Genomic DNA, 60,106 nt, shown 5'->3' with positions numbered 1-60,106 from the left:
AGACTGACACATTATCATATGTGATCAACACGAGAATGGAATATTACAAGGGGGAGAAACTGCTATGGCCACCTGCACACTAGCTTAGGTGACTCAGAACATGCGCTGGCTCAGTAATCTTCCTCGAGGTATCAAGTGCTTCATTGATTGTGATGACAATGAGTCCTTGTCTTGCTCTCTACCAGAAGAGGTGGAAGGAAAGAGCATCAAGTCCTCTGAAGGATCACACGGAGTATTTCACGTGGGGCCCTGTGAATATCCAAGGCTATCATTTTACCCGTATGAATGCTCAAACTCAGCTCAGGGATCTTGGCCCTGGAATAGGAAGACTGGATTCCGTGCACTTTGCAGGAAAATCACCTCCATTCACCTTGCTTCTCTGGGCACCCATTTCCATGATGTCTGCTCTCCAGCATTTGCCTTGTTGGTCATAAGGGCCTGCGTGCTCACAGACCTGGTGGTCTTGCAAGTACTCAAGCCTCTCCTGCTATGGAGGACATAGATAGAAGGATCTGGAAAGGCCCTTAGAAATCTAAGACTCTCAGTGTGTCCCAAACTGGGACTCAGAAAATACTGTGAGCTGTGCAGAGATATTATATGAAAAAAGTATTCTTCAAGTAAATTTGGGGCTGATGGGTTAGAATAAAGTGAATGTTTTGGGGCACCTGGGTGGCTCAGTCGGTTAAGCGTCTGCCTTCGGCTCAGGTCATGATCCCAGGGTCCTGGGATCGAGCCCCACATCGGGCTCCCCGCTCAGCGGGAAGCCTGCGTCTCCCTCTCCCATTACCCTTGCTAGTGTTCCCTCTCTATCTCTCTCTATCTGACAAATAAACAAAAATCTTAAAAAAAAAAAAAGAATAAAGTGAATGTTTTGTTAGAAGATTTCTGAGAGCATTTATGCTTAAATGTGTACGTGAAACTCAGGGCCAGGGGTAGTCAAAGTGGAAGAGGGTAAGCAGGCAGAAAACCGGCCCTGTTTGACTATGAAGGCCCTAGTGGTGGGCACTTTGTGGGCAACACTCTCACCAAACAACTCAAGATTGTTTTCGGAACATCAGTGTGGGGAACATGGATGTAGTTAATCCTTTCACCACTGTTGAAACCTGGGAGAATAACTGATTCCATAGGACAAAACTAGTTCCCATGACACGCGACTCACAATTTACTATCCTTTCCCCCCACACCACACAGCTTCTCGGTGAGTGGGACAGGCATCATTATGACATAGCTTTGGAAGCTGATGCTTCAGAGCCCATGACTACCTATTGCAGACAGTGACTAGACCTGTCCATCCTCCTCCTAGGAGATGACTTGGAGAATTCTCCTTTGCAAGGCCCAGCAGAAGAATTCACTTCTCCAAGGTCAGTGTCAGCAATTGTGTTTGGCATCTTCGGTAGCTGTTAGAGGAGATCCAAATGTTTTAGTGAGAACAATCTCAATAAGCTTCCAGCATCTGCATGGCGGAGTACTTTGCAAATGGGATTGGATCGTGGCGCTTCAGTTTTACAGAGGGCACTGGTACCAGGCTATGGGGAAGGATCAACCCCGTATAACATCTTTCTTCTTCGAAGTGTATTTTACAGGATCTCATCTATGCTACTTTCCAGGATGGTGAGGAACAGTGACCATCGGTCCCATTTGAGAGAGCAGGTATTAATGCAAATGTCAGGAAATGATTGTCTTAAGTTGTGTTGGAGAAGATGCAGGGAGGAAATTGAGGATTTATGGTTCCTACGTCAGATACAGCAATGCCCTTTGATTATGAGAGCTCCAGGAAGGAATCAAATTCTTGTCCGTGCAGTCGGGGAATAGGATTTGAGAATCAGGGCTCCCGGCTGACGGCTCATTATGCATTCTCCCTCTTGAGCTCTCTGAAACAGACTGCTGGGTCTCCATTCTGCCCCCGTCCTCACCACTCATAGCCCTCACCATTTCAGAAGAAAGGGAAGGAGTTAATGGGGCAGTGGCACCCAAGGAAGCGCTCTCTTGATTCAATGTTGATCTCTTACCTGTCATCCAAGGGTAAAAAGCCCTTCTGAGGGATGGTATCTTGTTCTCAGAACCCTATTTTTTTTTCCTGATACCCCTGTAGAGTTAAGCAGAATACTGTGTCCTCCAAAATCATTTCTTGTTCCTGTACACAGGCTGAGGCCTGGAAACAACCCCTCTTCTAACCGCTGTCGAGCTCAAAGGGTCTGAGACTTGCAGGAGAGTAACAGAACAGCTGTACCATTTTCCATTCCCATCAGCAATGAGTGAAAGTTCCTGTTCCTCTACATCTTCGCTAGCAATTGTTTTCAGCAGTTTTGGATTTTCACCATTCTGATAGTTGTAGAGTGTTAAATCGTTTTAATTTGCAATTCCCTAATGACGTATGATATGGAGCATCTTTTCATCTGTGAACAACGTTGTTTGATGAGGTGCCCATTGAGATCTTTGCCCATTTTTATTGGGTTGTTCATTTTCTCATTTTTGCGTTTTAAGAATTCTTTACATAATTTGTAGAACAGACCTTTATCAGATGTGTCTTTTTTTTTTTTTTTTTTTTCCAAGGAAGCTCTACACCCAGCATGGGGCTTGAACTCACTACTGGAATATCAAGAGTGACCCCTGGGTGGCTTAGTCAGGTAAGCATTCCACTCTTGATTTCAGCCCAGGTCATGATCTCAGTATTGTGAGTCAGGCTTGGGGATGAGCATGGAGCCTACTTAGGATTCCCTCTGTCCCTCTTCCTCTGCCCCTCCTGTCCTTATCTTAAAAAAAAAAAAAAAAAAAAAAAAAAAAATGTCTCATGTTCTCACTGAGCCAACCAGGCTCAGTGAGATATATCCTATCAGATATACCTTTTGCAATTTTTTTCTCCTAGTCTGTCTTGTCTTCTAATTGTTTGACAGCGTCTTTTGCAGTGTAGAAAATTTTAATCTTTTTAGAAGAGATTTTATTTATTTATTTGACCGAGCGCAAGCAGAGGGAGCGGCAGGGAGAAAGAGAAGCAGGCTCCCTGCTGGGCAGGGCACTGGAGGTGGGGCTTGATCCCAGGACCTGGTATCATGACCTGCAGTGAAAGCAGATGCTTAGCTGACAGGCACCCCTAGAAGTTTTTAATCTTATGAAGTGTAGTTTATCACTTAGTTCCTTCATGGATTGTGTATTTAGTTTTGTTATCTAAAAAGTCATCACCAAACCTAAGGTCATCTGGGTTTACCCTTCTATTATTTTCCACGAGTTTTACTGTTTTATATTTTACATTCAGGTTTAGAATCCATTTTTTAGGCGATTTTATTTTTTTGTCAGAGGGAGAGCACGAGCAGGGAGAGCATCAGGCAGAGGGAGAAGCAGGCTCTCCGCTGAGCAAGGAGCCCCATGTGGGACTCGATCCCTGGGATCATGACCTGAGCGGAAGGCAGGTGCTCAACTGCTTGAGCCACCAGGTATCCCGGGTTTAGAATCCATTTGAGTTAATTTTCTGAAGGGTATAAAATCTGCATCCAGATTTCATTTTTCTTTTCCTTCCTTCCTTCTTTTTTTTTTTTTTTTTGCATGTAGATGCCCCTTTTAGCGCCATTTGTTGAAAAGACAGTCTTTTCTCCATTTTATTGTCTTCACTCCTTTGTGAATGATCAGTTGACCATGTTTATATAGTTTTATTTCTGGGCTCTCTGTTTTGTTCCACTGATCTATTTGTTTATTTTTTCACCAATATCACATTGTCTTGTAGGTTGAGAGTAATTCAGTTTTGGGTAATGATAGTCCTCCAACTTTGTTCTTTCCACATTTTGTTGGTTATTCTGGGTCTTTTTGCCATATACATTTTAAAATCATTTTGTCAACACCCACAAAATAACTTCCTGGGATTTTTTATTGGGATTCCATTGAATCTACAGATGAAGTTCTGAAGAAATGCCATTGAACAGGGGCACCTGGGTGGCTCAGTCATTAAGCTTCTGCCTTTGGCTCAGGTCATGATCCCGGCATCCTGGGAACAATCCCCACATCAGGCTCCCTGCTCAATGGGAAGCCTGCTTCTCCCTTTCCTGCTTCCCCTGCTTGTATTCCCTCCCTCACTGTCTCTCTCTCTCTCTCACTCTTGGTCAAATAAAGAAATAAAATCTAAAAAAAATGCCATTGAACAATACTGAGTCTTCCTCTCAATGAACATAGAATATTTCTCCATTTATTATTTTTATAATCTCTTTCATCTTATAGTTTTCTCCATATATCTTATACATGTTTTTGTTATTTATAAGATGTACAAACCATCTTATTATTTTACTAATGTAAATGGGATTTTTTAAAATTTCAAATTACAATTGTTTATTGTTAGTTTATAGGGAAGTGATTGACTTTCATATAGTAACCTTTTAACCTGAAACTTTGCTACAAATGCTTTATAGTTCCAGGAGTTTTATGTTGTTTGTTTGTTTGTTTAAGATTTTATTTATTCATTTGACAGAGAGAGATCACAAGCAGGCAGAGAGGCAGGCAGAGAGAGAGGGGGAAGCAGGCTCCCCACTGAGTAGAGAGCCCAATGTGGGGACTCAATCCCAGGACCCTGAGATCATGACATGAGCCGAAGGCAGAGGCTTAACCCTCTGAGCCACCCAGGCATCCCATGTTGTTTGTTTTTTAGGGTTTTACACATACATGGTTATGTCATCTGTAAACAAAGACTTTTATTTCTTCTTTCCCAATCTGTATACCTTTTATTTCCTTTCTTGTCTTATTGAATTACATAGGGCTTCCAGTATGATGTTGGAAAGGAGTGGTGAGAGGGGACATTTTTACTGTGTTCCTGATCTTAATGGGAGAGCTTCTAGTTTCTCACAAGTAAGTACAATATTGGCTGTAGGGTATTTTGGCACGTTCTTTTTTATCAGGTTGGGAAATTCCCCTGTGTTCCTAGTTTGTTGAATTTTTTTTTTATCATATATCATGTTCGGTTTTGTTAAATACTTTTCTGTATCTATTGATATGATCATATGATTTTTATTCTTTAGCCTGTCGATGTGATGAATGACATTTTAGTATATTTTTTAATATTGAACCAGCCTTGCATACCTGGAATAAGTCCCACTATATAATTTTTTTAAAGATTTATTTAAAAAAATTTTTTTTAAGATTTTATTTATTTGACAAAGAGAGACAGCTGGAGAAGGAACACAAACAGGGGAAGTGGGAGAGGGAGAAGCAGGCCTCCTGCAGTGCGGGGAGCCTGACATGGTGATCCCAGGACCCTGGGATCATGACCTGAGCCGAAAGCAGACACTTAACGATTGAGCCACCCAGGTGCCCCAGATATATTTCTTTTGGAGAGAGAGACAGACCACAGTGGGAAGAGGCAGAGAGAGAGTGAGAGAGAGAATCCAAGCAGACTCCATGCTGAGCACAGATCCTGAAGCCAGCTTTATCTCATGAGCCTGAGATGATGACCTGAGCCAAAACCAAGAGTCAGACACTCAAGTAACTGCATGTGTAGGCCCCTCCACTATAATTCTTTTTATACATTATTGGATTTGATTTCGTAGTATTTTATTGAGGATTTTTAAATTGATATTCTTGAGAGATACTGATTTGTAGATGTCTTTTCTAGTACTTTTTCCCTGGTTTTTGATATTATGGCAGCGCTTGCCTCGTAGAATTCCTCACTGCTATTCCCATCCACTCCAGACACTGCCTGTCCTTTTCTTAAGGTCATCTTTCACTTCTACAGACTCTCCAGGTCCCTGTTCCCTGACCATAGCTTTACATCTGTTTTTCAGTTTTAGAAGATGTCTTTCAATGCCCTCTATTCTATTGTACTGGAAGCCTTATATGTGGAGAGTTTAGCAGATATTTGATGACTGCCTCTTATCATCCCTGTTCCCTTTCCTCTTTCCCAACAACACTGATTCCATTTGGGGATCTGTGAATTTCCTGACTGTGATTTCTAGGAGTAAAGAATGTGACCTAACTTACGTTAATAAAAGCGGATTCTACCTCCATGGTTGGAAGATGGTTCAGTTTTAGGCATATGACCTTAAGCTCGTCCCATCAGGACTTTTGTTGGAAATGCTGGGACAAATCCAGCTCTGGCTGGGATGAGTCATGTAACCCAGGGGTTGTTAGAAGTCTTCCTAAAACTAGGAGAAATGTGAGCCTTAGATTGAGACCAATCACCATAGAAGGCAGAGCAGAGTGGTATATTTCAGTCCTGGTGACACCATTGAGCTGTAGGATCAAGCATCACCTGATACCTTGAGCTGCCCTTGACTTTTTAGCTACACGAATCTGTTCAGTTCCTTTTATGTTTAAGCCAGTGTAGGTTGGAGTTCCTGTTATTTATAACGGAAAGAATCAATACATAGAGAAATTACTGATATATAGACGTAGGAGATGAGGAATCCTTTTATATACACCTATTTGAAAGTTTTCATTATGGAATAGAGTAATAGAATGAAGCCCTGCATAGGCGTCTTCATTTTGCCGATCTTGTTTCATTTATCCCCTCCAGTTCTTTTGTTTTTATTCTATTGGTTTGGTTAGAGTTTTTTGTTTAGGAATATTTTTATTTTTTATTTAGTTTTGTTTATTTTTTTTAAAGATTTTATTTATTTATTTGAGAGAGAAAGAGCACAAGCAGGGGAGGGGCAGAGGGAGAAGCAGGCTCCCTGCTGAGCAGGAAGCCCAATGTGAGGCTCAATCCCAGGACCCTGAGATCATGACCTGAGCTGAAGGCAGAGGCTTAACTAACTGAGCCACCCAGGGGCCCCTATTTTTTTAAATTATTTTTTAAAGTAATCTCTGCACCCAACATGAGGCTCAGACTCACAACCCTGAGATCAAGAGTCACATGCTCTAGAGATACCCAGGTGCCCCTTGGGAATATTTCAAAGGAAATCTCAGACATTAGAACATTTTACCCATGAATAGTTCAGTTCATAACAGATAAACAATTCTTTCTGATGGCTGAGTAATATACCATTGTGTATATGGACCATATCTTTATCCATTCATCTGTTGAAGTACATCTCCTCTCTTCCCTCAGTTTGGCTATTGTGGACATTGCTGCTAAGAACATTGGTGTGCATGTGGCCCTCCTACAAACTGAGGATTTTAGAAGGGAGGGGGTGGGTGAGACTGGTGGTGGGTATTAAGGAGGACACAGATTGCATAGATCACTGGGTGTTATACACAAACAATGAATCATGGACCACTACATCAAAAACTAATGATGTACTGTATGGTGACTAACATAACATAATAAAATTCAAAAAAGATGAACAATTCTTGACAATCTCCATTCAAGATTGGAGTTTGTCAACATCTTGACAAACCCTCCATTCAAAACCATCTTTGAGAAAAAAAATTCCCCATCAACAGAGGCCCTCTTTCCCACAGGAGGGAAGTTTAATTGAGAACATGGGAACTGCTTTTCACGTGTTCTGAAGGCTACTAGAACTCATCTGACAACTTCTCGAGATGGCCATGTAAGAGGACTCTCTGGGGTTCCTCTCTGTGGTATTTAATTATGAGAAAAACAGGCAACCAAATGTATCATAATGAGGGTGGTCCTGAAGGGATGCTAGAAGCCTCTAACAATCAGCAGAGCAATTTATTAATAAGGCAAAAACTACGTGATCAACTGCTGTACTTTTAACAAGCCCCAAAGTGATTCACTCATTAAAAGTTCAGTGGCAACAGTTAATTGATAGTTTCTGGAAACCAAAAAACAAAATAATAATAATTAGTATTCTCTTATGTATTTGTATAGAACATTCTTCCACGAGGTAAAGTGCCCTCGTTTACCTCGTTGCACTGGCTTTAAGTTTTTGTTCTTGAAATAACGTGTCATGTATAAATGACTTATACTAAAATCATAAGAATTTTGTGTTAATTCACCCCCCTCAGCTTTTCTGCCTGATAATATTTATTTTAATTAGTTTTTGACCATCACATTTCAGTAACTGATAGGATACAATGTGACCTGGAAATTTAATATTCCCATTCTATTTTCTTTTCTGTTTGGTATCATACTTACTCTTAATAAGGAATATTCTCTCCTTTTCCCTTGTTGGTGTTCATTCCATCCCTCGATCTTCTTTCTGGAGTTATTCTAGAATAGCTAGTATGTATTGCCACGCTCAGGGCCCTGATCATCACTAACTGTACTGTACACTTCTGTGAAAGATTCTTTTGTGACCAATTAATACTTTCCATAGTTTATCCTTTATAAAAGGCAACTTAGCTAACCAAGTGTTATTTTGACCAGAATTGCTGTACAATAAGCTACTGTTTATGACCTGCAATTCCCAAATTGGCATTTAAATTAGATTGTTTCCAAAACGGTTTCTGTCCTTATTTGTACTTGGGTATGTTTACTCCTTAAAACTTTTAGAAATATGTCCACTGTGAGCGTTCATTCATTTGATGTTGGGCAAATATTTACTGAGCACTTTCTATGGGCCAGGCATTATTTTATGTGCTGGGATTTTACATTCACAAGGGAATGGAAGGTGATGGTAAAGAATAAGGGGTTTCTTTTTGAGCTGGAAATGTTCTGGAATTAAATAGTTGTGATGAATTGGGATGATGCTAATAAAACCACTGAGTTATAACCTTTAAAATGGCGAATTTTATGGTAAGAGACTTATAGCTCAGTATTAAAATTGACTAAGAATGGGAGCAAAGTGGAGAGTGACAGGTAGGCTTCCAGGAAACTAGTAAATGCAACAGGGAAGAAGAGTGTGGACCAAAAAGAAAGATTAAGTAAAGCCTTTGAAAAGAAACTAATTTAGGAAGTCTCCTTTGGAGGCAGGGACTACATACCAGAATGGAGAACCAATAATACAGAGAAGTGAAATGAATAAAGATTGGGAAGACAGAAGCAAAACTATTGGTATTGGGTAAGGTGGAGTGAACATGCCTCATCTTTTCTTTCACATAGAAACAACTATAAAACCTGGATAAAACAAAAGGAGCAGCTATTTTTAGAACTTCAAAGAGCCAATAGCAGGAGGTGATATGGAGAAGAGCACCAGAATTCAAAGTACCACTGAACTGATTGTGAGTCGACAGTTTACTTTCTCTAATATCCCTTGATATCAACACAACTAGAAAGCTGAACGTGAACACGGTTGTAAAAGTAGAGAGAAACATAAGACATTTATTTCTGATAAAAACCCTCAGCAATCTGGGAATGGAATGGAAATTGTTCAAACTGTAAAAGAGCATCTATTTAAAAAAAAACTATACCTAATGTCATACTTCATTGTCAAAAATTAAATGATTTCCCTCTGAGATCAGGAACAAAGTGAGAATCCCCATTCCTACTATTCCTGTTCAGCATTATACCAGAAGTGTTAGCCAGTGCAAAAACGCAAGAAAAGGAAACATTAAAACCTCCAGGTTGGAAAGGAAAAAATTAAAGCACTCTCTATTCACAGATGTCAGAGATTTTCAATGTAGAAAATCCTAAAACCTAACAAAAATTTCCAGAAAAAGTACATTTAGTAAGATCGTAAGATGCAAAGTCAACAAACAAAATAAATTCTATTTCTATACACTAGATACAATATCATTTATAATACCTCCAAAAATAAAATATTTAGGGACACCTGGGTGGCTCCTTTGGTTAAGCATCTGCCTTTGGCTCAGGTCATGATCCCGGGGTCCTGGGATAGAGTCCCACATGGGGCTCCTTGCTCATCGGGGAGTCTGCTTCTCCCTCCGCCTGCCGCCCCCCCTGCTTGTGTGCTCTCTCTCTCTCTCTGACAAATAAACAAAATCTTCTTAAAAAATATTTAGGAATAACTCTTAGAAAACACTTAGATGACAAAAAAAAAAAAACACAGGGTATGTATTTTGAGAACTTCAAAAGACTGGTGAAGTCAGAGAAGTCCAAATTAATAGAAAGACATACCATATTCATAAATTGGAAAGACTCAACATAGTAAAGATGTCAGCCCTCCCCAGACTGATTGATAGATTGAATGTAGAGTGGAAAGATAAAGGAACTAGAGTAGCCTAAACAGTTTTGCAAAATAATAAAAAAGACTTGAAGGATTCACATCACTCTTTTATAAGACTTTCTCTAAAGCTACACTAATCAAAACAGTGTGGGATTGGTAAGGGATAGACACACAGATCAATGAAATAGGATAAAGAGGCCAGAAATTGACCCACATAAGCATGGCAAATTGATTTTTATAGGCAACTTTTTAATAGATGATATTCTATTAGATGAACAAAATTAACTGTTTTATTTTATTTTTTTTAAAGATTTTATTTATTTATTTGACAGATGGAGATCACAAGCAGGCAGAGAGGCGGGCAGAGAGAGAGGGAAAGCAGGCTCCCCGCTGAGCAGAGAGCCCAATGCGGGGCTCGATCCCAGGACCCTGAGATCATGACCTGAGCTGAAGGCAGACGCTTTAACCCACTGAGACACCCAGGCACCCCAAATTAACTATTTTAAAGTGAACAATTTAGTGACATTTAAAGAGGGCACATATTGCATGGAGCACTGGATGTGGTACATAAAGAATGAATCTTGGAACACAGAAAAAATAAATTAAAAAAAAAAAAAAGCACTCACATGTTGTTCAACCACCACCTCTATCTAGCTCCAAAACATGTTAATCACTCCCAAAGAAAACCCTGTATCCATTAGGTAGTTACTCCCCATTCCCCCCTTTCCACAGTCCCTGGCAACCACAAATCTGCTTTTTGCCCCCACTGGATTTATCTATTCTGACTATTTAATATAAATGGAGTCATACTGGGCATCTGCCTTCAGCTCAGGTCATGATCTCAGAGTCCTGGGACTGAGCCCCACGTCAGGCTCCCAGCAGGGCAAGGAGCCTGCTTCTCCCTCTCCCAACTTGTGCTCTCTCTCTCTCTTTCTCTCAAATAGATAAAAATTAAAAAAAAAATAAATAAATAAATAGAGTCCTACAGTATGTGACCTTTTGGGCCTGGGTTTTATTTCATTGAGCATAATATCTCTGAAGTTCATCCCATTGTGGCACATATCAGCACTTGATTCCGTTTTTGGCTGAATAATATTCCATAGTATTGATACAATTTGTTTATTTGCTCATCTGCTGATGGACATTTGAGCTTTTCTACTTTTTGGTTAATGTGAATAGCACTGCCATAAACATGCATGTCCAAGCATCGGTTTGAGTGGCTGTTTTAATTTCTTTTGGGTATATATCTGGGAGTGGACCCGTGAGGTTATATGGTAATTCTATTGAATTATCGAGGAACTTTTCTATAGCGGCTGAGCTACTCTACATTCTCACCAGCCATGTACAGGGGCTCTGATTTCTCTACATCCTTGCCAACATTGGCTGTTTGCCTATTTTATATTATTATTGAAGTCATCTAAATGAGTGTCAAGTGGTATTTCATTGTGATTTGATCTGCATTTCCCAATGACTAATGATGTTGAACATCTTGTTATGTGCTTTCTGGCCATTTCTCTTCTTTGGAAAAATGTCTCTTCATATCCCTTGGCCATTTAAAACTTGGGTTGTTCATCTTTTTGGTTTTGAGTTGTGGAAGTTCTTTATATATTCTGGATACTGAGCCCTTATCCTATATATGATTTACAAGTATTTTCTCCCTTTCTGTAGGTTTTCCCACTTTTTTAAAAGTTTTTTTTAATTTATTTGAGAGAGTGGGAGAGCGAGCGAGAGAGAGAAAATGAGCAGCGGGAGGAGCAGAGGGAGAAGGAGAAGCAGAGTCCCAGCTGACCAGGGAGCCCCACGTGGGGCTCAGTTCCCACACTCTGGGGTCATGACCTGAGCTGAAGGCAGATACTCAACCAACTGAGCCACCCAGGCACCGCTCTTCTTTCTTTCTTTCCTTTCCTTTTTTTTTTTATTTTTTGGATTTTATTTATTTAACAGGGAGAAAGGGCACAGTAGGGGGAGCTGCAGAGGGAGAGAAAGAGGGAAAGTCACAGGCTTCCACAGATCAGGGAACCTGATACTGGGGCTTGAGCCCAGGACCCTGGAATCATGACCTGAGCTGAAAGCAGACACTTCACTGACTGAGCCACCCAGGCGCCCCTCTTCTTACTTTCTTGATAAAAGTCCTTTCATAGATGAATTTTTAAAATTTTGATGAGATCCATTTTGTCTCTTTTTTCCTTTGTTGCTTTTGTTTTTGGTGTCACATCTAAAAACCCATTGCCAGATATGCCTGGGATGGAGTCCTGCACTGGGATCCTCGCTCAGTAGGGATCCTGCTTCTCCCTCTGTCTGCTGCTCCCCCTGCTTGTGCTCACTCTCTCTCTATCTCTCTCTGACAAATAAATAGATCAAATCTTTTGTAAATAAATAAAAATAAAATCCCATTGCCAAATCCAAGGTCACAAAGATTTACGTGTATATTTTCTTCTTAAAGTTTTATACTGTTAGCTCTTTTTTTTTTTTAACACATTTTCTTTTTTTTTTTTTTTTAAGATTTTTTTATTTATTTATTTGACAGACAGAGAGCACAAGTAGGCAGAGAGGCAGGCAGAGAGAGAGGAGGAAGCAGGCTCCCCGCGGAGCAGAGAGCCCGATGTGGGGCTCGATCCCAGGACCCCGGGACCATGACCGAGCCGAAGGCAGAGGCTTTAACCCACTGAGCCACCCAGGCGCCCCTATACTGTTAGCTCTTATATTTAGATCATGGATACGTTTTCATTAATTTTTTTTGTAGGATATACAGTAGGTGTCCAAGTTGATTATTATTATTTTTTTTTTTTTGGCATGTGGCAATCCAGTTGTCCCAGCAACATTTGTTGAAGAAATTATTCCTTCCCCCACAAAATGGTCTTGTAATCCTTATTGAAAAGCATTTGACCAGGGGCACCTGAGTGGTTCAGTTAGCTAAGCATCCAACTCTTGGTCTCAGCTCAAGTCTTTTTTTTTTTTTAGATTTTATTTATTTATTTGACAGAGAGAGAGAGATCACAAGTAGGCAGAGAGGCAGGCAGAGAGAGAGGGGTGGGGGAAGCAGGCACTGCCTGCTGAGCAGAAAGTCCAATGCGGGGCTCGATCCCAGGACCCTGAGATCATGACCTGAGCCGAAGGCAGAGGCTTAACCTTCTGAGCCACCCAGGCACCCCTATTTATGTTTACTTTATTATTTCAGTGATTTGTATTTCTCAGAGTAGAAGTCTTTCATCATTGGTTAAATTTGTTTTTGTTTTTGTTTTTTTTAAGATTTTATTTATTTATTTATTTTTAAAGATTTTATATATTTATTTGACAGACAGAGATCACAAGTAGGCAGAGAAACAGGCAGAGAGAGAGGAAGGAAGCAGGCTCCCTGCCGAGCAGAGAGCCCAATGTGGGGCTCAATCCCAGGACCCCAGGATCATGACCTGAGCTGAAGGCGGAGGCTTTAATCCACTGAGCCACCGAGGCACCCCAAAAGATTTTATTTATTTATTTATTTATTTGACAGACAGAGATTACAAGCAGACAGAGAGGCAGGCTGAGAGAGAGAAGGGGAAGGAGGCTTCCCTTTGAGCAGAGAGCCTGATGTGGGGCTCGATCCCAGGATCCTGAGATCATGACCTGAGCCGAAGGCAGAGGCTTTAACCCACTGAGCCACCCAGGAGCCCCTCATTGGTTAAATTTGTACCTGGATATTTTACTCTTTTGGATGTCATCTTAAATGGAATTGTTTTCTTAATTTCCTTTTTGTATTGTTCATTGCTGGTGTGTACAAACAACAGCTGATTTTTCTATTTTGGTCTTGTGTCCTGCAACTCTGATGAATTCCTTTATTACATATAACAGTTTCTGTGTAGATTCTTTGGCTTTTTCTATATATAAGATCATATCATCTATGAATGGAGAAAGAGTTATTTCTGCCTTTCCAATTTGAATGTCTTTTATTTCTTTTTCTTGCCCATTCATTCACCATAGAACTTCCTATAAAATGCTAAATATTAGAGGTGAAATTGGGCATCTTTGTTTCTGATTTTAGGCAGAAAGCTTTAAATCTCTCACCATTGAGTATAATATTGGCTATGGGTATTATTATTATTATTATTATTATTATTATTATAAATGCTCTTTATCATGTTGAGCAAGTTCCTTTCTTTTCCTGGTTTGTTGAGGCTTTTTATTATGAAAAGGTGTTGATTTTATCAAATGGTTTTACTGCATCAATCATTTTCCCCCCTTCACTTTCTAATGTGGTATATTATGTTAGTTTCCTTATGTTGAATCACTCCTGCATTATGGGATGAGTTCCACTTAGTCATGCTATATAATCTTCTTAATATGTTGTTGGATTCAGTTTGTTAGTATTTTGTTGAGTATTTTTTGCATCTATATGCATAAGGGGTATTGGCATGTAGTTTTCTTTTCCTGAGGTATTTTGTCTGTGGCCAATTTGTTTTTGACAAATGTGCAAAAACAATTTAGTAGTTAAAGGACAGTCTTTTCAATGAATGATGGTGGAAGAATTGGACATCCATATGTAAAAAAAAATGGACCTCCTTGTAAACTTCACACCTTATATAAAAATTAACCCTAAATTAGTTACAGTCCTAAATGTAAAGTCTGAAACTCTACAAGTTCTAGAAGAACATAGGAACATGAGACCTTGAAGGTAAGCAGAGAATTCTTAGACATGACATTGGACCACCATTCATAAATGAAGAAACAAATACATTGGACGCTGTTAAAATTTTTTTACATTTCACATGAAAGGCGCTGTTAAAAGAACGAGAAGACTGCTTTGGGAAAGAGTTTGGTAGTTCCTCAGGAGATTAAATATCTGTATAACCCAACAGTTCCAAAACTAGGTATGTATCCAAAAGAAATGAAAGCATGTCCACACAAGAACCTGTTCACAAATGTTCACAGCAGCACTATTCACAATGCCCAGAAGAGGAAGCAACCTAATGTCCATCAAAAATAAGAGGAATGAAGTACTGATTTGTGCCATCACATCGGTAAACCTTGAGAAACATGATGCCGATTGAAAGAAACCAGTCACAAAGGGCCACATAATATATGACTCCTTTACACGGAATGTTTGGAATAAGTAAATCTGTACAGACAGAAAGTAGACTGGTCGTTGCCTTGGGCACAGGTGGGAAGGTTCAGTCGAAATGGCAATAGCTAAGAAGTTTCTTCTAGTGATTATGAAAATGTTCTAAAACTGATGATGAAGGTGGATTGTACAACTCTCAGAATATACCAATATCTATTAACTGCACACTTTAAATAGGTAAGTAATATTGTACCTGAATTATTTCAATAAAGCTGTTATTAAAAAAAGAATAAAGGGGCACCTGGGTGGCTCAGTGGGTTAAGCCTCTGCCTTCAGCTCAGGTCATGAACTCAGGGTCCTGGGATCAAGCCCCGCATCAGGCTCTCTGCTCATCGGGGAGACTGCTTCCCCCTCCCTTTGCCTGCCACTCTGCCTACTTGTGATCTCTCTCTCTGTCAAATAAATAAATAAAAATCTTAAAAAATAAGAATAAAAAGATAAGCTATTGACTGGAGAAAATATTTGCAAATCACCTGACAAAGGACTTGTATCTAGAATATATAAATAAACCTGAAAATTGAACAGTAAGTAAAAAATTCAATCTTAAAGTGGTCAAAAGTAAACAGTAATTTCATAACAGTAAACATAAATAATAACAGTAAACATAATAAACAGTAATAAACATAATAAACAGTAATTTCAACTAAGGGATTTACAAATGGAAAATAAGCAAATGAAAGATGTTCAACATTATTAGCCATCAGGGAAATGAAATTAAAACCACAATGAGATATCACTACACACATATAAGAATGGCCAAAATGAGAAGTAGTACCAAGACCATGTGCTGGTAAGAACGTGAGCGAATGGATCACTTACCTTGCTGAAGGTAATAAAATGACACAGACACTCCGAAAACAGTTTGGTAGTTTCTTATAAAACTAAACATGCAATTACCATAAGAATTGTAATCTTGGGCGTTTATCCTGGAGAAATAAGAGCTTAGCAGCCTAAGGTGATCTCTGAAAATGGTTCGCTCCTTACTTACCCAGAAAACCCTACAAAATCATGCAAATCAAGAAGTTCAAATCGTCATGTTCATTTTAAGAACATACGTGAAACTGCCCAGGCCATCGAGGGTATGCATGTCCAAGAAGCACCAAGTATCTGAAAGATGTCACTTTGCAGAAGCCATGCGTCCCATTCCCTCGCCACAATGGTGAAGTGGGTAGGTGTTCCCAGGCCAAACACTGGTGCTGGACACAGGATTAGTGGCCCAAAAAGAGCACTGAGTTTTTACTGTACATGCTTAAAAGTGCAGAGAATAATGCTGAACTTAAGTGTTTAGATGTACATTCTCTGGTCATTCAGCACATCCAGGTGAGCAGAGCCCCCAAGATGTGACATAAAACTTACAGGGCTCATGGTCAAATTAACCCATACATGAGCTCTCCCTCACATACTGAGAAAGAGCAGATTACTTCTTTCTTTCTTTTTTTTTTTTTAAGATTTTATTTATTTATTTGACAGATAGAGATCACAATAGGCAGAGAGGCAGGCAGAGAGAGAAGGGGAAGCAGGCTCCCCATCAAGCAGAGAGCCAGGACCCTGGGATCATGACCTGAGCCAAAGGCAGAGGCTTTAACCCACTGAGCCACCCAGGTGCCCCTATTTTTCTTTTTTTTAAAAAGATTTTATTTATTTATTTGACAGAGAGAGAGAGAGAGATTACAAGTAGGCAGAGAGGCAGGCAGAGAGGACGGGGGAAGCAGGCTCTCCGCTGAGCAGAGAGCCCGATGTGGGGCTCGATCCTAGGACCGTGGGATCATGACCTGAGCTGAAGGCAGAGACTTTAACCCACTGCCACCCAGGCGCCCCTATTATATTTTTCAAGTGGCAAAATTTTCCAAATGGTGAACAGATTGGTTGTTACTAGGGGTTAAGGTTGGGGGCAGGAGGCAGAAGGATGTGCTTATAAAAAGGCAACCTGAGGAATCCTTATGTTGATGGAACTTTTCTTTATCTTGACTGTAGGGGAGGATTTACTAAGCTACACATGGGATAAAATTGTACACATACACGCAAATGCATACACATGCACAAATAATTGCAAGTAAATGGGGGGACTCTGAATAAGACTGGTGGGTTGTGTCATAATTTATGGCTTATGAGAATGTGTGTGTGTATGTGTATATGTATGTATGAACATGGAATGTATGTATTTATTTGACATCTAGATTTCTCAATTTTCTGTTTTGTAAAGTGAAAGTCAAAAAAAGTCCACCTCGTGAGGTTTTCAGTGAAATTCAATAATGAACACATAAAATGCCTTCAACATCCTGGTTTTACTGAAGCATTATATAATTGTATGTAGGTATCAATAAGCAGTATACATTGTTTCGCATATTTACATTTTTTATATAAATATTTCCCTGCTATAGAATATTTTCTTCAGTTTGTTTTTTTCATTCCCAAATTGGAAAGGAAAATGCAAACCTATCTGTTCACAGATGGCATGATCTCATATGTAGAAAATCCTAAGGAACCTCAACAAAAAGCCAACTATTGAAGTTAACAAAGTTGAAGCGTAAGAAAGATCAAGATACAAAAATCAGGTGCGTTTCTGTATCTTAGCAGTGAACAATCTGGAAAATAAATGAAGAAAACAATTCCATTTATAATATTTCAAAAGAAGAAAATACTCAGGGATATATTTAACCAAGAAGATACAATACTTGTATACTAACAACTATAAAATATTGCTAAAAGCAATTAAAGAAGAACAAAATAAACAGACATCCCATGTTCGTGGAATGGAAGACTTAATATTATTAAGATTGCCATGTTCCCCCAAAGCAATCTACAGATTTAACACAATCCCTGTCAAAATACCAACTGCCTCTTTGTAGAAATGGAAAAGTGCATCCTAAAATCAATATGAAATTGCAAAGGACCCCTTTGACTTTTTCGATAGTCAAAACAATATCGAAAAAGAACAAAGCTGGAGGACTCACTATTTCCAATTTCAAAAATTACTGTGCAGGGCGGCACCTGGGTGGCTCAGTGGGTTAGGCCTCTGCCTTCGGCTCGGGTCATGGTCTCAGGGTCCTGGGATCGAGCCCCGCATCAGGCTCTCTGCTCAGTGGGGAGCCTGCTTCCCCCTCTCTCTCTGCCTGCCTCTCTGCCTACTTGTGATCTCTCTGTGTCAAATAAGTAAATAAAATCTTTTTAAAAAATTACTGCACAGGTATAGTAATGAAAAACTGTGGTATTGGCCCAAAGATAAACATATATGTCGGGTGAATAGAAATGAAAGTCCAGGATTAACCCATACATCTCTGGTGAATTGATTTTTGACGGTAGTGCCAAGACCGTTCAGTGGAGAAAGAACAGTGTTGTCAACAAATGGTCCTGAGAAAACTGTACATGGACGTGCCAAAGAGTCAGATTATGTACTTCACACCATATACAGAGACTAACTCAGACTGAATAAAAGACCTAAATATAACATCTGACACTATACAACTCCTAAAAGAAAACATGTGGCTAAATCTTCATGACCTTCGATTTGGCAATGGATTCTTAGATATGACACCAAAACCAAAAGCAACAAAAGAAAAATAGGTAAATTGACCTTATCAAAATAAAAAAAAACTTTTGTTCTTCAAAGGACACCATTTAAAAAGTGAAAAATTATAATCCACATAGCGAGAGAAAATTTTTGTGAATCATATGTCTGATAAGGATCTAGTGTCGAAAAGATATGAAGAACTCTTACAACTCAACAACAAAAAGACAAACAACCTATTAAAAAATGGGCAAAGGACTTGAACAGACATTTCTCCAAAGAAGATACTTGTATGGCTAATAAGGACATGAAATGATGCTTCAACATCATTAGACATGGGCTAAATGAAAATCAAAACCACAATGAAATACCACGCCTTATCCACTAGGACTGCTATTTATTTTTATTTTTTTTTAAGATTTTATTTGTTTATTTGACACACAGAGAAAGATCACAAGTAGGCAGAGAGGCAGGCAGAGAGAGAGGGGGAAGCAGGAGCCCCGCTGAGCAGAGAACCCGATGCGGGGCTCGATCCCAGGACCCTGAGATCATGACCCGAGCGGAAGGCAGAGGCTTAACCCACTGAGCCACCCAGGCGCCCTGCTATTTATTTTTTTAAAGGAAAATAACAAGTATTGTTGAAATACGGAAAAACTGGCGGGACTGTGAAATAGTACATCTTCTGTGGAAAATAGTTTGGCAGTTTCTCAAAAAGTTAAACATAGAATTACCATATGAGCCAATAATTCTACTCCTAGGTATATAGCTAAAAGAATTAGAAACATGCTTCTAAACGAAAACTCATACATGAACATTCATAGTAGCACTATTAATAATAGCTAAAAGGTGTATTGCACCCAAGTGTTCATCAACTGATGAATGAACAAACAAAATGTAGTCTATTTATACATTGGAATATTATTAATCTATAAAAGGAATTTAGTATTGATACATACTACAACATGGATGAATATTATAATAAATGAAAGAAGTAAAAAAAAAGTCATAACTAAAAGGCCATATTTTATATGATTCCTTATATATGAAAAATCTGGAATAGACAATTCCATATAGACAGAAAGGAGATTAGTGGTTAGAGGATCAGGATCAAGGTAGAATGGGGAGTAGCTCCTTAAATGTACAGGGATTCTTTTCTGGGAAGATGAAAATATTCTGGAACTAGACAGTGGCAGTGATTGTACAGCCTTGTGAAGATAATAAAAAAAAGTCACTGTATTTAATCCTTTAAAATGATTAAACTTGAGAATTTTGTGATATTTTCTCAGTAAAAACTTGAAAGACCCTAAAAATCTTTTTTATTTGGATTTTTTTTAGAGATTTTATTTATTTATTTGACAGAGAGAGAGAGAGATCACAAGTAGGCAGAGAGGCAGGCAGAGAGCCTGATTCGGGCCTCGATTCCAGGATCCTGGGATCATGACCTGAGCCGAAAGCAGAGGCTTAACCCACTAAGCCACCCAGGTGCCCTGGATATTTTTTATTATAAAGGAGTTCATTCTTATTGTGCTTATCCAAGCAATACAAAAGGCCATTTCAGAGCAAGTTAATAATCTTTTTGCAGCAGGGGCTACTTCTTGGCTACTGAATATCTACTCTCCATTTCTTAGTAGTACAACACTTACATTGTTGGGGCTGCATATGATATGATATGATATTTGTGATCAGGTAAAAACTACATTTCCCAGCCTCCTCTGCAATTACATGTTGTTGTATCCAAATCCTCATCAATGAAAGTAAAGTGAAGCTATTGGATGGAACTTCTAGGATAGCTTCCCCTAAGAGGCAAAAACATCTTCCACCTTCCTTGCAGCACTGGGGACATGATGACCAGAGCACCTGCCACCATCTTAGACCACAGGTAGCCTGAAGGATAGAAGCCACTGACAAGGATGGTGGAGCGCGAAGAGGGAGGGAACCTGGACTGATGATTGTTGACCTGCTACCACGCCAGATCCTGACTGTCTGTCTCTGAATTTGCTTTGTGTGAAGCAAAACTACCCCCCGTCCAGTTTCTAATAAAATAATTAAGTTGGATCACTACCTCATATCACACACAGTGATGAACTCCCAAAGAATTAAAAACTTAAATGTAAAACATAAGACTATTTGAAGAAAAGAAATGGGATTTATTTCTATATTAGGGATTGGGTAGAATTTTTAAAAGCACATATCAGGGGCGCCTGGGTGGCTCAGTGGGTTAAGCCTCTGCCTTCAGCTCAGGTCATGATCTCAGGGTCCTGGGATGGAGCCCTGCATCGGGCTCTCTGCTCAGCAGGGAGCCTGCTTCCCCCTCTCTCTCTGCCTGCCTCTCTGCCTACTTGTGATCTCTGTCTGTCAAATAAATTTAAAAAAAATTTTAAAAAGCACAAATCAACTTCAAGGCAGAAAATTATTAATTGGATTATATCAAAATTAAGGATTTTTGTTCAAAGAAGTTCAGCATAGGTTCAGGGGAATTATTTATAATGTGTATAACCAGCAAGTTTTACCTAGACTATACTAAGAACTACTGCAAGTAAACTAACACACAGAAAAACTAAAAGTAGGCAGAGGATTTGAAAATAAAAGTTATTGAATAAGAAATTTAAAAAGTCAAAACATCTCTAAAAACTGTTCAACCTCACTATTAATCATAGAAATGCAGACTAAACTGAGATTTATACCCATCGGTTTGGCATACATTAGAAGACGTGATTATACTAGGTGTTGTCTAGGATGAGGGGAAATCAGAAATCTTCATTTCTTGCTCTTGGGTGTCATAGACTGCATCGACCCATTGGCAGAATCTGAGAAGGCTCATAAGTATATCCTTGTTGCCCAGCAATCTCCATCTAGAATATACTTACATACATACATACATACACACATATCTGTTATAGACACTCATCCATTTCCATGAAGGGATATACACACGAATGTTCATTGCAGCATTATTTGTGGTAGTGGGAAATTAAGACAGGCTGTGCGTTTATCCCTATGAATGAAAAATAAAATACGATAGATGTGTATTCAGTATGAGAAATACTGAAGCAGTTGGGCACATAGCAACATGGTTGTGTCTTTTAAAACATAAGTGAGAACCTTGTGAAAAAAAAGAAGTTAAAAGGTAAGAAACAGGATGAAGTCGATGGCAAATGCCATGGATGTCAATTTAAAACATTTACATATATAAGACACACTATGTTTTACAAGGGTACAATTAGACCCAGACACTTCACATGTCAGCCACATTCAGTGCCCATGAGTGTGGAGCGGAATGAGAGTAGGGATTGAGAATAAAGTAGAAAATAAAATAAGATTAAATTAAATCAAAGTAAGAGAAGACTTACAGAGTCCAATGATAACAGTCGGTGTAGTAGTCCAGGAGAGGCCATCATTTACTGAATTCCCCCATTTTTGTTCATTGAGATTCGATTTTTCATGTGTGGACTTTGTAGTAAATTAGACCTGGTTTAATTTACTCTTTGCTTAGATGAGTAATGTAATACCTGAGCCTTAGTTTCTTTTTTTTTTTTAAGATTTTATTTATTTATTTGACAGACAGAGATCACAAGCAGGCAGAGAGGCAGGCAGAGAGAGACAGGAGGAAGCAGGCTCCCTGCTGAGCAGAGAGCCTGATGTGGGGCTCGATCCCAGGACCCTGAGATCACGACCTGAGCCGAAGGCAGAGGCTTAACCCACTGAGCCACCCACGTGCCCCTGAGCCTTAGTTTCTTGTAAAGTAGGAATAATACCCACCTGGTGTGGTCGTTGTGATGATGTTTGTAAGCTGCTGAGCACAGTGTCTGGCATAAATCAGCAGGCAGCACTAATGAGTGAGACCCTTGCCTGAGCCTACGGCGTGGGAGGCCCCGGTCAACAGGGGCCGAGCCCATTGTGCTCACCCCTGGACACCACAAGCACCTGGCACATGGTGAACCCTCAGTGACCAGTCCTTTGCATGACATGGTTTCTAAGTCTGCAGTTTCTGGAATAATTTATCTTCCATGACATCTAATGACCTGACGAGGTTACCAGTCACCTTTTATGTACTTATTTAGTATCGTTCGTGACTACTCTTCACACGGAATGGTGGCGGCGTTGAAGGCTCATACCCCTGACTCGTGGGTTACGTTAGGGCCAGAGATAGTGGGAATCCCTTCTCCCCCTTCTCCTCCCCGCAAAACACTCAAGGATGGCATCTCCCAGATGATGAGTCCAAAACCCTTACCACGTCTGCGTAGGATGGCTCGTTTATGCTCAGTGCAGGAGCAAACACTGAAGTCACCGATGTTTAACACTAAGCGCGTCACACAATCACTTCCTGCTCAGTTAACTCATCTCCTGAGTAGTGACCAGACTACCTGCTCCAACTGCCATAAAAAGCATTTTAAAGATTTTATTTTTAAGCAATCTCTACACCCACAGCGGGACTCCACCTCACAACCCTGAGATCAGGAGTCCCGTGCTCTACCCACTGAGCCGGCTCGGCGCCCCAGAAAGCATTTTAAAAACTGAGCTGGAGGGGCGCCTGAGTGGCTCAGTGGGTTAAAGCCTCTGCCTTCGGCTCAGGTCATGAACCCAGGGTCCTGGGATCGAGCCCTACATTGGGCTCTCTGCTCAGCAGGGAGCCTACTTCCCTCCCTCTCTCTCTGCCTGCCTCTCTGCCTACTTGTGATCTCTGTCAAATAAATAAATAAAATCTTAAAAAAAAAAACTGAGCTGGAGCATATGAAAGCACCTTGAAAGGGATACAGTAACATCACTGGTCATTGGTTAAAGAATGTGGTTATTCTTATTACTATTAAATTAATAATATATCTCTGGGGTCGAACTGAGGTGAAAGATGGCGCAGGTTCTTCAGAGACAGACTTTCCCCATGTGCTGGCCGTGCAAATGCTTTGTGCCAATTACCTATGGGGGATGAAAGTGCCCTCTTGGGCTCTGCAGAATGAGCCCGAGCCAGCTGGGCTTCCAGGTGGCAGAGCCAGTGCTGCCAGGGCCAGCCCCAAGGTTAAAAGACTGTGCTCCCGACTAGTGGGCAGGGAAGCACCCGCACAGAGCCTCCTCCCTAATTCCTCTCTCTCTCTCTCTCTCTTTCTCTCCTACTTGGCCCACCAGGGACAGCATGATGGATTTGGCAGGGTCCTGAAGCCGAAGGTATATTCCCGTGAACCATCCACAGACTTTTATTAACAGAGACTTCAGGGTTTATGAGAGACAAAAAGGGGAAAGGAAAGAGAGTGTGAAGTGAATGGCTTTTCAAAGGTGCTGATTTTGGAATCTTCCCACAGAAGAAGGGTTGGAGGTGTCATGGCTTTAGAGCCCCAGGGCCGTGTGTGACCTTCTCTATCAGCTGCGAGAAGAGAGAGGAGGCAAACATACTTGAACTGTGAAGGGAAGTTTTAAAACTACGAATGAAGAACTCTTTAACGAAGTCATTTGTAAAACGGTCCAGGAGAGAAGCTGGGAAATGCTTAATCCGATGAGCATAACGAAAACGAAATTTTTCAGTGTGCACTTGAGTCCTAGGATCAGAATCCTCAGCAGGAGAAGGGCACGGAGGACTTGGTTATAGTCCAGTGCCCTTAGACATGCAAATCTCTGGGCACATCTCTTTCTCTCTTGCCAAGGAAATCACCCATGTTTCATCCAGTCGTAATTTCTCTTGTTTTTCATTTAAGCCTATTTTGCTTTTCAGAAGAAAACACCTGTTGTGCAATCACATCTTTAAAATCCTCATTATTGTGAAGACATTAAGTGGAAGAGAAAGCAAAGGCAAACCTCCCTTCAACCACTTGTTAAACGAACTGACGTCTTCGCTGCTCTCTGTGGGAACTGTCGCCTCCTGCTTCCTCCTCTGTAAAAATCTGCACATGTTCCATGTCTTTTAAGCCATCAGGCAAATCAGGTAAGACCTTCCACTAAGCAACGGGCCAGGCACTGCATGGCGGAAGGCTTCCCTCCTGGTCCTCACGTCAAACACTCCGCTTTCCCTTTGGTGACAGCCACTACAAACTGCTGTCACCTTGCAGGGAGAGGTAGCCTGGAGAGCTTTCCTGGAACACCACACTTATCCAGCCATCTCCACTCTGAGCTGGTGGTGTTCAGTTGGTATACCTGTGTGATATGCTGCCATAGGTCTAGCCCTTTTCCTAGTTTATGAGATCCTGGGCTCTTTAGAACTGCAGCCACCGGACCCAGGCTCATGATCCGTGCAGCCCGGACTTCTGTTCTAACAGCAGCTTCAGAAATCAACTTTAAGGGAGATTGGTTGTCTCTCCTGATATGAACAGCAAAAGTTGAAGTCCCCTTCAGACAGCATTTATTCCCTTAATTTCTCTCTATAACGATTTCTTGAAGTTCAGTATTTTTAAACTGTGATGCCCCTTAGGCATTACAATTTCCACAATTTTAGTTTGAACTCTGTCACCTTTTTGGTTTATGGGTCCTATTTTATCTCTTTTAAGATTCAAACTCACTTATATCTCATTCTTGGATGCTAAGATTTAGGAATAAAATTCCTGTTCATCTGATCAAGTAACTTTAATTTTCTTTTTTAAAAAAGATTTTATTAATTTATTTGACGGAGAGAGACAGAGATCACAAGTAGGCAGAGAGGCAGGCAGGGAGCCCAATGCGGGGCTCGATCCCAGGACCCTGGGATCATGACCTGAGCTGAACGCAGAAACTTAACCCACTGAACCACCCAGGCGCCCCAGATACCTTAACTTTCTGCCTGGAGAGATTTTGTTTTTATTTCACCTTGGACTTCGTCCATCTAGACAAATTTGTTTTGTTTTGTGGTTCTTCTTGCCATTCTCCCTCAATGTTACTCTCCACTGAAAACCCCTTTCCCATTCTGACCATGTCCTTAAGAAAGATTAACTTAGGGGCGCCTGGGTGGCTCAGTGGGTTAAAGCCTCTGCCTTCGGCTCAGGTCATGATCCCAGGGTCCTGGGATCAAGCCCCGCATCGGGCTCTCTGCTCAGCGGGGAGCCTGCTTCCTCCTCTCTCTCTCTGCCTGCCTCTGCCTACTTGTGATCTCCGTCTGTCAAATAAATAAATAAAATCTTAAAAAAAAAAAAAAGAAAGTAAGAAAGATTAACTTAGAACGTCCATGCAAGAGAGTCAGGCACAAACAGCTCTCAAGAATGTCGTTGCCAGCCTTCTCCCAAATAGAGGAAATACTTCAAACATGTCTTAAAAACTTCTCTACCAGGACTGGGAATTTAGAATTAGGTTTGTTTCTCTGTTTTTGATGATTCACTTTCCCTTCACTGCTCAGGCTAGTATTTTTTTTTAAAGATTTTATTTATTTATTTGACAGACAGAGATCACAAGTAGGCAGAGAGGCAGGCAGAGAGAGAGGAGGAAGCAGGCTCCCCGCCGAGCAGAGAGCCCGATGCGGGGCTCGATCCCAGGACCCTGGGATCATGACCCGAGCCGAAGACAGAGGCCTTAACCCACTGAGCCACCCAGGCGCCCCGTCAGGCTAGTATTAAAGTAAGGCTTGGACTCTGAGAGCATGCTGTCACAAACCGGGAACGCCAGCGGCTCCGGAGCCGTAGGCACGCTAGGAGGTAGCCAACCCCAATTCCAGATGTGGCACCTAGTCCACGAGTGGTCCGCTGAGAGTTGTGAAGTTCAGAGGAGGAGCTGGCAGAAAACTGGGTGGCGGTGGGCAATTACAATATCTGGGGTTCTCTTTGACCCACAAGTCTCGGCTGTTTTTCTCAATATCCTTAACGTTCAAACCACATTCACCAGCAGGCCAGGATGACCATCTGTGCATCCTATAAGCCACTCCTGAAAACCATCCTGTACTCAGACAACCTCCGTCTGGCTGTCCCCCTGCCAAAATTGCCCCATAAACAGCGCACCCTGTGAGATCGGCCCCCCTTAAAATGCCAGTAGTGCAGGATTGATTTAACCTTCCCAGATTATGAGAGAAATAGGAACCAGGGAAAGAGACCCTCTGAGGGAGGAAGACACCCTGAAGGGCAGCCGAGTTGCTGAATTCAAACCTGGAGTTAGAGTCCCGTTGGCTTGGGGAGTGTGTCCGGCTCAGACCAGGAATCTAGCTGATCCTGCATTTCCTTCTGTTCTTTCTGGTGACTGAGGCTGATCGCTTCCCGCCCTAGGTATGGTTTTTCCCTTTTTGCTTGGCTGGTTTGTTCCTGGGCTGAACACCATTCCGTATGCATAGCGCCCGGTCTGAAATTCTGGCATCCCTGAGCTGCCACAAAACACCAGCCACCCAAATGTCACACAGTTTATGGAAAGAAATGGGCGGTGTCTGCCTGTTTCTTTCCCCTACGTGGGTACAAGAGGAGAAGCACTTCTGCTAGCCAGAGGTGTGAGATGGATTTCAGAACGAACTCTGGGTCAGAAAGATGAGCTGGCTATCAGGGGGTAAGTCCGTTCCTCCGCAACCTTAGGTTTTAAAGGTAAAGGACAAATAGTTAAAACTCTGCTTGATGTGTAAGGTAGAGCTCTGCCTGAAGGAGGGTTGAAAAGTTCTCTGAGGAAAAAAAGTTCTCTGAAATCCTTTATCATCCCTGACTTGATAGAGGGATGCTACTGGCCCATTATTAACGAGGCCTATTTTTTTAAAGTTAGTATTTGTTTTATCCTTTTTTATTGTATTATGATAGTCACCATACAGTACATCATTAGTTTTTGTTGTTGTTGTTGTTTGTTTGTTTTTTGTTTTTTTGTTTTGACCAAACTTTTTTTTTAAGATTTTATTTATTTATTTGACAGATCACAAGTAGGCAGAGAAGTAGGCAGAGAAGCAGGCAGAGAGAGAGGAGGAAGCAGGCTCCCCGCTGAGCAGAGAGCCCAATGCGGGGCTTGATCCCAGGACGCTGAGACCATGACCTGAGCTGAAGGCAGAGGCTTTAACCCACTGAGCCACCCAGGCGCCCCTTGACCAAACTTTTTATTTAGTATTCTGTAGTTGCTTAACGCACACTTAAATGGTCTTCTTGGGGGAGGGGAGAAGGAAGGTTCTTGTAGATTCCCAAGGAAATGTCAGACAAAATACGGCCAGCATTATCCAGTTGTTTTTTTGGATTTACAGGGTGAAAAGCACTTTCCTTACATAAGCATCTGATCTCAGGTTTTTCATACAGGGAACACTGAGATTTTACTTTGAAGACACTCTGAAATCCTGAGAGTAGCATACCCCGACCGCCCTCTAATAGCTAGCTTGTTCGTATAGGCAGAAGGATGCACCTCTCTATTTTAGATGGCTAGATATTTGTGGAAGGTCTTAGAATTGCTTTGCTTCATTTACTGGGAAAAATCAGATATAGGAATTGGCCTTTAGGGACACTTTTAACTTGAAAAATTACAACACTGGTATACAAGTCAAGTACTTAACACATTTAACATTTGCTTATCTTTTTTATTTATTTTTTTTTAAATTTTAATAAACATATAATGTATTTTTATCCCCAGGGGTACAAACATTTGCTTATCAATAGCAATGTCATAAAGTCAAATAAGATTAAACAGGTTTTACTTTTTTTCCCTCAGAAGAACATAAAAATTATGGAAGGGGAACTTAAACAGGAAATTTTTAAAAAGGTAACACAATTTCCCCTTTTAGTAGTCCTTGAATAGTTATGACAGAAAAGGTTCCATTTTGTTTGTTTGTTTCTTTGAACAGGAATTTTGGTCCAAAGTTTCGTTTGGGGTGTGTTTGTGTGTGTGTGTGTGTTTAAAGATTTTATTTATTAAAAAAAAAGATTTTATTTATTTATTTGACAGAGAGAGAGAGAGAGATCACAAGTAGGCAGAGAGGAAGACAGAGAGAGAGAGGGGGAAGCAGGCTCCCTACCGAGCAGAGAGCCCAATGCAGTGCTCGATCCCAGGACCCTGAGATCATGACCTGAGCCAAAGACAGAGGCTTAACCCACTGAGCCACCCAGGCACCCCTTTGTTTGTTTTTAATATCTGCTCCTGCCTCCTCCTCTGTTGGATCGGCTTCCTCCACGGCCACCACCTCTTGGTGCTCCGTGGCTTGAATTGCTGTAGGAATCACGTGGAGGAGGGTACCCCCTTTCCATAGAAGGGAGAAGCCGTCTTTCCTGTCTGCCTTTCCTGTCTGCCAGCCCCATCACGACCACTTGAGTAGAGATCACTTCGGTTGCTTGAGTAACTGTCTCGACTTCCACCATATCTGTCACATGAGCTGCTGTAATCATCGTAGCGACTGCTTCCACCATAAGATGGCGGGGCCCTCGTGTAGATGGAGCACTACGTGAGTTACCATAACTCTCTGACGAATCTCTGTAGGAACCTCCACTTGGATGATCTGAATCGTCACGATCACAACCATAGCCATCTCTATCACTATAGCCTCTTGATGGGTAGTCATCACGTGAACTAGAATGACCATAATCACGGGAAGTATAATCTCTCGGTGGTGGCGCATAATCCCTCGTATCACGACAACTTGGGTAGTCTCTGCTTGAATAGCTGTCTTTAGTAGAGTATCATTAGTTTTGATATAGTGTTCCATGATTCATTGTTTGCATATAAGACCCAGTGCGCCATGCAGTCCGTGCCCTCCTTAACACCAATCAACAGGCTTACCTCCCCCACCCCTCCTCTTCTAAAACTCTCCATTTGTTTGCTGGAGTCCATAGGCTCTCACGGTTCATCTCCCACTCCAATTTCCCCCCCTTCATTTTTCCCTTCTCCTAATGTCCTCCGTGCTATTCCTTATGTTCCACAAATAAGTGAAACCGTATGATAAGTGACTTTCTCTGCTTGACTTATTTCACTCAGCATCATCTCCAGTTCCATCCATGTTGATGCAAAAGTTGGGTATTCATCCTTTCTGATGGCTGAGTAATACTCCATTGTGTATATGGACCACATCTTCTTTATCCATTTGTCTGTTGAAGTGCACCTTGGCTCTTTCCACGTTTTGGCTAATGTGGACACTGCTGCTATGAACATTGGGTGCATATGACCCTTCTTTTCGCTACATCTGGGTCTTTGGGGTAAAGACTCAGTGGTGCAATTGCTGTGTCATAGGGTAGCTCTATTTTTAATTTTTTGAGGAAACTCCACACTGTTTTCCAAAGTGGCTGTACCAATTTGCATTCCCACCAACAGTGTAAGAGGGTTCCCCTTTCTCCACAACTTCTCCAACATTTGTTGTTTCTTGCCTTGTCAGTTTTTGCAAGGCCTAATTTTTATTTGTGAGATATTAAGAACTACTCCATGGAGATGATGGTTATATACCTCAAAGGATCAAGGATATCCTCTGAAATCTTACAGTTTCCTTTACTAATAATGGGTACCCACTAACTCTTTTAACCCCCTATGCATAACTGCTGTTTATTTCTTTAGCCTGTTCCACCTAAACTTACTGAGGCTTATGTGAAGTTTTGTTTATCCTACCTTTACATCCTCCTAACTTACATGTTTGTATCTTCTGTATTTGGTGAATTATTGACTCTTTCCACTTTTTTTGTGATTTTATAGACTCATCATGTTCTTCCTCAAACTTTATCTTTCTAGACCAGGAGTTTTCACCAAGAATGGGAAGGATTTGGAAGAGAGGGGGAGATGTGTATCAGAAACTTCTGGAGAGCTTTTCCAAATAGAGTGAGTCCGCTTCCCTTTCCCATGAACATATAAAAACCTTGGCTGGGGAAATGTGTATTTTTTAAAAGATTTTATTTATTTATTTGGCAGACAGAGATCACAAATAGAGAGGCAGGCAGAGAGAGGGGGGAAGCAGGCTCCCCGCCGAGCAGAGAGCCCGATGCGGGGCTCGATCCCAGGACCTTGGGGTCATGACCTGAGCCAAAGGCAGAGGCTTTAACCCACTGTGCCACCCAGGCGCCCTGGGAAATGTGTATTTTAAGAATTTCTACATATAACCCTAATGGTCAACTCCCTCTACCCTGTTGTGACCACTGAACTGAAGATCCCTAATCTTTTTGTTCTTCATAAGGCCCTTCTTTCATTGCAACAATAACTCGTGTTTGCCACTCAATGGAATAAAGTTTCCATTCATGTGGGACTGACAGTTGTTGGGGATTGCAATGAACGTATGCAGTCACAAGAATTAAATTGGTACTTACATATGATGCCCAGAAAACTGTTAGACTCCCTCTGATGCAGAGCAGCCTTATCTACTTTGCTTTTTTACTTGCTTTTCTCTCAGTGGTTTTCCCTGGACAGATTCCTCAAGTGACTGATAGCAACCAAAATGGCAGATACCAACTACAGCTTCTCGGAGGGCTTCATTCTGATGGGCGTATCTGACCATCCGCAGCTGGAGATCATCTTTTTCATAGTCATTCTCTTCTCTTACTTGCTGACCTTGCTTGGGAACTCAACCATTATCCTACTTTCCTGCCTGGATGCCCGGCTCCACACCCCCATGTACTTCTTCCTCAGCAACCTCTCCTCCCTAGACCTTGCTTTTACTACTAGCTCAGTCCCCCAAATGCTGATCAACTTATGGGGACCAGACAAGACCATAAGCTATGGTGGCTGTGTGACCCAGCTCTACGTTTTCCTCTGGCTAGGGGCTACCGAGTGCATTCTGCTTGTGGTGATGGCATTTGACCGCTATGTGGCAGTTTGCCGGCCTCTGCACTACGCCACCATTATGAACCCTCGGCTGTGCTGGCTGTTGGCGGCCATTGCATGGTTGGGTGGCTTGAGCAACTCCGTGATCCAGTCGACATTCACTCTGCAGCTCCCATTATGTGGGCACCGGAGGGTGGACAGCTTCCTGTGTGAGGTGCCTGCCATGATCAAACTGGCCTGTGGAGACACGAGTCTCAATGAGGCTGTGCTCAACGGTGTCTGCACCTTCTTCACTGCTGTCCCTCTGAGCATCATCCTGATCTCCTACTGCTACATAGCTCAAGCAGTGCTGAAGATCCGCTCGGCTGAGGGACAGAGAAAGGCCTTTAATACGTGCCTCTCCCATCTGGTGGTGGTGTTACTCTTTTATGGCTCAGCTATCTACGGCTATCTCCTTCCGGCTAAGACCAGCAGCCAGGACCAGGGCAAATTCATTTCCCTCTTCTACTCTGTGATCACACCAATGGTGAACCCTCTCATCTACACTCTAAGAAACAAGGAGGTAAAGGGGGCACTAAGGAGGCTGCTGGGAAAGGGAAGAGAACTTGGCTGAGAGAAGGGAAAACTCCCATCATCATTTAACTCCTCTTCTTCTTCTGCCTTTATCTCATTCTCGCTCTGTCCTGATGAATATGAGGAGAACCAGCCCTAGTACAACCGAGGTATATTCCCAACAACCCTAAGCTGCTAAGACATGGTTAGTTGTTTCTAATATTCTATGCTTATTTACTAAAAATCCTGTGGACTACAGAGAACAATAGATTTTAGGTGAGTCTCATCAATAGCTCAGAGGTTGTTGACTTAGTACAGACAATAGCTCACTGTCCTTGTTGTACACATGTTATTTATTACACGTAATAAATATTACTTGTTTTCTATTTGTAGAGAATTAAGTACTTTAAAAAGCAGTTCCACCACAATATCATTATATAATGATGTTATCGTTCCATAAAATCAAGCCAGACATGATTAATCCTAAATGAAAACTCAAACAATTCATCTTTGTACCCTATCCATTCCCACATCTTTCTCAATCTCTTTTTGCCTCTTCTCAATATTTCAGTCTATCTGATGAAGTTCTAGAACCTGGGTGAGGTTCGGTGGGCTGCGGTCCGGAGCCGATGACCAAGAAAGAATTCTTGAGACATCTTTGGTGCAAAATGGTGGTTTATTAAAGCACGGGGACAGGACCCGTGGGCAGGAAGAGCTGCTGCTGCCCCGGGGATGTGAGGAGTGGTTGGTTATATACACAGGAGTTAGGTAGGTGAGGACAAAGGGGATGATGTTAGTCTCTAAGGAATTTTGGAAGCAAGGTCTCCAGGACCTTGAGGGGCTAGCTATTGTTGGGAGAAAGGTTATTTATTACTAGTAGTAAAAATCTTCTTGTGAGACCCTTTAGATGTATATCAGTGGGCCATATGCTTGGGAATGATTCGACACTATCTTGAGATCTAGAGATAAGGTTTCACATTTCTCCTATCAAGTGTCCTTGTTAGTGAGATTTGGGTTTAGAAGAAATTTAACTTTATTTAGGGCTTGAGGAACTGAGTTATTTGCCTCTGGAAATTGTGCTATTGATAAGGTAACTTCTTTGTTGTAAATCTCAAGGACATTTGTAAACCAAGGGAGACTCCTGCCTTGCAGGATTGTGATCTCTGCAAGTTAACGATTTGTTTCTCATTTATGGCAGTCAGGGGTGCCTGAGGAATGTCACACACATTTCCCAGGGGAGTGGGTGGAGAGGGCGTGCAAGGTGCCAGCTTTTGCTTTGTCCTCAGCCAGCCTCCTGCTCCCTCATCATATCTACCCATACTTTCTTTTTTAAAAAAGATTTTATTTATTTGAGAGAGAGAGAGAGAGAGAGAGAACAGAGAGAGAGAGAGAGTATGCACAAGCTGGGGGGAGGGGTAGAGGGAGAGGGAGAAGTAGACTCCCCACTGAGCAGAAATCCCGATGCAGTGCTGGATCCTAGGACCCTGGAATCATGACTTGAGCTGAAGCCAGATGTCCAACTAACTGAGCCACCCAGGTGCCCTTGTTTACTCATACTTCTTATCCATATGTTCCTTTGTCATCTTGTTTATCTTCTCCTTTATGTCTACATGTCATTTTCTGCTTCATCTAATATTTAATGAGGAAAAAAGAAAGACTCTTTTCCTTTCAATTAAACCTTTTTATTTAAATTGCCTCCTCTAAAATCCCAGCCATGAGCTTTGCTATCAGCATTTGGATATGTTATTATCATTGGTGGATTATGGGATGCTCTGAGACTCCTTAAGCAAGTTTAAGAGCCCAGGAAAGATCATCTCTCCATAAAGCATGTCCCTTGCCTCCAGATCTGTTTTTTTCAATCTTAACATTACTGGAACTCAGCGATCAGTCCAGCACACCATGAGTCAACTTGCAGAACACAGGTATTAGAATTAGAATGCCAATATGTGATATAGCACATTACTAGAATTGCCATGGGAATACATACCTACTACCACATTTCATGTACTCTTTCCTTAGAGAAACTGGGTTAATATGAGTAAGTTGTTCAGCAACTACATTTCCAAAGAAAAGGAAATCAATAGGTTTTAGGACTATTTTCAGAAGAGTGATATACTTTATATCCTCCACAGCACCTAAACACATGTCTCATACATAGCAGATGCTCAATAAACATTTAGTGAAATGAATTAAGCTCCACAAGTATCCCGTTTTCACACTATGAACTAAACTTGTGAAATGAATGATTTTTATGTTTACTATTTTGAAGCTACCCTGTCTCTTGGACAGTGCCAAACAAAAAGTGACAAATGTCCACCTTGAACATATCTATAATGCCCCCTCCAAATAAATCTAGTTATGTTATTGTTCTGAATTGGTTTTTCCAGTTGTAATCCGAGCCATGACCTATATTATCAATTTTCCACTCAGTAATATTTCAAGTGTGTCTCCAGATCTAGCCAAGTACTGGCATTATCTTGGTGTATTTATCAAACTCCAGAGACTTGCAGGTTCAAAATTTTTACTGAGCAGCACGCTTAGAGTAGATGAAGTTCTCAGAAGGTAGGATCACAATGACTAAACTCCTATGTTAATATATAAACCAGAACGGCAGTGGATTAATTTATCAGAACTGTAACTACCAAGGAAACTGAACAGTCATATCCTCTAGGCATATCATTTAAATTACTAAATAACTTGGAAGGAAATAGGAAAATAAAGAGGGAATCCTAAAACACTTTGGAGTAATGAAGAACTTCCCATCAAAACTACAGAATATTTTTAATCTAACGTGGGGTTAGAGTCATAGTAAAACACAGGGAACTGGAGGAGAAAAAGCTAATTGACATACTAGCCTTCTTCCCACAATCATTCTGCTCTCTCTTTCCTAACAATGTAGCTGTCTAATTACTCTGCGTCTAAGTAGGGACACAGGAGATAACAGAAAATTCATGACACAAGGAGCTATGAGGCATTTTTATGTACTCCAGAAATAATGAGATATGGTAGCTAGTAGATCTGATCTCTCCAGCACTCCCTTTTATCATCTGTAAAATGAATAGAATACCTTGCAGGATCATTATAAGGATCAAATAGAGAATGTGTGCAGGATTGTTTAGAGAAAACTGCTCAGTGTTATAGTTAATCAAAGTGGAAGACATTCATAGGGAGATTAGTTAGTCTATTTCACTTCCCACCTCCTTCCATTTATGTCCTGATCCAGTATACTCCTTTGCTGGGCAACCAGTGTCTTCATAAATGATGGATGGATGAATGGGCCAGCATAAAGGCAGAGAGACCACAGAGGAGTCTGCACTGTTAACTTCCCTCAAACTCCACATCCCAATCTATCAGCTCATTCTTCAAAATATATCCGGAATATCCCAATCAAGGATAACAAAGACACATAAAATGAGGAAAGTATTTCAGTGTCCACCAAAATGGAAATGATTGAAGATTGAATACGTTCTGGTCCATGACTAAACGCGGCAGCCTCAAGATAAATGGTGAGGTCGATATATCGAAATAGAAAACCTTCAAGATAAAATAAACGGGCAAAATTGCATAGGAAGGCACGGAAAAATAGACACACAAGTAACAGTTATTTTCTCTGGAAAGAAAGTGCAGCTTGTGGAATAAGAAATGCGGAAACTTTCTTTTCATGGGAGATCGGTTTGCGGTACGCACGGGACATTTAAAACAAACAGGGAAGAAAACATTGGGTTGGAAATCCTAATTCTCTATTGATAGTCACTTAAAAACGGTCGTGGTTTCCTCTTCTGGAGGATGAAAAAGGTAATACTATTGACTTAATAGGATGTCAGGATTACGTAGTATGGACGTGTTTACAAGTGTGCCCAGCACAGCAATACCGCGACGGTCTCTAACTACTTCGCTGTCCCATCTGGAAACACCTCTGAGCAACACCTGCGTTGGAAGGAAAACCCGTCCAAGTCAGGAAGCGGAAGCGCCTGGCCAACAGAAGAGCAGTAACCAATAGGAGAGAGTTAACAAACGCCTAAAGCCCGGCTCCCCCCACCCGCCGTTTGCTTGAATACCCTGATTGGCTCCAGGGCACGACACCAAGAAGATCCTGTCGATTCATTGGTGAGGAGGGCTGTCGATTAGCGGAAGGCGGAAACCAGAGAAACCGAAAGGTCCTTTAGGAAGCGCCTGCGTACTCCGCCCCGCCCGTTGTGGGGGGGTTGCTGAGCCATTGCGCATGCGTCAGGCCGTCCGAAGGTCCCGGCATTCCCCGCGGCAGCTTTCGGTGCGGCGCGTTGGAAAAGATGGAGTGGCTGGTGAGTGACACTTGTGAAGCTGACTTTTCCTGTTTGGAAGGCCCCGAGCTCTGCGGCCCCTCCCTCTACCCTGCGGCTGTGGTCTTCCCTCCCGGGACGCGAAGACCCGAGTGGCAGTGTGCCGGGACCTCGCCCCTCTTGGGGGTGTGGGGAGGAAGTGGCCGGCGCGCCCCCGTCTCCCTTCGGGGCACGGGTCCGCGCATTTCCCCCTGGAGAGACCTTTGGAAGGTTCCGAGCCTCCTGCCCTTGCGATGTACGGCGTTGAAGCGCGCGTTCACTGAGGCCTGTTGCTTCGAAAGAGCACTCAGACCCTCCCCTTGCCCTCAGAGAGCTCCTAAGCCGGTGAAGACAACCCACCAGAAACGTCCTGGTATTGGTTGGAGTTAGAGAAGGCGCTTTGAGAGAGGGTTAGAGACAGGGCCGAGGAGATCCCAGCGTTCGGAGGCTTCAAGAAGGCGGTGGTGGTAGTGGGGTCTTGCCTTTCCACGGTGCTCTCCTTGAGGACAAAGGTTTCCTTCTTTCCACATTTCTAGGCTCAAGTGCCCTTCCTCCCCTGGTTGGAGGGACGGAGACCTGCAGCCCCTCCTGTTCACTTTCTGTGGAAAGAAAGAATAGAACCCTGAGAAAAGAGTACTCTAGGCAGGAAAAATTTAGTTGGAAGGGGCACCGTGACTGGAAAGGCCAGAGCCTGTTTATTCCAGGACCTAGAACTGGTTCACCTGAGCTGGTTGGGGGATGTGCGTAGGGTAGGAGGCAGTGAGGCTGGAGGGGCCTCGAATGTCGAGGACAACCTTGCAGGCTTGGAGGTCGTAGCTTATTTCAGTGGCAACCAGAAGTCTCCAGGGCTTTGGAAGAGATTTGTTTTACAGCTGGATTAGATATATGGAGAGTCAGGAAGTCCAGATCTGCTATGTAGGAAGACCAGGTGGAGAGATGAAAACTTTTATACCAGCCTGGTCTAATGACATGTCCCTAGACAGGGGTTCCTAACCAAGGACGATTTTTTTGCCCGAAAAGGCACATGGTAACAATGGAGTCAATTTTGTGGTCACACCTCAGAGTTGCTCATTACATCTCGTGGGTGGAGGCCAGGAGTGCAGCTGCCTGTGCCCTATAATGCACAAAACATTACCCCTCCCTGCACCGTACCCTTCCACAATAAATACCTTTCTGGACCAAGATGTCAGTAGTACTGAGGTTCAGATATCCTGTTTAGAACATTAGTAGTGAAAATGGAGGGAAGACAGATGTCAGAGACACTTCAAACAGACTAGTTTCCTCTTCTTTTGTAGTAGTGTGCATTGGGCCTCCCAGGAAACCCAGACTTTACTTGCAACACTTAGTAAATCGCATATTTCTGCAAAAACTCGAGAGGTGCCACTAGAATGGCGAAGTCCATGGAGCATGTCTGACCCACTTCCTCCATCCGCCAGAGCAGGGCTGGCTGCACCAAGTTCACTCTTGGAGGCCTGACCCCTGCCTCAGGGACTTAGGTTACTTGCTAGAGTCCTGTGTTCTCACTGCCTGCCAGGAAGCCAGGCAAGGATGAATAACAGGACGATGAGGTGAGGGCGAAAACAGGGGGTACAGAGATTCGCATGTGATGAGGTCAGTGGAGAAATGGGCACGCTCCAGCCCAGGGTCCCAGTGTTCCCCGGGCTGTTCCTGCACATTGGACAGGCCAAGAAGAGGTGGCCAGGGGAAAGGAAAGTTGGGGTCGGGCAGCTGGAGGGATCCAGCTCCCGTTTCGGCTGCGAGCACCCATCTACCATCTTGGACTGAGGAACCACAACAGATATCTGTGAGGGGGTGATCTGTGGCTTTGGCCGTCTTCTTTGGGTTGCGAGAATCTTGAGGGTCTTGCCCCCAGGAGTGGTTAGTAAATCACAAGGAAGTGCCCACTGAGATTGTATCGATTAGTTAAAATGTTTCCATGAGGGAGGGAAGTACAGAAACCATCTGGGGAGTGCCAGGATTTCACACACAGGAGGGAAAACTGGCTTCGTAATAGACACGTGAAGGGCTGAACCAAACCAGGAGGCTGTTCTGTACCGGAGAAAAGAGCTGTAGGCTTGGGGGTGTTCCCTGCTATGCACCTACTTCAGATTCCTCCTCCAGGGGCCAGTGCAGTGGTGAGGCTGTGGGAGTCCCGGGGAGGTAGGCAGAAAGGTACCCGACATAGTGAGCCCAGGGAGCAGCTAGTCCCGTGGGGCTGGGGGGGGGGGCACAGTGGGAGGTTGGGTTAATCAGGACTTGGAAGACAGGCCCTGCAGAGCTGGGTCCCATCTTGGGGGTGCTGGAGCCGGTGGTGCTGCCAGACCGGTGCTGGTGCTTCTGTAGGTCCGGAGAGGTGATTCTGGAAGATGGAGTGTCCGCTTCCTTGACGGTGTTGTGTGCGGCTGCTAAAGAACCTGGTATCGCAGAGAACGAGAAGATGCGAAATATTTCCTGGAGGAATGAATCAATGAATGTGCTCTCCATTCCTACCTGTCTCCTCCAGACTGTCCAGGGCAGCTGACAGGCGAGGGCTGGGCTCTTCCTTTCTCTGCCCCGCAGACCGGAGCATGAAGCGGTTTGGAGGGGGGAGGCAGCCCCACTTCCAACAAGGCAAGCGGTCCACAGTTGCCCCCAGCTCCCTGGCAGCACCCGGGAGTGGGAGGAGCCTGCAGGAGAGGCTCCCTGGGCGCCTCCGATCCTTGGCGTGTCCCCTGACTTCCGCTGGTTCCCTCGCTAAGCAAATCCAGCTCCTTGACCAGGTATCCACAGCCCTTCCCTGCGGGTCCACCCTGGGCTCTGTCTCTCCTCCCCACCGTGATGTCCAGTGGAGTCTGCTGTCCTGGGACAGGTCACAGTGAAACCCACCTGTTTGCCTTCAGCCAGGCTCTGGGAAGATGCCATTTTTTCCCTCCGCGTAGAGCAGTGTTGCGCCCGGGGCTCTGGGAACCGCCCAGCATAGGCTGTCCGGGGGGGTCCTGCTCGGGAACGGTGTGTGCAGGGAAATGTGGCACCTGGGCAAGGCTCAGCTGGAGGAGACGCTGACACAGAGTCTTCGGACTTGCCTGCCTCCTCTTTCTTCCCTAAAACTAAAACTTTTCTTTATTGTTTTGAGGAAAAACATTTTCTTGTTTAATTCCTCAAAAAGACTGAAGCAGCCACCATGACACTTGCTTTCACCATAATTAGAGAAAGTACTAGCAGCTTGAGTGCCCAGGCCAGGAACGAGACGACGTGCCCATCTCTGACCACGTTTAATCCATGGAAATTTCACAGGTTAAATATCTCTTCAGAATAATAGGTTATAGGTTGTTTTTTTTAAAAGATTTTATTTATTTATTTATTTGGCAGACAGAGATCACAAGTAGGCAGTGAGGCAGACAGAGAGAGGGGGAAGGCAGGCTCCCCAGTGAGCAAAGAGCCCAATGTGGGGCTCGATCCCAGGACGCTGAGATCATGACCTGAGCCGAAGGCAGGGGCTTAACCCACTGAGCCACCCAGGCGCCCCTAGGTTGCTTCCTAGTACTCCTCAATGCAGGTCCTTCCTCCTGCACCCGTTTCCTTACACCTGTGATGTCCCCCCGCCATGAGCATGCAGTCCACCTCCGACCCGATTCTGCTGCTCCCCTGTATGTCCTCCTGTGCCGACACAGGCTCTTCGGCCCTTTCAGGAACCTGTGGGCCTCTGCACAAGGATCAAGTTTTTTGAATTTTAAAAGATTTTCTTTATTTATTTTAGGGAGAGAGAAAGACAGCACATTTGCAGGAGTGGGGAGCAGAGGCAGAGGGAGAAGCATACTCCCCACTGAGCAGGGAGCCCTACACAGGGCTTGATCCCGGGACCCCGGGTTGATGACCTGAGCCAAAGGCAGACCCTTAACTGACTGAGCCACCCAGTGGCCCCAAGGATAAAGTCTCTAATTGAGAAAATGAGCACAACAGGCCCAGAGACTGGAGGGAGAAACACCTTTATTTTCATTAGAAATAGTAATGCTGGGGCGCCTGGGTGGCTCAGTGGGTTAAAGCCTCTGCCTTCGGCTCAGGTCATGATCCCAGGGTCCTGGGATCGAGCCCCTCGTCGGACTCTCTGCTCAGCAGGGAGCCTGCTTCCTCCTCTCTCTCTGCCTGCCCCTCTGCCTAATTGTGATCTCTCTCTCTCTGTCAAATAAATAAATAAATAAAAATATTAATTAAAAAAAAAGAAATAGTTATGCTTATAAACCTGTAGAAACCATTAAATGGAACACAAGAAACCAGGAACCTGGGTGGGCGTGATAGAGAGGAGAAATCCTAGAAAGAGGAACCCAGATGGCACACTTGCTCTGAGATTGGTCACTTCGAGTAGTGGTACCCTGTGGCTTAAGCTGTCCCCCCTGCTTTACTCTCTTTTCTGGGTGACTGGCGGACAGAGCAATGACCTACTGTGAGGTAGACATGGCAGAGAGCAGGTGCCTAGAGGTCATTATTGGATTAGGGGTCATCAAGGCCATTCCCCTCCAGATGTGCTTCCCACGAGCAGGGAACACGTCTTCTCTGACCTGCCCCAGAAACCGTTCCCAGGCCTCCAGCCACCCATTCTCTCTCCAGGACAAGGTTACCCTAGTTTCCTGGCAGGACTGTGGATCCCGTGTGGAAAGCAGCTGGAAGTCCGCGGTGACACAGGACCGGGGGTCTGTGGCGGGCCCAGGAAGGGAGCTCGGCACACGTACGCTGATGGCTGTCCCTGCTGTGGTTCCTGAGCTCCGCTTGTTAGTCTCCTGCCGAGCCACGGGCTCGCTCACAGAGGCCTCCACGAGCCGAGAGATGCTTCGGGAGAGACACACTAGGGCACTGATATGTTGGCTTTCCTATATGCTCGTAATGTGTGTCCCTTTTTGGGGTGTTCGTGTTTCTTCTCGGTGTGCCCCCCGATGGCGGGTGAGGACGGGGTTCTCGGGGACGCTTTTCTCACCCCGAGAGCACTGGCGGGGCTTCTCCCCAGGGTGCGTCTGCTGGTGGGCACGGACGTGGGAGCTGTTGAAGCTTTTCCCACATGCGCACAGCGCTGGGGGCTCTGCCCGCTGTGGACCCGCCGGTGAGCACCGAACTGGGAGCTGTAGTTGAATCTCCTCCCGCAGACGGTGCACTGATAAGGCTTCTCCCCGGTGTGGGTCCTCTGGCGGACGGTGAGGCTGGAGCTCTGGGTGAAGCTTTTCCCACATTCCCCCCAGCCGCAGGCTCGCTCTCCCGGGCGGTCCTCGGGTGTGCGGTGAGCTCGGAGCGCTCGCTGCAGCCTTCCCCGCGCCCGCGGCACGCGTGAGGCTCCTCTCCTGGGTGGCCTCGGGGGCCGAATGAGGTAGCAACCTCGGCTAAAGCTTCTCCCGCGCTGCTGGCACGTAGACGTTCCTTCCAGTTCGGGGACTGGCTGGGGGCGACAGGGAGAGCCCTGAGACTCGTCTCCCCCACTCAGGACACGCGCACGGCCTTCTCCCCGGCCCGGGGTGTCTGCTGCCCCCTGTCCTGGGACGGGGGTCTCCCGCCCGCTCCCCTGGAGAACATCCACATTGCCCTCCTGGCTCAGGCCCACCCTGCTGGTCTCTCCTGGGCTCAGGGTTTCCCCTAGACTTTCTCCACAGGGCCTTCCTCGCTTCGGCTTGCCCCGAGTCATCCGGTTTTTGATTCTCTTTTTTAGTTGTTTTTTTTTTTGTTTGTTTGTTTGTTTGTTTTTAATCTCAAGACCTGAGGGAACAGAAAGACACGGGTCTGCGGAGAAAGAACAGGACGAGGAGAGTCGCAGTTCAAGCACCATAAGGGACAAATACGTAAATGGAATTCTTTTTTTTTTTTTTAAGATTTTATTTATTTATTTGGCAGACAGAGATTGCAAGTAGGCAGAGAGGCAGGCAGAGAGGCAGGCGGGTGGGGGGGAAGCAGGCTCCCTGCCGAGCAGAGAGCCTGACTCAGGACTCGATCCCAGGACCCTGAGATAACGACATGAGCCGAAGGCAGAGGCTTTAACCCACGGAGCCACCCAGGTGCCCCCGTAAATGGAATTCTTCATGGGATTCAGCCTTCTGATAAGTAACACCCTAAGTTCATTTTCCAGTTTTACTATGTTCAAGGTCCAAACCCTGTAGTCATGGGGAACACACCTGGAGATCCCACGTACTGTTCTCCTATGCTGTCATTTTTTTTTTTTTTAAAGATCTTATTTATTTATGAGAGAGAGAAAGCAAGTTATGTACACCGGCGAGGGAGTGGGACAAACTGGTTCCCCACTGGGCAGGGAGCTCGACATGGGGCTCAATCCCAGGACCCTGGGAGCATGACCTGAGCTGAAGGCAGATGCTCAACCAGCTGAGCCACCCAGACACCCCTAAATGGAATTTCTCCTGGGATTCAGCCTTTTGCTAAGTCCTAGCCTAGTTTGATTCTCTGATTTTAGTATTTACAAACTCCTAACCCTGGTCTCACAGGAAAATCGCCCCTAGATGCCACTACTGTCCTATACTACCTCTCTTTTTAATAGATTTTATTTATTTATTTGACACAGAGATAGCGTGTGTGCACAAGTAGGCAGAGCAGCAAGCAGAGGGAGAGGGAGAAGCACACACCCCGCTGAGCAGAGGTCCTGATGCGGGGCTCGATCCCAGGACCCCAGGATCACGATGGGAGCCGAGGCACACGCTTAACTGACTGAGCCACCCCGGCGCCCCTCCACTGTCTCTTTTTGGATGTTCAGACACAGTGACCCATCTGAGGCCGAGAGGCCAGCTCTCTCTCTTCTGCCAGTCTGTCCCCAGGTCTTACCTCCAGTCTGTCCCCAGGTCTTACCTCCACTCTGCACGGCCTCGCCGCCGGCAGCTGAGTAGCAACAGGCTGCCCTGAGCTCGGCGGAAACGAGGGGAAAGCGTGCTGCCAGGACTCGGCCAGCACACACCGGGGTCAGGACAGGAGGGCGTTGCCGGAGCAGGAAGGAACGGGACAGAGTCTAGGCTGCTGGAGGCCCACAGAGGAAGCCGAGGCCGCGAGCTGCACAGGGAAACGCCATGTGCTCCGTGAGAGAGGCCGGCGGAGGCGGCCCTGGGCTCCGGAGGGCACGGGGAAAAGCCGCAACGCTGAGCGCCAGCCTCTCTGGCCTGTACCGGGCCGTCCGTCGGGGCTGTGGGCTCGCAGCAGCGGAGGCAGCGTCCTCTTGATGGCGGGGTAATGGCCTCTGCGGGGACTTCCCTGTCCCCTGGCTGTCAGAGCCAAGAGTCCTACCTACTCCGTGTGGGAACAAGACCAGCAGGTCCCGTGTCCTACCTTCCTGCCCAGTTTCCTGGAAGTCCCCTGCATCCCCGGCCGCGCCGGCCGCCCAGGCCCCTTCTCCGAGCTCTGTGGGCTTTCCGTTCTGCCGACTCAGCTCTCCGGACTCCACAGCCCTTCCCTCGTGGCCAGGAACAGCACGGCTCGCCACCTTGGGTGCAGAGGCCCCGTGGAGATGCCAGATGGACAGACAACAGGGCAGGGGAGGGCCGTGCAGGGACCTCGTGATCTTTCTAGCATCCCTGGTAAGAAGGGCTGGCGGGGTAAGAGTCAATCCGGAACCTCGGTTGGGAGACGACAGGCATCAAGCACAGCTCACTGGGCCCCAGTTGCCCAACACACAGTCCTGGTCTCGAAGACCCCTGTTCTGGGAAAGATTCCTGGGAGCCTGCACCCTCTGCCAGGTTGGGGAGAAAACAGCTTCTGGTGGAGGGCGGCTGCCACAGAGCAGGGGCTCTGAGTGGGGTCCCAGGCCAGCAGTGCTGGAAAACTGTCACAAACACACACTCCTGGGCCTCACCTGCACCCACTGTATCTGAAGCTGGAGATGTGCCTGAATACACCCCCTAGCGGAGTCTGAGCGCACCAGGGTGGGGACCAGGGCCATCGCCAGTGGCCTCTGTGTGGTGAGAAGGTCCTTCCAGCAGATTGTTGGCATAATAGCCATTAATTAAAAAAAGAAAAATTGCTTCATTCTAAAGTCGTATATGCACATTACAGAAAAAACATGTTTCACGGGGGTGGGGGAGGCTTTAAGCCCCACCACCCAGAGATGACCCTTGTCCTCCTAAAAATACCACAGGAACTCAAGCCTTTCATTTTTTTCAGGCCAGCATGATACATTCTGTCCCAGAAATCCATCCGCAAGAATCGTAGTACGGAAGTGGTTCATTCTGTGGACTTACTAACGGAACTTCGGCGAACACACACAAGTCTGATCGGGAGGAGTTTCCAGTACGAGGGATCTGAGCCCGAAGCCAGGGGGATCCGCAGGAGCGGGCCTGGGCGCGCGGTGAGTCCTGCCCCTTCACATTCAAGCCCAGAACCTCAGCAACCACACACAGGAGGGCAGGGACGTTCCCAAGGATTCTAATGAAATAAACACTGAGATTTATAATGACACACTGATTGTTCATCTGCTTAAAAGAAAACAGTACAGCAAATATACATGTCAACAGTTAACAATTAAAATCAACAATTTTGTCCTCCTCTGTCTTTCCCTGTTGGAAAAAAAAGCTGGATGAGAAAAGGGTTTGTCTCAAGTCCAGGAAGAGCTGGTGTGCAGGTGAGGGCAGACTTGCGGATGTGAATATACTTGGTTTAGAAGTAACAGAATTCAGTTGTAGTGAAGGAGCATTAGGGCTGCACATAAGAAATCTCCACCCTAAGTGCTGTTACCATCAAGTAACATTTGCAATATTGTTTTCTGGGTTATTTCAAAGGCATTTAATCTAGAACCCCGCAGCCGACTCAAGCTCAGAGTTGCGTTCCTCCCCAGCCCCAGGTGAGGTGCAGAGACTCCGGTTTACCTTCTGACTGTTCCCCTGCTCTTGTTGTGAGCTCTGTGACCCCTTCAAAGTGCTTTCCTCTGTATCAAGCCCCTGTTTCAGGTGGGATCTGACTGACTTTCTGGGCACTCCCAACAGGGCTGTCTCCTCATTGAGCTCACTCTTTCTTTCTTTTTTTTCTTTTCTTTCTTTCTTCCCAGAATCTGGGACCTGAGAACAGACCCCATCATCTATCACTAGAAATTCTTGCTTAAGGGACTGTAAAACGTCTACGAGTGGCATTAGGAAACCACGTGAGACAGAGGAGGCAGAAAAGAAATAGTCTCAGACCCCTGTGATTTAAAAACAAAAACAACAACAAAAAACAGAATTTGGTCTCACTTATCTGGTCTCTAGTGGTTAAGATCAGGAGCTGCAAGCACCAGGCAGAGGTGAGGTGGCCGAGTGCTGGGCGGGCACACATCTGAGGCAGGGGAGCACAGCGGCCTCGTGTGGGAGGTGCCTCGCCCCCCGTGTCCGGGCTTCCCCACGTCTTCTCAGCTCTCCTGGCATGAAAGAGAGCTGTCACATCAGCCACTTCCGTGGGCAGCTCGCAGGCTGCTCCAGGACTCGGACCTCGGTTGCCAGACCCTGTCATCACCCTCCCCCTTGTCACACGCAGCAGGGCTTGTAGAGCGTAAACCCACAACAATACCCTGTCTAGCCCTCGCACCTCCCATCCTCCTCTCCTCCTGGACCTCACAGCCACCCCTCGTTGCTCCGCCAAACGGGTCACGTCCTCGCCCACCCGAAGCTGCTGACACAGACGGTGCCTCCCTCCCAGCTCAGCTCCTGTGTCCTCTCCAACAGGCCACGCCCACTTCCCCGTCCGCCCCGCGGTCCCTGTCCAGCACTTATCCCAAAGTAGCTTTCTTCCTTCACCTGTCGTCCGTTTCCCCATGGAGTGTGGCTCCCGCAGGCCAGGGACCACGCCTGCCACGTTCACTGTGAAATCCCCAGTACGTGGCACGTGGCACGCACCCGGAGCCACCTGCATCCGTTATGTCCCAAGCTTCTAACTGGCCCTTAGTGAGCGAGGGGTGGTAGGAGAGGCGGCCGGCGCCCTGACACGTCCTACCAACCTGCTCTGCCTCTCCCATCCCAGACAGGTTTCAGGTAGCTCTTTTAACCCCGACATTCCTGTACCGTCTCACTCCTGTGAAGAGCTTGGCTCTGAAATGGTGGTGGCCACAAGGGAGAGACCGTCCCCACAGAGAGAGGGCAAGGGGGCCCTGAACAGGGGGACTGTCGGATGTAGGGGCTCCCGCTCCTCGCCGGCCCAGTCTCTAACTCCGTCCATGTGCTACCACTTGGCCTTCTTTGCTCCCTCTTAGCGGTTAGTAATTGTCCCGACCCCATGGATCCCTCGGGAACTTCCTCAGCCTGGACCCTGATGTGTCCCCACCACACGGCTCTGCCTTCTCCACATTATGTCAATGCCGCTCTTCCTCCCACGGCCCGAGGAAACGTCTGCCTCCTCACTGGGGACACGGGCATCTCCCGTTCCAGGCACGTGGTCTCTGCACCCAGCGAGCTGCTTCCTGTTGACTGCAGAGGGGCTCCGCCTACCGCGTCCCTCTGGCCCACACTCCTCTACTCTGTGCCTCTCCCGGACTTGGGATTGGGATCTCAGTTGCCTTCTTCCCACAAACCCCTACAACCAACGCCAAGTTCCTTTTCTTCTCCTGTGCCTCTCACAGCTCCCGTCTCCCAAAATGTATACAAGATCGTTACACTGACCACATGTCCGACCTAGTCCCTAAGTGGACAAGTGCATACTTTGTGAACGTCGTCACTATCCCATACCGACCCCTTAATCCTGGCAGCAGGAGCAGCTCTAATGCAACTTTTATTTAGTGAATAACACACGGCATCTGCCCTCAAGGAGCCTTTCGGCAAGAGACACTGGATCTTAACTCACCAACTCTGTGGGGGTTTGTATTAGGGACCTTAAACATAAACTGAACATATCTGTGTCTGCGTTATTGCAGCAAACAAGAAATCCTCCCGACAGACGAAGGGCAGGGACCACCCCGAGCCAGCTCGAGGTTTCTGGTGGGGGACAGAGGCTACTGTGCATTTCTCAGCTCGGCTCCTCTCCACTAAGCCGATTCCCGCGCTTCTTGCTCAGTTCTTCATGACGAAACTTGGGCGGTTCTGAATGCCTGTCCTCGCCTGCTGGCCAGATGCGCTCTGTACATCCTCAACCAGAGCCACAGCTTCCCCGCCATTTTCTGGATGTTGCTCCCTCACCCAGGTCTGGATCTCCTCTGGCAAGATGGTCGGAAACTGCTCCAAATCCAAGAGCTCCAGCATCTGCTCTTTTGAATGTGTCTCAGGCCTTAGCCACTGACAACAGAGTTCCCAGAGCTTGCTCAAGGCTTCGTGGGGGCTGGCTACCGCTTGGCCGCAGAACTGCCTGAAGCATTGGCGGGAGGCTTCCGAGTCAGGGCTGGGGCTGGGAAGGCCCGATTTCTGTCCCTGGTAGCAGTCCTTGCTTGGGATGGGTATGCCTGGGGACTCCTCGTTGCAGCCATGATTTCTGTCACCAGCCTGACTGACTGGCAGCCATTTGTACCCTGGAGATCAGATTCCATTTCTTCTCATATCACTGGAAAACCATTCTCCTGGACACTGGTGAAAGTCTTCCTGGAATCAGAGAAATATGAGAATATCTTAGTGGTCCAGAATCACAGCTGAAAACGACTCAGCGACTTGGAAGGGAAGTTGCAGGAAATGGAAAAAGCATAAAGTGATCTCATAGTCCTTCACTCGGCTTCCCGTGATGTACTTTCTGCCCTTTTCCTTTGCTCCCTCTCCAAACTGAGAATCTGAAGCACTAGAACTATCAAAACAGTTTTCTCCACAGGCCAGTGGTGTTTGCTCATGAATTCCCCAAGCTACTTTCCCGTGTAGCCCAGCTGTTCTTTCTTGTGTCCCCCGTATGCCTGGGTCTTGGTCCCTGTCCTCCATCCCCCCAGGAGGCCTTCTCATAAGGTGCCTCTGGATTAACCTCTTCATCGTTCACACGCTCGTCTCTACTACCATCACAGCCACACACGCAGGGTGGATGAGACACGACTGGCTTGCGGTAGGTTTTCATTTTCCAGTCCTCCTTCCTCCTTCAGAATGCATCTTCTTCTTTTGTAACTGAGTCCTTCTAAACTCCCGCGGGTGTCACGGGGCTGTTCCTTACAGTACCCTTCCCTCGCACCCCAGGAGTTTACGTCAGGCATCTGACATAAACTGAGCCTGTCGAAAGCCTCTGAGGTTTTATCTAAGGTGGGGTGGGAGAAGTTCCAAATTTCCTAGGAATTACTGGATTGGGAGGATGTAAGACTGGAGCGATCTGTGATTGTGTCTCTCAGTATAATCACTCCTGCACCAAAGGGGTGAGCCTGCTCACGGGAGTTAAAAACAACAACAAAAACCTTAAAAAACTGGATTCAGGTTGCTCTTTTTCCAAAGAACTTGAACTGCCTTCACTTACAATCTCTTCACATACAATGCAGCCCAAGAGACACTGACAGGCAAATGGAAGGCATTACTGGTAGCAGTCCTTTATAACAAAACAGGAGCGTCACAGCACGCAAGGCCCCGGCCTCGAAGATGTATGCCACGCTGCAGATTTTCCATATCCTGCACCTTGTCCGGATGGAGAATACTTTAGTAAATGCTACCCTAGTTTGAGGCGGATGACGGACGGAGCTCGTGCTCCTCTTTGACCCCTAACATCCCGTCCATAGTTCGTTTGAGAATGCTGCTCCCGTGTTTTACTCTGGCGAAGACCCAGGCGCTCGGCGGAAAGCAGGACAAGGGCAGGAGCCGGGCTGGTTCACGTCTCGCTCGGTGGAGATGCGCTGAGTCTTGCCAGGTTGTCCGGCGCGAGGGTCAGGAGCTGGGCAGGCGGGAGGGAGCACCCGCAGGGTCACGGCCCGCCGGGAGTCCGGGGTGGCCGGCTCGGGGCGGGGGGGTGCGCGGGGGCGTCCGCGCCTGTGCCCACCGTCCTGAAGCGATGGCGTCCGACCCAGCTTCGAGCCCGCAGCCGCGAGGAAGCGGAGTACTTACCGGACTCGCTCGGCGGCCGGTCCGGAAGTCAGCGCCTGGACAACTCCCCGACTCCTGGCGCTAACCCACCCACTGCGCATGCTCGCGAGGGGCGCCATTGGACTACAGCTCCCAGCGTGCACTGCGAAAGGCCGGTCGCCGTCCCTCGCCAGCATCGACAAATTCAGCAGCAAATAGACGCGAGAGACTGCCCTCTGGGAGCCAATCCCCCGGGAGAGGGGGCGGACCCTCCAGTGCCGTATTTCCTTGCGTCATTCTTCCCTCAGCCAGTGGGAGTGTCCGCCACGAGCGGCCTCGGCTCCGCCCCCAGCCCTGGCTCCTGGTTTCCGGGTCCCAGGTCCCCAGAGAGGTGAGTCCGCGGCAGGTGGGTGCGGGGTGCAAGGTCGCCGGCGACGCTGCCGCCTCAGGCGCCACCCTGCCGGGCTTTCACACAGCCGCGAAGTTGACCCGCGCGCCCGAGAGCCGCAGCTTCGTCCCGCTGGGGGGCCGCCGGGGCGCCCTCGGAGGCCGGAGCCGGCGGGCCTGCCGGGCGTCGCGAGCTAGCGGCCGCCGCGCTCCGCCTGCCCTGCTGCGAGCGGGGGGCTTCCGCGCCCTCCGTGCGGTGCCGCCTGTCCCGCAGCTCCCGGCGAGATGCTGGAGGTCAGCGCCGCCAGGGTGCCGGGGAGGTGGCGCAGGCCACCTGTGTGACAACTCGAACTTTTCCTGGGGTTCCCCGACCGCCAGTTGGGTCACGCTGCGCAGTTCCTCTGAGACCTTGTACGTTTATCGGTGAAATAAAAGCAGGGTTTTCCCCCCGTTCCTTTCAGGACGTTATGAGTTTCCTCCATTTCGAGCCAGTTGAGGAAACTGCCAGCGGGTCAGACTCTCCCCACCGTCAGTCCCTGTGCCGTCCTCGGGAGCTTGGGGCCTCTGTGTGCCCCGCCCTCCCCAGCATCTTGCTGACGTTGAGAGAGACTTGTGCAGAGCCATGAGCCCGAAGGCTTGAGCTGCTTGGGAGGAGAGAGCCAGTCTCCTGAGCCCCAAGATGGCGGCTAAGATGGAGATAACTTTGAGCTCGCAGTCCCACATTCAGGCTTCCTCCAAGCCGGAGAGACACATAATAACAAAACTGGAAGACAAACGGGGACCCACTCTGCAAAAAGACCGCCCCGATCCTGAGCTCTCCCGCCAGAGCTTTCGACGGTTTTGTTATCAAGAGGTGTCTGGACCCCAAGAGGCCCTTTCCCGCCTCCAGCAGCTCTGCCGTCAGTGGCTGCAGCCCGAGCTGCACACCAAGGAACAGATTTTGGAGCTGCTCGTGCTGGAGCAGTTCCTGAACATCCTGCCTCCGGAGATCCAGGCCCGGGTCAGGCATCGATGTCCAGTGAGCAGCAAGGAGATTGTGACCCTGGTGGAAGATTTTCAAAGAGCTGCCAAGAGACCAAAGCAGTGGGTAAGGAGGGCCCTCTCTCGTGGTCGCCAGGATTTCTTTCTCATCTGGATAGTATCTGGTCTCTGCATTCCTCCCTATTTAGTCAGAGTCCAGAAATGGACCCGATGACTTCAAATGTTGCTTCTGGCCTCTGTTTGGGATCCCCCTTGGGGGATGTAATAGGTTTTTAGAAAATCCAGGCACTAGTACTCCAGTAAGAAAGTAGAGGATCAAGTAAGTTCCTTGCATTTTTGCCCACACACCACCCCACACCCATTCCTCCTGAAGTTTTCCTACTATCAGGATTCTTAGCAGGCAGGGTTATCTTGTTGGGTAGGAATTTGATTGGGGGGAACTTCATGGTGGACCTGGCTTTGGCGATGTGTCTTCCCTGCAGATCAGGAAGTTGCAGCTCATTTGGCCAGTAATTTTTTATCAGCCCCTCAATTTAGACCCCATTCAGGGCTTAGGCAGGAAGCAAACAACCATATGCTTTGAGGAATGGAGGCTGTCAGGAAACATGGCGGGCAGTCTTCTACTACTGGCATCTCCTTCTCAGGGAAGCCTTGGGCAGAACAGTTTATTAGGTATGGGTTTTATTTTTAATGGTCTCATCAAATGCTTCCCAATCCAGTGGGGCCTTTTTCTGAGAGAATATGCTGGATGGGTGACATACGGTGAGACACAGGATGCCGGGGTGGACAAAGGGTGAGACTCCCCTGGGCCAGTGTCATGACTGATCCTGTTATCTGTGCCTTCTCTCTGATGAGCTTGAGGCCCTGCGAAAGACCCTGTTTAGGGTCACCCACTTAGGAAGTCTTGGATGATTTGAAGCAGCCTCCATGGATTAGGATTAATCTCACTCATCATTCTGCATGTCCTTCCTTTTGCTACCTTTGAGAGTTTTCATAGTCTCTCACAGTTGGCCTCCGGACTGCTGTCGGTATACCCCAGGGTAGAAGAAGGGATCCTTGCAGAGCAGGAAGAGGTCAGGCTGCCCCCAGTCCTCGAGCTGCACTCTGATGCATGGGGCTTGTTCCTAGGTGGCCGTTTGTATGCAGGGGCAGAAGGTGCTCTTGGAGAAGACTGGATCTCAGCTTGGAGAACAGGAACTCCCAGACTTTCAACTGCAAACTCCTAGGAGCTGTCCCAGGGAGAGCTCTTTGGAGGAGCCTTCCCAGGCGGAATCTCAAGACCAGCTGAGCTCTCATCATTGGGACAAATCCCCGCTCCTCCAGGAACCAAGCCCCAAATTGGCCGGCCCAGGTAAACACTCCGTGCCTCTTCTCTCCCTCTCTCATCTTTACCACTTTCAGAACATCCTGTGGTTTTGAGACACCGTAGACTGCATGTCGGGTTTTATAATGTTTTATGTAACACTAGATCTTTATTCTCTAACAGATCGCATTGACTAGCATGGCAGTGATAGGTGTGTAAGAAGTACGGTTTTATCATTTTCTGTTGATGACTCATTGACAGTGTGTAATGGGATTATCTACTCCGGCCCCCTCGGAGCTTTTTGTAGTGACAGATCCACATATGACCACTGATGAACTTCCCTCCAAACTGTGGCTGAGTTTCATTGCTTAAAATTGTCCCATGTTGAGGAGGGACCTAAAGAATGCTATACGTTAGAAGAAAAGTCCCACTCCGTATTATTTTCTGCCTGTTCCTTCTCCTGTGACAGTGTCTGCGCTTCACACCGTGTGTCCGTTGCCCTATCCGTCTGGGACACAGTGCCAGTCATTGGTGGCCCTGCTGTACTCAGTCCTGTGATCTCTAAGACTAAGTAACAGAGACACTCTGGCCAGTCTTAGTGATGTGAGTAGAGGGGATGGTCAGCAGGTTAGAGAACATTACCAGAAGGCTGGAGCGCCTTGATTTCCTTAAGATTTCCTACATTCAGTGAAACACTTAGGTTTGGTTATTCTCGGAACTTAGGAGTGGAGAAGACATGGGGCATCCAGCAGAAAAGCACTGTGACCCTGGCTTAGGTCGTGTCCCATAACCTCTGGGCTTCGTGGTCCTGAGCACGCACACTCCCTTCTCCTGCCTCATCCTAGGCAGCTCAGTGTGCACACAGGCCCCATCGTTTATTTGATCCCCAAAGGTAGAGTCTCATGTTCCTCACCCATAAGATCCAGTAATGCCTTCCTTCAGGCCTGCACTGCCCAGTAAGTTGCCACTGTCTACACATGGCTATTTACATTTTATTTATGGAGATATATTTCACGTACTGTAAGAATCACCTTATGAAGTGTACATTTCAGTGGTGTTTAGTACTTCACACGCTTGTGTGACCATCCGTATTTGTCTAATTCTTGAAAATATTCATGACCTCAGAAAGAAACCCAGACCCCCTGGCAGTCACTCTCCAGTGCCCTCCTCTCCGGCCCCTGGCAGCAACCATCTGCTTTGTCTCCGGATTTGCCTATTGTGAATATTTCAGAATCACATATGTTGTGCTCTTTTGTGACTGGCTTCTTTCACTGAGAAGGTTTTTGGCTTCACCCATGTTATCACGTGTCACTCCTTTGTTCCTTTTTACGGCTGATGCTCCATCACGTGAACGTTTTGTGTATTCATCAGGTGGTCATTTGGAGTGTTTCCACTTTTTGGCTGTTAGGAATAGTGCTTCTGTGAACATTTGTGTGCAAGTTTTTGTGTGGACATATGTTTTCATTTCTCTTGGCCGCATACCTAGGAGTGGAATTGCTGCGTCAGACGGTGGCTCTTTGTTCAACCTTTTGAGGAAACACCGACTGTTTTCCAGAGCGGCTCTGCCATTTTACATTTCCACCGGCAGTTCCCATGAGGATTCTAATGTCTCCACGTCCTTGTCAGCACTTGTTGGTGTTTTGGTAACAACAGTCGCATTACGTGTGAAGTGGTATCTAACGGAGGTTTTATTTCCCTGATGGTGAATAATGTTGAGCATCTCTTTGTGTGCTTATTGGTCAGTTGTACATCTTCTTTGGAGAAGTATCTGGTCAGATCCTTTGCCTATCTCTAATATGGGTTGGTCTTTTGTTGTAAGAGTTCTTTTTATGTGCTGGATACTCGGCCCCTGTATATAATTTGCAAGAATTTTCTCCCACTGTGGGTTGTATTTTCACTTCCTTGATAGTGTCCTTTGAAGCACAAATGTTTCTAATTTTGATCAAGTGCAATTTATCTATTTTCTCCATTTGGCTTGTGTTTTGGTGACATATGTAAAATACTTTTGCCTAATCGGAAATCACAAAGATTTATACCTATGTTTTGTTCATAGAGACATTACTTTAGCCCTTCTGTTTATGTCTTTGATCCATTTTGAGTTACTTTGTGTACCTGTTGTGAGGCAAGGCTCCACCCTTACTCTTTTGCATGTGGAAATCCAGTTGTCCCAGCACCGTTTATTGAAAAGCCTAGTCTCTCCATTGAATTGCCTTGACAACCTTGTTGAAAAGCAGTTGACCATAATGGTATATATATATATATAATTTGAATTAAAATTAACTGAAATTAGATAAAATTTAAAATTCTGTTTTCTCTATCATGGTAGCCACATTTCAAGGGCTCAGTAACCCCATGTGGCTGGTGGCTGCCATATTGAATAGTATGTGCACACGCTCATGTACACACACACTTCTCACCTGGCAGCGATCCTGTGGGATAACACAGCTCTAGAGCCTCCGGCTTGCCCACAGACATTCCAGCGTGGTTCCGTCCTGATCCTCAGACCTCATGGTCAGAAGTTGCAGAGCTTCTGACGTTAGGATACATGTCTAGCCCATTTTGTAGTTTGTAACCCTAATGCCGTCATGTTTACAATGAAAGAACACACCACATTTGCTGAATTTCCCATTATTTGAAGTGACAGTTGTGATCATTCCGTGTCCATGTGAGTGAGTAGATTGGCAGTGTTGAAAGTTCAACTCTCTCCTTTTCTTTTTTTTTTAAAGATTTTATTTATTTATTTGACAAACAGAGATCACAAGTAGGCAGAGAATCAGGCAGAGAGAGGGGGAAAGCAGGCTCCCTGCTGAGCAGACAGCCTGATTTGGGGCTCGATCCCAGGACCCTGGGATCATGACCGGAGCTACAGGCAGAGGCTTTAATCCACTGAGCCACCCAGGTCCCCCAACTCTCTCCTTTTCATTTGTTTATTGCCACTCAGGTCTGATGGGTTTGCTTTTCCGTGTTTCTTCCTTCCCTAACCTTTCCTTAAAGGTAGGAAGGAGAGATGGGATTGGAGAACTTGGTTCCTAACATGAATATAAATTACAGTCCTCCCAGGAGCCTGTTAGCCGTGTAGATTTCCAGCTCCCCTCCCCCCCCAGAGATTCTGACTCAGCAGCCCTGGGGACACAGGGACAGCCTGCTTGTGTGACAGGTGCCCCAGATGAATCGAATGCCAGTTGCCAGTGGAGGACCGTGCTTTGAGAATATTTCTTAGCTCATTGACTGAGCTTCTTTCTTCAAAGCCCAGGAAATGAAACATATTCTTTCTAATTATAGAGGCCCCCAGAATGAAAAGTGACAACAAGGAAAATCCACAGCCCGAGGGGGCTAAAGGAGGAAAGCCATGTGCAGTTTCCCCTGGCAGATCCAAAGGGAATGGTCTGCAGAGTCCTGAGCCGAGAGGGGCGAGTATGAGTGAACCCCGGTTGTCCCGGAGGCAGGTCAGCCCCCCAAATGCTCAGAAGCCGTTCACTCACTATCAGAGACATTGCAGGGAACTGGAATACATCAGCAGCCCCCTGAAAAGCCACCCACTGCGAGAGCTGAAGAAAAGCAAGGGAAGCAAAAGGAGCCTGAGCAGTCGTTTGCAACGTCTTGGTCACCAGCCGACCCGCTCAGCAAAGAAGCCTTACAAATGTGATGACTGTGGGAAAAGCTTCACGTGGAATTCGGAGCTCAAAAGACACAAGCGTGTACACACAGGGGAGAGGCCCTACACGTGCGGAGAGTGTGGGAACTGCTTTGGGCGCCAGTCCACCCTGAAACTGCACCAGAGGATCCATACCGGGGAGAAGCCGTACCAGTGCAGCCAGTGTGGGAAAAGCTTTCGCCAGAGCTCAAACCTCCACCAGCACCACAGACTCCACCACGGGGACTGACGTCGGGGCTTCGTGCACTCGCTTCAGAAGGAAGGCGTCTGTGTTTCTCCTTCCCCTCACTTGCATGTAAACCGCAGACTGACTGTGTGACTTACAAGGAAAGCGAGAAGTCCCTGAGGAATGCCGGTGCACGTTTGGCTGCTGAGGAGTCCCAGAAGACACCAAGGGGGATGTGACCCTGTCGGTGACCGAGTGAAGAGATGGCGGCTCTGGGTGTTGAGTCTGAGAGAACCAGGGTCTCTGCTGCAGAGCAGGGAGTAACTGCCAAGATGCCAAGACAATCCGGCCGATCCTGCGGGGTCTCCTGCCCCTTTATTTATCCTCTAAACATGTCCAAGGGTAAATTACATATATATTTAATGTACTTGCTGTCATACCAGACAATCTTGATCGTACACACACTTCTTTAATAAAGATCAGTGAGCCACTAGAATTTCAAGACAGAAGGTCATTGGGATATAAATCCCCTAATATTCTTACTCTAGTTCCTGGCTGGTCATAACAAAGGACACATGAAGTGAGAGTTTGAACATGTTTGTATGAGGAGAGGATTTCCAAGTAAATAGTGTTTTTATACACACACACACACACACACACACACACACACACACACACAAAATCACACACACATGCAGTTCACACATGTTGAGGGAATTATTTATATGAAAACACCTTTGATTTAGGAAGAAATCACAGCTGCTACAGCCCCGCCCAGGCAACAGGGGAAAGCTGCAATGGGAAAGAAGCGTGTAGCGCGTGGAGACAGCTAAGGACATGCCAAAGGGACCCTCACTAACCTCCTTCCTCACTCAGGCCGGCAGCCTTAAGAATAACAAGATGATTGGGGGATGGAGCGTTAGAAAAGTGGATTATCTCAGTACATTTACTAAAACTCATTGAAATGGGTTAATTTTATGATATATAGATTATATCTCAATGAATTTTCTTAAAAAACACAAAATATATTTGTATAAAATATAAAAGTTCTGGAATGAGGCCAGAGAGTTGATCGAATTCCATCCCATCATTCTCTCAAAGTAAGAATCCAAACCCAGTCAGTATAGTTCTCAGTCACCCAGAGCAAGCCAGCGGACCTCTGAGTTCAGAGAAGACCCCGGTGGATGGGTGCGCCGCCTCCAGCAGGACGCGGGTAGGTGGCATTCTTGCTGAAACAGCGGTCTCCTCCAGCTGCTGCCAGTCGCCTCCGGGCTGTGTCTTGTGCTGCACCCTCACCCCCCCCCGTTCTGCACATGCTGCTCCCTTTGAATTTAGGACCTGCCACCCCCTCTGCTTCCTCCCTGTCCCATCCCACAGGAGCATCCTACTCAGCAAAACCCTCTCTGACCAGTTCCAGGCCGACTTCATCGTGTCCCTCCCTACTCCACTGTGCACACCAGTGGGGCTCAACCTGGGAGCAGATTTGCCCCCCTTCCCCCGGGGGCGGACATTCGGCCATGTCTGCAAATGCTGCTGGCCGCTCGTGGGTAGAGACCAGGGATGGAGCTAAACGTCCTACCGTGCACAGGACAGCCCCACAATGGAGTCGCCTGGTCCAAAGTATCAGTGGTGACAAGGTCGGGGAGCTATGCCGCACACGGTAAAAGCTCTTCAAGGACAAGAGCCGTATCTTTCCAACATCTTAGCTTTTAGACGAAGCCTAAAGGAAGCCAAGGGAAATCGGTATTTGGACAGGGCTTGGTCCTGCCTGAACCGGAGATCCTGGTGACAGTGTTGAATGCAGTTGACAAAGCTTCTTACCTTTTGGGCTGCGAGAGATTAAATGGAAGCTCTGTGGCCTTTTAGATTATGTCACAGTCCCCTTCCCAGCAACCGTGTTAGGTGTTAGAGGAGCTTGTCTGCATTACTATGCCTGCACCTTCCCTTGCCCCCGTCTGTCACCTCTCACCGGTCAGAGCCTCCTGATTGCTTATTTGCTCCCACCTCATCCATCTTCTTCCAGGACAGTTTTGCTGTCACAAGATCCTCCTAATCATGGCTACGTCTGTGTCAGTTTCCCATTGGCTCTCTAACGTGATCACAAACTTAGTGGCTTCAAACAACACAAACCTAATCTCTTATTAGATTTCCAAAGGTCGGAAGTCCAAAATCCATTCCACAGAACCAAAATTAAGGTTTCCGAGGGGAGAAATCTGTTTCGTTGCCTTTCTCAGCTTCTAGTGGCTGCTTCCTCCATCTTCAAAGTACGTGCTTCCATCCTCTGTCGCATCACCTTGTCCTCTGACTCCTACCCTCTGGCCCCCTGTGTAATATAAAGGGCCGTCATGATTTTATTGGGCCCACCCAGATAATCCAAGAGAATCCTCCTGTCTCAAGATTCTCAATCACATCTGCACAATCCCTGTTGCCATAGACAGTAACATTCATGGTTTCCCGGGATTAGGATGTGAACATATTTGGGAGGCCAGACTCCGCCAACCACAACTGTCTGTTCTGTCTGTTGAATCAACTTGGTTAGTCAGAGCTTTCTCCTAAAAGCAAGCAAACGTAGATTTCCACTCTTCTTACTTACAAGAGTTGGCATAGGAACTCTCCCTTAAATGAAAGCTTTGTTTGGTATGTGTCAAAGAACCTGTATGTGTTTTCTCTCTTCTGAACAAAATAACTGCTGAATCGTAAAGTCTTTGGCTGTCTGTTCAACTGTGGTCCTTCAATAAATGTGACAAAATTACCTTTCTGAATATCACTCATTCCCAAAACATTTTCGAGCCCGTCATGCTACCTTGCCTCTCCCAGTCCAGTTCTCTGCGGATGAGGCTCGACTCGCGGTGAGCAGAGTCTGAGGGTTGGAGCAGGTCCGGCCGCACTTGCCAGTGTACGCAGCTCCTCAGAGGTAGGATCCTCCCTGTTCCCCTTGCCCACGTGTGGTTCCGCCAGAGGGCCCCCGCCCAGACCACTGACTTGCAGCCTTGCAATGAGCTACCCCATCTAAGAAATACTCTCTCTTCACCCATGAGCAACCTGTAAGGTTTACCATCTTGTCTGGGTTTGGCCTGTATTTAGCCATGGAGGGGGACGGCTCCCACTCAAGTTATTTGGTTCCCTGGTGGCCCCCGGTGAGACAGGGGGAGGGAAACATGGTGCACAGTGGGGAATCTGGGCCTCGCAGATGTTCCTGAAAAGCATTTTCCATCTACAGCAGATAAGGACTTGTAAAACCCTTCTCATAATTCCATTACCACTCCCAACAGAGTTCATGACTCCCGAATACCATCCGATACACGGTGTTGAAATTTCACCCAATGTTTCCAGAGAAAAAAATGCTGTTTTTATAGCTTTATTGAGATCTATTTCACACAGAACGTTAATCCATAATTACACGTTACTCACCAAGTTGTGCAACCATCACCACAACTCATATGAGAACATTTTCAACAGCTGAAGTAAACCCCATCCTAACTAGCAGTCATTCCCCATCCCTGTGCTCCCTTGAGCTCCCTCTGCACTCGCACATCTTCAGGGTTCGTTCGTGTCATAGCAGGTGTCAACTCTATCCTTTCTGTGACCAAGTAATAGTCCGCTGCATGGACGGACCACTTTGGCTTATCCATTCATCCAGCGGATATTTGGTTGTTTTCATTTCGGGGCTCTTGTCAATAGTGCTGCTTGGAACATGTGTACAAGCTTTTCTGTGAACCGGGCGCCTGGGTGGCTCAGTTGGTTAAGTGTCCACCTTCGGCTCAGGTCATGATCCCAGGGTCCTGGGATCGAGCCCCACAGTAGGCTCCCTGCTCAGTGAGGAGTCTGCCTCTCCCTCTTCATCTGCTGTTTCTCCTTGCTCTTGCTCTCTCTCTCAAGTAAATAAATATTTTTTTAAAAATTAAAAAAAAAAAAGTTTTTCTGTGAACACGCACTTTCATTTCCCTTGGGTAACTACTAGGAGTGCAGTGGCTAGGCCGTGTGGTAACATTATGTGTAGCCGTTTCTGGGGAGCTGCCAGGCTGTTTTCTACCGGGTCTGCACCCCAGTTCCCCACCTGCAGTGTGTGAGGGTCTCAGTTTCTCTACATCGCCGTCAGCACGTGGTATCATCGGTTTGATTGCAGCGCGCTAGTCCGCACGACGTGTGTCTCACTGTGGTTTTGGTTTGCGTTACCTTTTCCTATGTTTACTGGTCATCTGCGTATCTTCTTTGGAGAAATGGCTGTTCAGGACCTCTGCCCTTTTAAAATTCAGTTGTCTTTTCATTGTTGTAAGAGTCCGTTATAGATACTGGAATCAAGTCCTTATCAGATATAGGACTTGCAAATATTTTCTCCCATTTTTTGGTAATACACTTTTGTGCGATTGCAGTACATCTTCTAAAGCAACTGTCACCTGCCAGACTACAAAAGTAACCAGTACAGTCACAATCCCTGAATCGGCGGTGAAACAAGTGTGAGGCTACCCTCCCCAAATGTCACTCTCTAGAATGGCTCTAGAAACTTGTATTGAACCAGGTAAGGGCAAAGCCAGCTAGACAGACCCCAAGAACCTACCTTGCCTTGGGGGTCACTTGGCCGTAGTCAGATCTGAGGCAGCTTTTTGTTGTTGTTGTTGTTGTTTTCTAAAGATTTTATTTATTTAATAGACAGAGATCACAAGTAGGCAGGAAGCAGGCAGAGAGAGAGAGAGGAGGAAGCAGGCTCCCTGCAGAGCAGAGAGCCTGATGTGGGGCTCGGTCCCAGGACTCTGGGATCATGGCCTGAGCCGAAGGCAGAGGCTTAACCC

The 60,106-nt window shown here is 45.9% G+C and overlaps 2 protein-coding genes and 2 long non-coding RNA genes across 4 annotated transcripts; 3 read left to right on the top strand and 1 right to left on the bottom strand.

Annotated features, from left to right (window-relative positions):
- Positions 1-30,791: 30,791 nt before the first annotated feature.
- Positions 30,792-31,730, top strand: OR2C1 (olfactory receptor family 2 subfamily C member 1; the record flags this gene model as incomplete). The annotated part of the gene is made up of 1 exon (XM_080830327.1): positions 30,792-31,730. One exon carries the CDS (start codon positions 30,792-30,794, stop codon positions 31,728-31,730), a length of 939 nt encoding a protein of 312 aa, XP_080686453.1.
- A 10,306-nt stretch (positions 31,731-42,036) lies between these two features.
- LOC308359323 lies at positions 42,037-45,100 on the top strand. Its single transcript, XR_013968423.1, has 3 exons — positions 42,037-44,263; positions 44,694-44,755; positions 44,960-45,100. It is a non-coding gene; the product is annotated as an uncharacterized lncRNA (long non-coding RNA).
- Positions 45,101-46,629: 1,529 nt separating this feature from the next.
- On the bottom strand, positions 46,630-48,937 carry LOC308359322. Its single transcript, XR_013968422.1, has 2 exons — positions 48,867-48,937; positions 46,630-47,447 (listed from the first exon to the last, which is right to left on the bottom strand). It is a non-coding gene; the product is annotated as an uncharacterized lncRNA (long non-coding RNA).
- A 246-nt stretch (positions 48,938-49,183) lies between these two features.
- Positions 49,184-55,816, top strand: ZNF174 (zinc finger protein 174). The gene is made up of 4 exons (XM_080830093.1): positions 49,184-49,215; positions 49,673-50,298; positions 51,321-51,543; positions 54,778-55,816. The coding sequence occupies exons 2-4, from the start codon at positions 49,891-49,893 to the stop codon at positions 55,377-55,379; spliced, it is 1,233 nt and encodes a 410-aa protein (XP_080686219.1). The 5' UTR covers positions 49,184-49,215; positions 49,673-49,890; the 3' UTR covers positions 55,380-55,816.
- The last annotated feature ends 4,290 nt before the right edge of the window (positions 55,817-60,106 follow it).

This window comes from Martes martes (assembly GCF_963455335.1).
Source record: "Martes martes genome assembly, chromosome: 18".
Lineage (NCBI taxonomy): Eukaryota > Metazoa > Chordata > Mammalia > Carnivora > Mustelidae > Martes > Martes martes.
The sequence above is the reverse complement of the archived record's forward strand: the minus strand, read 5'-3'. Positions and strand labels throughout refer to the sequence as shown.

What these genes read in the sequence shown, in the direction of transcription:
- ZNF174 (XM_080830093.1), top strand. Translation starts at nt 49,891, where the DNA reads ATGGCGGCTAAGATGGAGATAACTTTGAGCTCGCAGTCCCACATTCAG. An exon ending in CCAAGAGACCAAAGCAGTGG is followed by an intron (nt 50,299 to 51,320) that starts GTAAGGAGGGCC and finishes GCTTGTTCCTAG; the next exon opens with GTGGCCGTTTGTATGCAGGG. An exon ending in CCCCAAATTGGCCGGCCCAG is followed by an intron (nt 51,544 to 54,777) that starts GTAAACACTCCG and finishes TTCTAATTATAG; the next exon opens with AGGCCCCCAGAATGAAAAGT.